The following is a 71,259-nucleotide window of genomic DNA, read 5'->3' as shown; positions in this document are numbered from 1 at the left end:
AGAACTACCTAAATACACTAATATATACTCTACAATAATAAATAAATGCATTAAAATGACCAAAAAAATTATAAAATAAAAAAAAACAAGATTCAAATTTCTAACTTTCAAAAACACCTTAACAGTATATAAATACTACCAAAACAACACTGACATTAGAGTAGCACCTCTTTAGTGAGATCATTGTAGACTGGTGGGCACATCCTGAGTTTGAGGGTCTCTGGAAAAACCCAATCAGGCACTCTGACCGCGGCAGTGCGCATGATGGTTTGAGGGGTAAACGCCACACTGACCACGTCTCCTTGTGCACGCAATTGTTTTTCCACAGCTCTGCCCTTCTTTTTTTCCTTTACTTCCTCTTTCATTTTCTAGACAGAAAATAGCAATGAACAACTGTAAAGTCAGATCTGCAGACGGTTTATCGCAGATGATCCAGTCTCTACGTACCAGTAGTCTTTTTTTGAGCTTTTGGAGTCTGCTAGAGTTAAAGAAGGTCAACGCATCTATAAGTGGGAACAGATCTGCCTCACAGTTACAGTCGTCTTCATTATCGCTCTCCTGTAATAATCTAAAAACACATCGATGTTTATTTTTGCACTATGAATGATATGTTGCATGGGTGAATTTTAAAATCCCAACCTCTTCAGATCCTCTCCAGGGCTGATGTGTTTCTCCAAGCTGGAAGGAGAATCTGTGGACAGTAGGAGCAATGGGGATGAAGGCCGACGAAGCTGCCTTATATCCAGCTCCTCCAGAAGACTCTCTCTCCGCAGGTTTGGCATGGAATGACATCCCTAAGAGAGAAGAAACAGAATTTGTCTACATGCTAAACGTTGAACATTTGCAATATGGAACTTGTGGTTAAATTTCTTGTCACCTTTAATCTGACCAATCGGTTTTGATTGGGACTCTGATCTCGCTCTTGTTTTAGTGTACTGCAGATGCTTGCTGTGGAACCTGGATGAATGATGCATCTTATGAGTGATGCATCTTATGAGTGATGCATGATGCATCTTAAAGAGTGTCCTATAGTAACGTCTTGCTTTATAACCCATCACCTGTAATTTGGTTGTATATAAGAATTCTCATGTATTGACCTTATTCATCACGTTCAAGCAGGCTCCCGTTGGAATCTTTTTGGCCAGTTTCATTAATTTTCATTGATTTGTAGACGTCCAAAAGAGCGCACTATGCTTCTTAATGTTGCAATCTAATATTATTGAATCAATCAACTTTTTGTGTATAGTTATGAACACACTTGTTTATAGAGGAAGTTTGACTGTTTGTTATTCCTAGCCATTTCACCCATAAGTGAAGTTCTAAAACAATTGCAAAAGTGAGAGCACTTCAGCCTTGCAGATTAAGGTCAATACATCCCTTTTTATTATAAATGCACAGCTTGAAATGAAACAATGTAACTTTAAACTGCAGTTCATTTAACTGTGACTGGTGTCACCAATCACAAGTGTTCCTGAATTCCACATGTAAGCCATTTAAAGGGATAGTCCACCAGAAACATATTAATAATGCCATCATTTAGTTACTGTCATGACTTTCTAAATTTGTATGCTTTTCTGTGGAATAAAATTTTGTAAGGAATATATTTGTCTGTATAAAGAAAGTAAAAAGATTCAAAACAACTTTGTTTTAACAAAAAAGCTTGTTTTAAATGTTCATTTTTTACATAAAAAACAGCTCTTTTGCTTCATAAGAACTCAACATATCATCAGGAGCCATGTGCATTCATTTAGTTTTGCCTGTATTTGTTTTTTGACTCTCAAAATGCTGGTAGGACCACGATTTCAGCTGAAAGGTTTGAAATGCTTTACTGAAGAAATAGACAGTCTACTTATTCTTGAATGGCCTGAGGGTCACAAGCTTTTAGAGTCTGCTAGAATTAAAGAAGGTCAAGGCTTCTTTAAGCATTAGTAGTAGTTTTTGGGTCTCTTTAAAACAACATGTAGTTGCATACATAAAGGCAAAACATGTATTTGTATGTCTTGCCGTACACTGATTGTCGGTCTTATATAAGATTTGCTCCATGTTGCAGGGCAGAAGGTCATACACACTTTGTAGATCCAGCTCCCCGATTTTATCCTGAATCTGTAAACACAAAAACATTCTAATAAGACCTTAACATGTCTCTCTTTACAACATGATTACACATAACACACCTCCCTGAGGTCATCCTCCACAGTTTTTTCCTGTGTGCACGTCTCTGTTTGTAAAGCTTTTTGCTGTATTACAGTACTCCTCATAGCCTTGATTCCTGTGACAATCCGGCATCGTATTGAACGAATATTCAAGCTGCAAACAGAAATAGTCACAATTTAATGTCAAAAACAATTAATAAAATAAATAAATGAATTAATTAAAAATAATTGCACACTTGATATAAAAAAGAGACACTTACAGACTGGTGCAGTCCACGGCCAACTGAGCTGCCAGCCTCTTGCGGTTGGCACAATCGCTGAAGACCCCTCGCCTCCGCAGAGTCTCTGTCAGGTGAAGGTAGCGCAGAAACAGCTGCTCACAGATGTGCAGAACCTCGCTGAAGGTCTGGCGATGCAGCTGCACTTTCTCATCCCGGCTCAGTGTGGAGTCCACGGGACGGATTTTCAGGTCCTGCCAAATCAGAGCCAGCTCAGAGGACAGCACTGCAGTCTAAAAGTCAAAAGCAAAAAAAAAAAAAAAGAGATTTAACGGAGTGTATACAATCCAGTAAATGAGTAGAACAAAATAATCTGAATGAATGAAAAAGTCTGCAGACAATGTAAACTCTCAAAAATACAAAAAGGACACAAGGGAGATAAAGTAACAATAGCTTGGCGTTGACGAGGGTCAGTGTGTGACTGAAATGCTCGCCTTTTTTTATTTATTTTTTGAGAGTGTGCAGTCACTTAAAGGGACATTTCACTCAAAAAATTAAGATTTATTCACCATTTACTCACTCGCAAGTGGGCTTTTCCTCTGTTGAACATGAAAGAAGATATTTAGAATATTGTTAGAAACCTGTAACCATTGACTTCCATGGTAAATAACAAAACAATTAGAATGGAAGTCAATGGTTACCGTTTTCAAAATGTTTTGAAACTATTGTATCTTGTGTTCAACAGAAGAAAGAAACACATAAAAGTTTGAAACAAGTAAAGGGTTAGTAAATGATGACTTTTATTAATTTCTCACAAACGCTTTTAGACAATGTCTGCAATATATTTTTAATCTGTCTGACCAGAGACTGTCGGTCTTCATCACAGATGGAGTAACGCTGTGATATCTGCATGATTCTGTCCTCAAGCTGTTTGCACAATTGTGTCAGAGAACTCGGGATGCATCTTTTCTTATTGTTAACTGAAGACTCCAACATCACTTCCTTAGACCTGTCTGCAGATGAATTTATGAATTAGCATTACTGTTATTTCAATGACAAACATTTGAGAGTTGAATAAGTACAAACCTGTCATCCTTCCAACACGGACGTCCATATGGCTGAAAAATGAAAGTGATCTCTGAAGAATATCTTGATAGTGACCATCATTTGTAGATCACATCACATTGTTAAGAAATCCTTAATAATTTCCCCAGTCATTCTCAAAAAGTCACTGCACAAGAGGAATGTCTGACAGTCTTATGGTAAAACTAACTAGTCAAATAGTCAGAAATTATGGTCAAACAAAATTATATTTAAAAAACATCTTCAGAGTTTTAGAAAAACAGCATCCAGTTTCCGCATTCATTCGGCAGTAGCAGTTTTAAGTGCTGTTTTAACGTTAAGCTGTTTTAGGTTTAAACCTGGTGCAATAAAGCTCTTTAGTGAACATCACGTGATTTATGTCAAAACAGTACTAGTAAAGTATATTTATAATTAAATTACAATACAAACGGTTTAAAAATTAACTAGACTATTATGTATTGTGGTTTGAAGATCAAAATCAAGACAAAAATATAGTTTATCGAAATGTGGCTAAAGTTCCGCCTGTGCATGTCGGTGTACTAACAAGCGACGTTACCCTGGAAACTCTGGTCACGCACGACGTCATTGCGCACCCTTGGAATTGACACTGCGTGGCTTTTAATTGTGCTGGTAAATTTTATCTTAAAACGAACTTTAAAAGAAAAATGTTTACTGTATTCAGTTAGTTAATTTAAAGTATTTAAAACTGCGCGCACAATAATTAAAAACAAACTTATTCAAAAGATTTTCAATGAGTAAATGAAAAGTCTGAAGTAAATGAACATTGTATTTAGAAATAAACATTAAGATGTAAATATTTAGAACAAAATAAATATTATTAGCGTAATATAAACTAATAATAGCCAAAATAATAATGGCTTACCATTTTATTAAAATAAATAAACAAAAATGTGATTAAAACAAACAACTCCAAACAGTCGTTACACAAACTAGTTTAAAATGATCAAACCTGATTAAAATAAATAAATTAATATGCTAGTTAAAATAAGAATATATAAAAACAATATAAACACAATATTATGTCAAATATTATTATATTATATATGCTCGTGAATCAAAAGAAGTCTCAGAACCCACCTAGCGAACAAATAAACGTACAGCAGCTTATAGTGTAAACTTATAAACACTAAATATTGTTTTATTAAATCTCAAATGGGATTAAATAAATGGGAAATATTTACAGTTTAGAAATTAATTTTCTGCACAGCTGGGTTAAATCTTATAAAACTTTAAAAGCAGTACTTTCAGTATGGTATAAATAAATACTTAAATAAAAAAATAAAAAAATAAAAAATAAATAAAATGCTAATAAAATGGACATTTCGTTGCTGAATCTCTTACAAACTTTGACACAGAGAGAGCGTCTAGAGAACACACCACTTCCGTTTACATTAGCCCCTGTCATCCGGAAGGGTGGTACCTGTTCAACTTCTGCAAACACGTCTTGTGTCGTCTCAAGCCTGTAAAAAACAATATGGATATGAGCAGGTCCTGCTGGAGAGGCGCGATCAGTCAGTGCGAGCTTGATCTGCACTAAGGACGTTCAGACGCGGATCGAACCTTCACCTGGATATATGCGTCCGTCAGGTAAACGCTGATTCACCGTTTGGACACTTTTGCGTGCAGGCAAGTGATTTTTACCTTCGTTAAAGCATTTGTTAAAGTTACAGAGCACTAAATTCTGACTGTTTTACTTTGAATTGCTCCGACGAGTGCTTGTCGTTCTCAGACAGGTGGTATTTAACCTGGCGTTTTGGAAACAATCGTGGCTCTTTCGGTATTTAGCAGCGTTAATGTGTTTTGTTTTTTGTGTGCGCGCATTTGTATCTTACTTAAAAAAAATCATGTTTGGTAATATATAACTGTGAGTTCCTCCCAATTATTTAAAAAATGTTTGGTTTTCGTGTGTAAAATAACCTTGGTTATAAATATAATATGTATATCATATTAAATATATAGTATATTAAAGTATTGTCTATTATCTATCTATCTATCTATCTATCTATCTATCTATCTATCTATCTATCTATCTATCTATCTATCTATCTATCTTTATGCTATTCACTATACTCAACAATTGGTTTTAAATAGAAATACTGTATTAAACGGTGTTATCGATTTAGGTACTTTTAATAATCAATAATGTTGTTGACTTAAAAAGGTTGATAATCTAATCTAATTGCTTTTAGCCATTTTTTACAACATAAACATTAATTATACGGCTCTAAATAAAGTTTCTTGTGTTAAAGGTAAAAAAATAAACAGCTTTTCTGGAGACCTTCAGACATATTAAATACAAATGCTCAAAAAAAGTGAAGAACTGCATTGTTTATACCTTGAGATAAGTGCAATAACTTAACTTAATTAGAGAAGACTCATCAGATTTTCTTTAATCAGGTTCTCCACCTACTTCTCCATCCTAAAACAAATCAAATTGACTCTTGTTAGCATTAGGCTAGCATTGTTCCTCTTGTCAATTCTTAATGAATGAATTTAGTAGTATTTCCAACTTCCTTAATGGGAGAGAAATATTAAGACAGCATTTAGCACTCGCTAAAAAAAGTCCTGTGAGTGTCAGAATGTTCAGTCAGCTTTGAAAGTTTCAGAGCCTCTTTCATTTCTGCATAAATCAGATACAAAACAAATCCGTCACGAAAACACCTTTTGGTCGAAGTGTCTTTTTTCCCCCTTTTGTAAAAGCTGCCGGCACTAATGGTAGCGTTCAAGCTTGGCTGTCATTGTGCTCGGTCATGTTGACGTTTATTTACAGAGGTAACATGACCTCGCTGCTACTGAGCTTTTAAAAACCAAATACCCGCATGTTTCTATTTTCCCACGAGCACCTGCTTTGATAGCAGCGATTCGAGGTTTAGCTGAGGCCTAAAGGCTCTCTTCTTGTCACATTTATCACCGTGCTGCTATTGTGGTGAAGGTATTCAACCTTTTGCCCTAAAATTGTTAAAGATATCTGTTTGGTTACACAAATGTCATTCATTTTTTCAAATCATGTTCGTCTGTGATGGTTTCTTACTTCCAGACTAAATCATCCGTCTGTTCCCTTACTGTTTTTGATAATAGTTGACCTAAAGAACAGTGTTCACCATCACTACCTCCTCCGACCTCTTTGCTGTCCAGCACCATGAGTGGTCAACCACGGAGGATCCGTCTGAAGCCATGGCTGCTGGCACAGGTGATCTAATAATTACATTGTAATTTTAAAAGAAAAAAAATAAATACTGTAAAGGATCATTGGAATTCATGCAAGAGGCTTTTTGAAAACAGGACGTACGATTATAGATTGTTACACCAAAAATGACTTCCCACATGTCCTTCCAAACCTGCTGTAAGAAACAAAAGAAATCCTATTGATTGTGTAATGGTTAAAATGTGGGTTGCATTGGTTTAATGGAAACTATTGGGGTCACCGTGTGTCTTAATAGAATTTTCTTTCTTTATGTGCCATTTTATCCTAATCTAGTATGGCCCAAAACACTCAACTAGATAGGGTTGCTAGATCTGGAACAAAATCAGACCACAGCCAAAATCACAAATGTCATTAAACAGGCCCTCTAAATATCACATTTAACATGTATGCCACGTCCATAACTGAAAAACACAAGATTATGCTTCATCCACAATTTTTAAATTGAAATTATAATCTTAAACACTATTGTTCGCATAAATGAGCTCAAAGACTATCAAAACTATAATTTTATCATTGATTGAATGGATAATATTCAAGATCTTTTGAAGAAAATCAACCTGCAGCAATTAAAATTAAAAAGAAGAATTGAGATTCTTTCAATTTACAATTATGGATTGTTTCTCAAAATTTCAGACCCAATCCTATATTTAATAAGGTCTTTTAAAGAAAATCGAAATGCAGCAATTGAACTGATTCCAATTTCAGTGGGGAAACTTGGCAACAATTGAGTATTTTTGTCAACGGTAAAACTTCAGTTATGGTTTCTGTTTAGTTTTTTTTAACAATACAATTACCATAAAAGCACTGATTCTTTCATGAGGTCACCAATCATATCACAACATTTTCACATACACACTTATGCATTTGAGCAATATAGTTGATTCTAAACCAATACAAATAAAAATTTAATTCAGAGCCACGCTCAAAGCTAGAAAACGTGGTAGATGCCACTTGTGCGACATTGTAAAAGTCTAACGTTGTTTGACCTCTTGTATTTGCAATCTGTGGGAATGCAAGTAGGAACTTGGATGCAAATGGATCAACATGGCTGTAATTCAGGCGATCGACAGAGAGCAGTTTGTTTTGAAAGTACATTGCCCCACTACTTGACAATAGAAAATTGATTTCGGCACATCCGTACTCTTTCTAAAACATTTGCTAATGTGACCTTCAGAGTTCAAACTGATTGGAATGGTATAGCCGTTCGACAGCCATCTTGCAGCAACCACCACATATCATCAACATCTAAAATGAAAGGAATACTAGAAGAGGAATATCATTGGAAATCTTGACATGTCAAGCTTGTTCTACATTAGTTAAGTAAACGTTTCTCGCCCTGCCAGATCAACAGCGGGAAATACCCAGGACTGCATTGGCTCAATCAAGAGCGTAGACTCTTTCGGATCCCTTGGAGACATGCCACCCGTCATATGCCTACCCTGGAGGAGGAGAACACTATTTTTAAGGTGAATTATATGACTTTGCAATCACTCATGCAAGTAGTATTTCATAAAGTTTTGTCCCCTGGGTAGTGTGACTACAATATTATCCCCCTTATATCTCCATTGTGTTCTAAAGTTAGCACTAGGGGGATTTGAGGGGTGTTTTGAAGTTTCAAGGTGCTAAAATACTCAGTAGTTTCACTCTGCATTGTTCAATAAAAGAAAGCATTTGTTATTGAAATGCCAGTTTGCTGTTGATGATTACTGCACATCACTGAGCCATTAATATTTCTGTATTCACAAGCCTCTGCAATGTGTTAAAGGACAGGCTTTTTAATACTTTTGCAATCGCGCTTTGGAGAACTAAAAATGGAGTTTCAATTCCACTTGACATCACCGCGGCAAGATTTTAAAGAGGAAGTCATGAGTTTAAAACCATGAGGTCGAAGACCCTGTTAGAGTTTTCTGCCTGTTACAATTGCTTTGAGCTGTTCAGTGCAAGTCTTACAATTAGTCAATATATTTATCAGAAAAACACACCAAACATATTGATAATTGAACAGATTGAACTCCACCGATTGGACTATATGTTAGAATAGTCTAACAATCTTGCACTGTTGCATTACTGAGCATGTGTTCACACTTGTTGTTTTGAACTTGTGGTTTGTACCAAAAATGAGTCGCTTAGGGTTCACATGATTTTTCTTTGTTTTAACAAAATGATGAGCTAAAAAGTAAGTTAAGACACAAAACGAAATCAATAAATCCAAAACATTCATTTTATTGTATATATTTTGCTAAATTACCAACGGGAAGATACCGAATATCAAAATCAACTAAATGCATGAAGTACATATGATGGAAATAGCTTTTGTTGAGAACTCCCAAAGAGCATATAAAATGTGTGAAGGAATTTAAAATGGAGGCAAAAAATCCCCTACATTCACATTGAGTAATCTAACTAGAGAATGTTTTGATTGATCCATTTTGAAGATAAAATTATTTTCTTCCGTTGGCTTATTTTGATTCGCAGGCTTGGGCTCTGGAAACCGGCAAGTACCAGGAAGGAATAGATGAGCCTGATCCAGCCAAATGGAAAGCTAACCTCCGCTGTGCCCTAAACAAAAGTCGGGAGTTCAGACTCAACTACGATGGCACTAAGGACACCCCCGTGCAGCCTTATAAGATCTATGAGGTGTGCGATCAGTCAGTCAATGGAGGTAAGGACATTGGACAGTTGCTCAAAATTGTTTGTAACTCCAGAATTAAAGCATAATATTTGGAAATGTGCTGTAAGTCAGCTGTTCCCAACCGTTTTTTGCCTGAGACCTCCTTTTCCCCTGGAAAATATTGATGTAAGGCCCCCTCCACATTTAATTATATTATAGCATCGTTTTCAAACAAACGGTATGTTTATTACTATATCTAGATATGTTTATGTACAAATAATAGCCTAATGAAAAATATCAGTAGGTCATTTGTATTAGGTGCACCTTGCGATATTGGGAATGAGTCGTCTGCAAGTGCCTTAATTTGGATAGCCTTATGCATTCATTAGTAAGAACTTTGGCACAGATAAATGCACTGTGGCTGGGGCAGGGACTCTGCTTTGAAAAAATGGAATAAAAGCATAGTTCAGGTGACTAACTTAGTATTTCTTGCATTTCGTGTTTTTTCGTATTACTAGAGCTGTGACCCGAAATGTTTGGAGCTTCCTCACCTGGGTCCTGTATGCTCATTGCTATTAGCTGCTGAAGGCGAATCAATGAGACTCGGGGTGGACGAATTACAAATCTGTCAATTTTTAGGTCAGCCAGGGGATAAAATGAACTAAGGCAACATCATCGTTTTACTAATTGTCCACTGCTATTTTTTTTTTTTTTTAAATATGACACAACACTACTGCGTTGTAGTTCACCATTGACGTTTTGGTGGTCAAGTACTTGCCCAGGTCTTTAGACTGAACGTTAAATTTATATTTATTTCATGACGTTAGACAGTCATGCTTTCGTAGTTTACACTAATATGGTAATTGGTATCGTTCTTGAAGACATTCACTGACTCTCAATCAATATTGTGTAATAACATAATAAAAAATTATTTGATTATTGTCATGTAAATGGATCCATAGTTGTTTTATTGGGAATAAAGATGTAAAAGCAATACATGATCTTTCCTTTTGTTGGTTTTAGATGCCGTAGAGGATGAGGAAGAAGAGGTAAGTGCTGAAGATAAAATTTTTATCTAATAACTGCAGGTCAAACTAAATAAATGGTTAAAATCTGTTTATTTTGGAATTTCAGCTACAAAACTTTGTCCACCTTTCCATTGGTAAGAATACAATTCAATTGTTTCTTTTTTTAATGAATGTTTGTTTATAACATGCATATTTTTTAATAAATATTCTGCTGCTTGTTTTCTGACAGACCCCAGAGTGGGCGAACCTTCCAACTACCCAGCGTACCCTCCTAGAGTTGACGTTCCCTTTACTTCTCCGATTGGTGACAGTTATAATCCTGCCCACCACAACCCTCCAATGAACCTCATAGGAGACATTCACAATAACCCTAATGGAGGTGCTTCTATGGTCGCTCATCTGGCCCAGCCTAGCACTGGACCTTCTGAATTTCCCAGTCAGAGAGCTATCAAAGTTGAACAAGGAGCATTTCCTATTCATGGCGGCGGACTGCAGAATGGTATGGGAATGGGGACTGGAGTCATACCACCTCCTGTTCTTCAAGATGTAGTTACTCATCCTGTTGGACCTCCAGCCATAGTGGACAGCCCAATGCAGGAGGTGCCATCTCAAGCAGAGAACCAGATTCATCCCTGCATCTCAGAATTGCTGAGCAGCCCACACATGCTGCCCTGTAAGCCTCTATTGCCTCATTCTTCTGGATATTAGACATGACTAAATCTCAGGGAAGAAAGTAGTCCCTCCTGTTCATTTTGAGTAATGCTGATGTTAAATGACTTTTTAAGGGGTGTGTGTTAAGCAGGGGTGTCAAACCTGTTCCTCTGTCCTGCAAAGTTTAGCTTCAGCCCTAATTAATTGTGCCTGAAGTAGCTATTCATGGTCTTCAGATTCATTAGAAATATCTAGGGATGTGTGTTGGGGATCAAATCTCCAGAACGTCGGCTCTCCAGTTGCAGGATTGGTATTAAGGGACTAAAATCAACCTATAGTGCACAACGTAGTTCTATTATTATGAAAACGTCAGTAGTTACATTGGAAGTGCAATATTTAAATCGCAGTTCATCCAAAAAGGAAAGGGGTGTCATCATTCTCACTTCTTTTGTGGTCCAAAATTGAAATGAGTATGTTAGGCTTAATATTCATGCTGCTTGTTTTTACACAATGGGAAGTGAATACTGAGCCAAATTGATGTTCATTGTTTTTTTACCCCTACTTCTCTAGTAACTGATCTGGATATCAAGTTCCAGTATAGGGGTCGGACGGCTGGTTCTCTGACGGTCAGTAACCCTCAGGGTTGTAGACTTTACTACGGTAACCTGGCGCCCACACTGGAGCAGGTGGCGCTGTTTGGTCCAGTCACTCTGCAGCAGGTGCTGTTTCCAGGAACGGCTGAGATCCAGAACGAGAAGCAGAGGTTCTACACCGACCATCTGCTGGACGTAATGGACCGAGGGCTGATTTTGGAGATCACGGGACAGGATATCTACGCCATCCGACTGTGCCAGTGTAAAGTGTTCTGGTCTGGGCCCGGTGTACTCGAGCAGGGTCCACCCAATCCAATGGAAAGAGAGATAAGGATCAGGGTCTTCAGTCTGAACAAGTTCCTTCAGGGTAAGATCAATCACTCTTGGATTTAATGCAACTAGAGACTCAACTAAGCGTGCTTTCACACCTTTGGATCGATTCTTTTGTTCTGAAAATTGATACAATGTTTGTTTTTGTTCTTGGAGCTAAAACAAGTCACGTGCGAGTAAACTCTTGCCACATTGGTCAAAGTTTCACGGTTTATTTTGCAGAGTCCCGCTCAGCTGTCATGCGTCCTTATTTTTATTTATGATGATGAGCAATAAGACATTCTTATTCACAGACATCATCATTAAATATAGATCAGAGGTCATACAGAGCCATTGGCAAATGTATTATAGGATTTACATTATAGAGAAATAACATAAACCAAGCTTACATATCCATAATACACTGTGATATAGCCTGGTGTGTGGGGTTGTTTTGCCTTTCACTACTATCAATCCGCTCCAGATTTCATTTCAATTCAGCCTAGACCACCTCATTCAGGTGATCTCAGACCGATTGTTTTGGCAGGGATCTGAGCGTTCTTTGCTGGATTCACATATACCAAACCAACCGTGCTAACTGGGGAAATGCAACAGGTTCCGAAACAAGTCTAGGTGTGAAAGCACCCTGAGACTCAATATTCGAAGTTTGGAAGAATCAAACTGGAAGCAAGATGACAGAATTGTGACCGAATTTATAAGACGACAAAACGTTCACATCCATGAAGTAAATAAAGCCTCACTTAACCAGACTTTGTTCTTCGTTTTGTTGCAGTAGTGCTGCAGGGGTTTCATGTCTTTGTTGGGAAGTGAAAAAGAGAAAATTGCCTAACTTGTCCTGTATATTTCAACTACACTTCCACACTTGTATGCTGGAACTGTATGTTGCATCATTGTGTTGACAAGTATTCGATTCAGATAAACAAAAAATGTCTCTGCTTTATCCTCCTCTTTTCCGCCAGCTCTCATTTTGTATCAGAAAGGAGAGGCGCCCACTCCACCACCCTTTGAGATCTACTTCTGCTTTGGGGAAGACTGGCCTGACCGAAAGCCTAAGGAGAAAAAGCTCATCATTGTCCAGGTGAGGAGATCACATCCCTGTTCATGTAGAGCAGGGGTCACCAATCCTGGTCCTGAAGGTCCCTGCTGGATATAGCTCCAACTTGCCTCAACACACCTGCCTGGATGTTTCAAGTATAACTAGTAATACCTTGATTGATTGGCTTGTTCAGGTGTGTTTGATTAGGGTTGGAGCTAAAATCTGCAGGACACCAGTCTTCCAGGAACAAGTTTGGTGACCCCTGATGTAGAGTGTGAAGACTGCTTAGTCATTGTTTTAAGTTGTTTAAGTCGTTGGGTGTTTCACATTACTTAATACCATGTTTTACCCAAATTAGCATTAAGAATTTGAGCTGAGGCTAAGGTTACGGTGCTGTATTCGTCATGTTTTTGGCCTGAAAAGACTGACATCTTTTCAAAATCAAACTTGTCAATATACACTGTATTGCAAATCTTTGTTTAATAATTTAGCATTTTCAAGCTAGCATTGATGTGAAGTAGCAAGATAAACATGATTAGCAAACCATGTTAAATAGTGTTATCAACAACAAACGGTGCTCTATTCACCAGATGAAGAGCTGTTTTAAAGCAAAATATAGATTAACGTTAGGTTTTTAGACTTAGCATTTTGCAATGTTAGCAATTTAGCTCCGGTATAACCAAGTGAACAGCTTTTCCAAGTCTAAGCTTTCATCATATAGTGCATTTCATCGCTTCATCATACAAAAGCATTGTTTTTCCAAACCTAGCTTGGATTGCTAAGGCAAAACAACCCTGCTTCTGCTAACTGTACCTACTTTTATTTTAGGTGGTTCCAGTTGTTGCCAGAATCCTTACCGAGATGTTTTCAGGTGAGCTCTCGTGGTCTACAGACAGCATTCGGTTGCAGATCTCCAACCCCGATTTAAAGGACCATACAGTGGAGCAGTTCAAAGAGATTCACAGACTTTTGCAGAGTCAAAGCGCACATCCCAACTGGCCGACTAACTGAAAGGAGAGACCATTATTATAGTTCTCATTCAAATTTGAGGTCCTTTCGGCACCTTTGAACAACAGAATAGGGAGGTGGCCTCAAATTTGCCTGAGTGAAAACATTTCCATAGGATAAACTGACCACTTGACATTTCTTTTCTAACATTTTTTTTGTTTGTTGTCTTTATGTAAACTTGTCTTTTAAAATGATATTTCAATAAATACCATTGCAGTATTTTAAATGGTGGCTGGAATGCTCAGGTTATGCACCTACTTGACCCTGATACACCCTAAAAAGCTGCATCACTCATACTTTAAAACTCCTTCTTGGCAAGGAGCTGCGGATATCTGCTGACCTCATCCTATAGGGTTCATGCCAGAAACATGAACCCGCACGACTTGAACGGATACGACTACATAATGTTCATTCAGCAAATTAGACATGGGAGGGGTGACCTGAGGGTTTACGCGTGCAATTTCGCGAAACGCATGATTGTAGGCCCTTCAAAAAACAGACAATGGAGGAAGGTTCGATTTACTCTGTGACTCAGAAAATGAAGCCTGAAGGACCCACGGTAACTTTCTTAAAATGAAAGCTGGTCAAACAGGTTCTGAGAGCTGCAGAGAGACGGTAAATCACTTCTCAAACACACAAGTGCACGTGAAATAAAACGGGAGACAGATTAGTTTGTTCCTCACAACGTTGGTTTTATTTTTGTTCGCACAATTGGTTGCACACGCTGCTCCTAAAACGCAATCTTTGCGATGTGCCGAAAATGTTGAAAGAACAAAGAAAAAAAAAAAGAAAAAAAAAAGCATCTGCCAGTCAGTCCACTCCATAATTTACAGCAAAACCTGTACGGATAAAATCCCAGCCAACTTTAAAAAGATCAAGGGTGACGCGGATTCACCCGAGATTCTCCCTTCGTAAACGTCCCACAGGCGGAGGCTGCTGCTGTGACAATCTTTAGTTTGGTAATCATTTTTATGGCACTGGCAGCAAAGCCATGTCTTCATCTCTAAACAAACGTCCATGAAAATAAATCTCCATTTTGTTTTTAAAAACGTACAAGTCTCTCTTTTTTTAATGATGCATTATGATTTGCAACCAGGCACATCCTTATTTGTCGATTGTTGGATCCCAAGAAATCGGTTCATATTTTGAAATGAGTGTGTGTGAGTGCGTGTGTGTGTGTGTTTTTAATGTCCATTCGATGCCCACCCTCCCTCAAGACGGCAATGTCCCTCTGTTCTCTGTCTGCAGCTGACATCAGTGTGCTCGTAGGGGTGGAAAAGGGAGGAATGGGGGCTGCGCTCTTTTTGACACCCACAAGGCAATTTGCTTTTCCTGAAACCCTGCCGCTCCGAAGCTCCAATCCAAATTGGTCGGCTTTCCCATGGTGCCAAGTCCCACAAATCCTTCATGCAAGAGTTCCCTTTAGTTTCTCAACAGTGGTCATCATGGCTCCCTTTGCCACTTCCTCCAAATGTTAGCAAAACAAAAAATCTGACCTGCGGAGAAAACAAGACACGATTGTATGATGCTGAATCAATCAAATACAGTTCAACAACTTTATATTTACATATAAATAAAGCGCCCAGAATAATGACAATAAACTTCCCTAATTCCACTTTCTTTGGAATCCTATATAATATGCAGATCTGGATTAATGGAGATTACTAGTCTAACAAAATGTAAGAATTGTGTGCAGAGGGTTTCTACAGATTTCAAGTCAAATTTAAGACATTTAAAGACCTTTTTAAGACCATTATGAATGAAATTTTAGACTTTCACAAGGATAAACGCTAAGGATTTTTTCTAATAGCCAGGTTAAAACATAAAAAAATAATAATTTTATTGTAAGGAAGATAATTAAACTTTATGTTTATAAATGGGAATATAAAAAGAGTAAATATATCAACTTTTACTGAGATTGAATTATCAAGATTGGATGGGTGTTGGCCTGATTGGGTAGCTTTACATGGACATTTACATTAATACCCGTTTAAAATGATTAAAGATCTACAAAGCAATATTTCAGTGAATTTAAGACTTTAAGGCCTAAAATGTAAATTTTGAAATTTAGGACATTAAGACCCCACAGATACTCTGGTGAAAATAGAAACATCCCAATGAATGTTTTAGGAGAAAACAAGTCAATGAATGGGGGGGAGGGTGAAAATATTGGATTCGTTCGAGTTGTCATAGGTTGTTATCATTTTTGCAACACTTTATTTATGCCAAAGATGTTAGGTGGGCACACATACATTACCAAATCAATGCTTTTAATTAAACTACTTTTATAGTGATAGCTGCTTTCAAAACACTGCTTCAAGAAGCTTTGAAACCTTTCAGAATCTTCCATTTCGAATCTGTGGTTTTGGAGCATGCATCAAATTTGCAAGTTAATATTTAATGGTTTTGTTCTATAATATTAATGGTAATATTCTAACATTTAATGATTCTCCAGCTGGGGGTGATCTGTGTAATGCCATAAAGGCCAGTGGTAAATTACTGAACCTTTTTTTTTTGCTTTTAAAAGTTTGAAGACATTTGTAAAATGATTTCCCAGTGCTGGGTTGCAGTTGGAAGGGTATCGGTTGCGTTTAACGTATGCCGGAAAAATTAGCAGTTCATTCCGCTGTGGAAAATGAATGAATGCATTTGTAAATTGAAAAGGAATAATAGTTACTAGTCTCTTCTCTTGTTGGCCTGTTCAGCAGAGCCCACCATGCAAAAAAAAAAATCTATATATACGCCTTTAAAATGTGTATTATGCAGACAAGTTTGTAATAACACGTTTTTATTTATTATTTTGACCACCGGGTCTCTCTAGGTGTTTTAAATGCTTCGAAATACATTTTGCAAAGCAACTGGTTCAACTTTTTTGAAACGAAATCTTAATTTCCTCCATCACTATTGTTTCGTCCACATTTACTGATAAAAATGTATAAAAGTCTAGCATTTTCAAATGGAAGGGATACTCATTTATGCTGCGCACTGTGTTTGTATTCACTTTATACATTAAAAATCATTTGAACTAGAGCTGCAGGATATTAGAAAAATCTGATATTGCAATATTTTATTTTTCTGCGATAAGTTTAACAAGATCTAGTTTAAAAAGCACTGTTTGACAGTTTTTCTGGCGAGTCTGAACAGTATTCAGGTACAGAAATGCAATAATCCCAATGCAAAACATGCTTTTCTTATTTTGCTTAGTCTCATTTCTAGTCCAAATATCTAAAAATTCTTAGATCAAGTCAAATAGTTTTGTTTTCAACTTTGGAAATTAGGCAAAATTAAGAGTTTTTCCTTAAAACAAGCTAAATTAAGTCAAATAATCTTGTTTTTGCTCTAAAATGTGAATATTTGGACTAGAAAAATATTGAAAAATAAAGAAAAACTTTTTGGGGGGGGATAAATCGTATACATTTCTATATAAATGCAGTAATTAAATCAATTCTGAAGCTCCTGGTGAACATTATTCAGACTCATCGAGTATCTCGCGATTGGTGATGCACATATTGCGATGTCAATGCCGAAACAGTATATTGTGCAGCCCTAATTTGAATAAACATAGAAAAGACACATTCAATGTTATGCACAATACACTGACAAATTGTTTCATTTTCCTCTCTCTCTCTCACCTGGTCTTGCAGCATCAGCAGGTAGAAGACAGCTATCGGTACAGCCTGGTAAACTCTCTTATGGCCCAACAAACCTGTTTACATTCCTCTGCACTATGGTGACAGATTTACAGAAAGGCAGAAAATTATCATCACATTTCAACAGAACTAAACAACAAGATGGCCTGCTATTTTAAAATCAACTCGCGAGCACGCCATAAGCATGCGCGAGCAATAAATCAGTCATTTTGGCGTGGGTTGGACTTTCCACGCAAGTCTATGACTCATCCTGCACTCACTATAAGAGTTTGTATTTGGCATCTCAGGTCAAGACTTGCAGAGGAACGACATACTTCACCCTCCTGGACGACTGGTTATTGGTGCTTGTTTAGGCTTGTTGTGTAGAGTAAACCACAGAGTAATCTGAACGTGCACTAACTTGCAATAGGCCAAGATACAAATGCTGCCTGTAATCTACACTGATGAGTCCCGTATTACTTTTAATTGTGGACAACAGCTCTTTTAATCATGGCCATTTTGTTTGGGAGTGTAATGTAATTGCGATGAATGCATCCTAATGCGTCTGGTGTGCTTTGAAGAGTCATTGTGACGGCAGGAACAGACGGACTCACCTCGTGACCTGCTTGTGGAAGTCAGTGAGCTGTTTGTGTGTGACGGTGACAGCGCCCCCTGCTGTTTCTTTAGGAAGACCCTTAAGTGTGGTTTCCAGCCAGCGACAAAACGTCTACAAGCACAGGAAAGAACGTGTATGAGCATTTTATAATATCACAGACTCATTTATGACAAAATAATACATATTAAAAAAAATCTACAAATGTATGAAGTGGTTTAAATAGGAATAGTGACAAAAAGGATCAATAAAAAATGGTAAATACAAATAAAATATCATTAAATTAGATTTTAAAAAAAGACAAGAAAAATTCAGGATAATTTTAATATTGCTATGAAAAAATATTTTAATTAAAAAAACTGATGAAATATGTATAATCATATAAACCATTATAAAACTCAATGAAAAACCTCATAAAAAACTAAATCCTTCACATAACTAAATATACAGTACATAAAATAAAGAAAAAATATATTTTTTCATCTTATTCATTTTATTTAAAATATTTATCAAAACTAAATTAATTGATTAAAACAAAAATCAAAAATCTTGAATGTAATAAGTCACTTTATATAAAAACTACCAGATGAAAGTCATAAACAGAAACCTTGTATATACATATTTTGTCATTTTTTTCGTCCATATTTTAATGTCATTCTTCACTCTTTATGTCTTCCTGTGGGTTTCACAAATATTTAAAATCAAAGAAAAATGTATTAAAAATGAACAAAAATGTATCCTACTGCTAAAAATGCTCCAAGTATAGTTCACCCACGGCAAAAAGGTTTAAATGTCCAAGATATTTTAGCCAAAATCGAGCAGCGACATAGCTTTAAGAACTTTTAAGTTTTAAGAAATAAGTTTACAACAAGTGTACAAGATATTTTAGCCAAAAACTGAGCAGTTTCAAGAGGTTTTAAGCCAGGGATGTCAAACTCAGTCCTGGAGGGCCAGTGTGCTGGAGAGTTTAACTACAACCCTAATCACACATCTGAACCAGCTAATCAAGCTCTTACTAGATAAAGGCTGCGTCCAAAACCACCTACTATGTAAATATATTACTCGGTCATTAGAAAAGTACAATCCATACAGTATCAATGGAATTGGACGTACTACATCCATCATTTTGTCATGATCACATGACCTACCCGATGAGTTGCGCCGCTTCACTCCCATTCATGAATTCTCTCGCTGGGGATCATGGGACAGTACATCGTGCATCATGCAAATTTCAGAATCTCACCGGAAATAGCAAGTCATCCGGGTACTTCTTGCATACTGATTTTCAAACTCTGACATACTACTCGGCTCCCATATTGTTATTACCATACCGAATAGTATGGAAGTATGCGATTTTGGACGCAGCCATACTAGATTAACTAGAAACTTTGTTGAAGTAAGTTGAAGCTAAACTCAGCAGGACACTGGCCCTCCAGAACAAAGTTTGGACACCACTGTTTTAAGCTATACGCTTACAACATCTATTAATACATATATAATGAACTTGACTTTTTGCCTCAGGTGCAGCTGTTGTAATAAATGAACAAAACATTCTTGCAACCCTTATTTCTGACAAATAAAAAAAATCGATTTTGAACAAAACCTCCACCTCAGAAGTGATGTTCAAAACATCAGGACATACCGGTCGATCAAAGACCATAATCTCCCAGAGCACCTCGGCTACATCAGGCAGAGTGTACGGTGGCAGACAGAAACAGCAGGTATTGATCAGCTGATTGACCAGCTGCTGGCCGTGCTGCTCCATCGCCTGGCCAATCAGACGCTTCCGCACCTCAAAGTCGTCCTCATGCTGAAAGAGGAGAGCATCGGTTATGTGGTGCAGCGAATGAACAGGCATGAACAGGTTTTTAGGTCACTTACGTCGTTGGTGACGCCGGTGTGAATGAGGTCTCGGATGAACTTCATGACGCTGCAGTTGGCATCTCGGTGATCCAGGGTGGTGGCAGCGATGGCACACTGGATGATGTGGACGATAATACTGCTGCTCAGCAATGTGACTGGACTACGCTGGACAAACCTGAAATGAGAAAATAAGGGATGTGTATTAATGTTGGTGTGGAAGGCTACTAGTTTTACCATGTTTTTCACACATTACTCCTAAAAGACAAACCATAGCAGAAATGTGGTACCTTGTGGCGAGCCTAAAAAGATCGTCCACTGTGTCTGGGTGATTGCGCAGTCCATTAGGCTGCTCTAACAGCTGGAACGTTGGCATACAGAGTGCCTGAAGAAACAAGAGACAAAGCTGCACATCAATAACCATCAATTATAAGCCTAACATGAAAACATTTTATACGCAGTTTTAAAACATGCTCTAAATTGGTTTGATGTAATATTGAAAATAGTTTATACCATTTTTAATGAGTTTAATAAAAAAGCAAGTCAAACATGATTTTTAAATATACTATATATGATCATATTTTTACATATGATATATACATATACTGAATAATAAATCCAAGTGTTTCAGTTTCTGAAAAAGAAAAAACTCAAATAATATTCTATCATCATCCAGCAAAACTGAGTATTATTATATTATATTAGAAATCTGACTTTCCGTTATTAAAACATATGAATGACTAAATAATAATACAGAATTTAATTGTATTTCAAATAACTGAAAAAGTGCTAAAAAATGGGTAAAACCTAATGGTTTGATGAACAGAGCAAAGAATAAAAAATTAAAATGACATAAATAATAAATATTTTGGGGCTGCACTGTGATCTTTAAATAGTGAATGATATTACTGTTCTGAATATTACAGAGAAGACTTTGTTACATAAACTTATATTACACTGAATGGCATATTAATGGGTGTCTGTAAAAAAAAACAAGCCTAAAGACTAACAAAAAAATTTTAATTAAAAAAAATATTAAATGGGGTGGCTAATATGTAATCAACTTTGTTACATCACTGGCTACAATCCACCTCTTTTTATGCACATTTTGGATATGTGAATAAAAAAACAACAACTGATGCAAACGCCAAGATGCGCATAAATTTTGAAAATGTGCTAAAAACATATGCACATAACAGAGTACGATAAACTCTTTATTCGATAAGAAAAGATGCACATAAACTAAGATAGAAAAACTTTTACGAATAAATTCCAGTATGTGCATTAAAAAAAAAACAAGTAAGGTGATTTTGTTACAAGAGATCATGTGATGATAAAAATATGTGCAAAAGGACAAACCAGCAGGCTGAGCACACTGTAAAACATCTGAAATTTTGTTTTGGTCATTTTAAAACACCTTAACCATTGCAGTATTAGTGTTATTATATTATTAATAGCCTCCAGAATCAAGAGCATCTGTGCTCTGCGTCTCACGCCCTCAAATGCCACCACACGTTCACTGCGTGTTAGGATTGCCTTCTGATGCACAAGTCATTTAATAAAAGAAAAGATTCATGCAGCTTCTCCTAGCGCAGCAAATGCTGTTCCGATATTTAGTAATGATTTTGTTCGCTTTGACTGGTTGGATGGAAACGCTCCTTTATTTGCGATAATCCAGTTTTGTGCATATTGTCCATAAAATAGATTTCCTCCATGTTGGTTTTGCACCAATTTAGTAATTTAGTGCACAAATATTGGATTTAATGTTGATCGGACCAAGAAAAAAATCTAGCTACAGTCTGGCTACATGACTACAGGTTGTTAGGCTGAATTCTGTTGCTATATGTGATATGTTACCTGTAGCATATCCAACAGGCCTTGTCTGCATCCTTCCTCCATGCCATACTCATCCACCAGAATGCTGCCCAGGTACAGGAAACAGGAGTGAGGGTACAGCTGGTACACACTCACCATCTGAAACAAAATACAAATACATTTTTAAAACATAAATCACTTATATAATACAGAAAAACAGACTTAAAAAAGTCTGTTCAAGACACACCTGAGTAACCAGTGGTTGCAGTAAAGAAGCAGAGCCTTTGCCAACACAACGCACTGCAAATCTCAGGCAGCGACAGCAGCGCTCCACTATCCGGTTATCACTCTGGTGAGCGTTTAGCGTCTCTGACAACACAGGCCAGATCTACAGCAAAACACAGATTATTTAAAATAAATAAAGCAAAAAATAAGATAAGCTGGGTCAGTCACTGCATTGGTAAACATACCTCTTGGATGACTTTCTGGCAGGGATGTGTCTGCCCATTTTCTACTATAGGATTTGTGTGTCTAATGGAGAGGGGGGAAAAGTCAACCATTAGAGAAAAAAATAAAATGACATTTCATAAAAGAAACAAAAATGCATGAACAGAAAGCTTCATTTTTGTGTGTTTACTGGGAAATAGGATTAAAATGTCCTATCCATCCACGATTTGATTGGATTACTAAATATTAGAATTGTCCTGCCATGTGAGCTTAAACACACCTGCAGAAAACTGAAAGTACAAACTATATATATATATATATATATATACATATATATATATATATATATATATACATATATATATATATATATATATATATATATATATATATATATATATATATATATATATATATATAAAACTATATATCTATGTGTGTTATTTTAAACTGATATATACATATATATCAGTTTAAAAAGACACATTATGTACATAATTAGATTACAATATTCTAAAAATCCATTTAAAACACTTACAAAATATCATCTTGGACTGTAATGTTTTGTCTGGCAGAACAGTTAAAACACATATGCAGAAAAAATGTCTGCATATGTATACATTAATGCTATCCTTTATTATGTTTTACTTATAATTCATTTACTTTCTATACTTTGAATTATGATGTTCTTAACCTTTAAATCTTTATTCTTTTTAAAAAAACAAACGTTATTATTAATTATGAAGCAGTAATTTGCAAAACTGAGCCATAATTAGCTAAAACTAACATTTTCTAAAAAAACAAAGAACGTTAGTCTGCTTTAAATATGTTAGCTTCTATGGCTATTTTTGTGTCAAAAGAAATTTAAATAAATGAAAGTTAATAAATAAATAATTAAAATCCAAAACGAACCATGATGTTATGGTAATTGTAAAAAAAATATACATCATAAAAGTACTGATCACCTTTTCGAAATGACTTTAAAATTCTTAAATATGTCAAGCAGGGGGACAAAAAATACAGTTTTTTCACAGGATTAGAAATATTCACCATCCAATGAAACATATTAAGACAATGTATTCGCAGTGTAAAGTGGACTGGTAGTAACACTGGGATCCTAACCTGAAGATAACAGCCAGTCTGTCCAGCCATACAGTAGGGTCTGACGACTTCCCACTACTGGAGTCCTGAGCCAGCAGCTGCACACCAAAACAACACATTATTTTCCAGCATTAAACACCCAGAGAGTCATACAGTCCACAGACAGCATATATCTAACCTTCTTAAGTGCCATGACTTGAACTGCGCACAGATCGTTCAGACACTCCGCAATCTTCTCCAGCGGGAGACGGGCCAAAACCAGCGCTGTACCTAAGTAAACCAATCACACCTCTTAAACCAAACCAGCCATACAACAAGGGCATGACTAAGAACAACAGAAAAGGGTCAAGCGCTAGAGGAGAAGTGTGTACCTTCTGCAAACCGCAGAATAGTGAAGGGGAAAAGTAACTTTTTAAAGACCCTTTCCTGATACCTTTGAGCAAGCCAACGGCGGCGTCTGTTGACAGGGCAAATGAGTCGAGAGAGCGGGCGATGTCCAGCAGGCCCTGGAAGTGCTGCGCCATGTGGTCTCGACACACCGAGCAGATGTTATGGATGGCTTTAGCTGCCGCAGAGGCCAACGGCTTTTCCCGTAAACCCTTCATCAGGAAGTTCAAAACAGTATCTGCAAACCCAAAACAGACATTATGAGTATATATAGTAATCAACATTTGAAGTAAATCATCACATTTGATGAAAGTTGTTCTTAAACTATTAAACAACACCCATTCTTGACCTAGGACAATTTTGAAAAACATTTTTGACTCACTTTGGATGTTGACTACTGTAGATGAGGCTAATCATCACAATACGATTATCTCTCAAAATGATTTTGAGATTATCATCTCAAAATGATGTTTGATAAATGCTCAATTTAATGTTTATACGTCAACAAACTGGAGATTTAGGTTTGTTTACATGCAGAGAGAGGAAGATAGAGAGATAGCTATCAGCTTCTCTGGCTATTTCATGACAAATCCAGATCAAATTTACAACTTTGTATGAAAATCCTTTTTCTTTGATAATACAAATAAATAAAATAAATAAATAAAAATAGGGTATTCCACAAGTATTTGTTTTTGTTTACATGCGGATAGGTCTTGAATCGATCATGCGACCAGCAACAGAGAGCAGCTTGCATTTAATTAATACAACAGAAATGTCTGTGTGATATAGTTTAAGGCCTGATGAAACAGTGCTGATTTTTTTAAATAACATTGTAAAACATTACAAAACTGCTGCATGGTAATGTAGCAGGATTTGGAAATATACATATTAACTTTTTTTTTAATTGTTAATTGTTTGTGCATTCGGATTTCTACTTAATATATTCAGACTAGATTATGAAAAACATATTTTAGCATGGTAATAATGAGGTGCTATTCGTGTGATTTTACCTATAACTATAATCATCTAAATGTATGATTTTTATGGCTTACATTGTTTTTAATGCTCAAAAAATTTAAGCTGGAACATTAAACATAATTGTTAAAGATGTTTTTGCTTTACTGAACAGAAAAAGCATTGTATCCTCAATGTTAAGAAACTAAATCTTAACCTATTATTTTATTATCTTAACCGTAACCTATTATTTATGTCTTGAATACCTTTAAAAAAAAGATTATTTGAAATATTATCTGCCTCAAAACTTGAAAGAAACAGAGTTTTGAAATGTATGCAATAATTATCAATATAGACCGATATAAAACTTTTATTGTTATTTTCTTTTATTGTAATGTCACCAAGTATAGAGAGAAAGAGAAACCAAGCAAAATAAATCCAGGTGATAAAAGAGCTTGTGACAGTCACCTAACATGGAAGGGTTGCGGTCGATCACTTCGCTCATCTCTCCGACCAGCTCAATACTGGTGTAGCGAACGGCAAGGTGAACCGTCTCAGGAAGCAACACTATTTGCTCCAGCACCTCCATTAAGGTGGGATTATTCTCACTAGAAACCAGCAGAGGGACACATTTTAGCATGACAAACAGATTGAAAACCTGTTCTACATTTCACAAAATACCTTCAAAGAAAAAATCTTATTTACTGAAACCTCCATTAAGTTCATGTTTTTTTTTTTTTTTTTTTGCAAAAGTCCTACAAAAAACAAGGTCAAGAAGCATTTTTTCTAATATGTTTTCGTGAAGGGCTGCATGCTAAAGCATTTAACATGAGCAGTGTGCTCTGATTGACAAAAATGGTTTTCAAGGTCGTGATTCATTTAAAATAGAAACAAAAAGCAAACTGTTGAGACGTTATTTTTAATAAAATATAGAAAAAATTAAGCCAATCATAAAGGTTTACTTTATATAGAAAATACTATCTATCTTCCAATCCATTCTAACTTCTATGGCTCAGAGTTTACAGAACATATTGACTGATAAAAAACTAAAAATATATAAGATTTAATGAAGAACTGTTTAATTCAGAGTCTAGACAAGTTTTAAATCTGAATATTCAAAACTCAAAAATAATAAAGTATATTTTATCGTTTTCAATGCCATATCAGCACATTTAATAAATAAAAATACAAAGAAAAATTAAGTATAACATAAAAAAATTCCTCATTAGAAGATTACTTTAAAAAAAATAGAACAATATGATTCTAAAATGTATAACCTGCAATTGCATGACTAAAATGTTATTGTTTGAGGATTGTAGATTCCACTCGCATACATTAATGTTACAAATATTAAAATCAAAAACTGTTGAGTCAGAATTTTGCATGATACTCACGGATCAACATTCTTAGCGATGGAAGCCATGATGAACAGAACAGCCTCAGTTACTTCCCATGGGGGGTTTCCCTCCCTCAAAGTTGAATACAGCTGACCAGAAAATAACAACGATTAAAAAAAAAAGAAAAACAGCTGAATAATACCTTTAATTTCTCAATAAATGATCCTAAATTATTAAATCACATTTCAAGGATTTTACCTCAATTCACTTTCACTTCATGTTTCAATTCCAGAAATTCTCTATAAATCCTACCTGTGCAAAGCACTCCATAGAGCCAACTAAGAAAATCACATCTTTAACAAGATCAGATACTCTCATCCTAAACTCTCCAAAATCATCGGTGTCCTCTGGAACTCCTTCCTGTACGGCCAAAAAAAATTTTAAAAACCTATAAATATCATTCCTCATACATGTGTCTCCCACAAAAGCAATAAGCACTCAATTTAGTTGTCAAGAAAAAGATGAAAGAATCCTCACGTGATCTGGGTCGAGTTGGCAGTGGCGGGCAAGACTGTGCAGTAATCTCTGAATGTATGGCCTAAAAACATTATGGAGTGCCGGATCGTTGATTTTATAAAGATGCTCTCCCAGACGGTACCAGAAGTTAAACGAGATCTCAACCACCTGATGAAGGACAGACATGCATTACTCCCTTTACATTGCAAACCTCTGAACATGTTTAAATGCGTTTGATCCTTCACACTCACCTCATACTGGGGATGTCCTGCACAAATAAGCAGCAACTCTAGTGTGCGCAGATCTCCCATGCCCTGTCCTGGTGTCCTTACCGTCATCTCCAAAAACGTCTCGCACAATTCAGTAAAGATTCGGCAATAATTTAGCACCCTGTTACGAAAAAAGCAAGACAGAATAGGGAAATAAATAAAAAGAAAATTAGGATTTCCACTATAAAAACCAAATATAAAATACCCTGAATATTACCGAGTAAAAACCGAATTTCCATGAAAATCTAATAAACAAATAAAAACATATTTTGAACTGGTTTTAGCTTTTATATCATTTTGCAGGACTTTAGTAGCCAACACGTGAAAAATGGATAATTTACCTCAGAATATGAGAAACATCTAAGGTACTTACTGTTTGCCTCTCTCTTATTTGATAGTTTAACAGTATTTTTACAAACTTTACATTTAGTCTTCTACATTTTAGCACACAAAGATCTTAAAATGCATATTATCCTAACCTTTACCCTAATTAACATGTACAGCCTGGTCAATGCCTTTGTTTAAGTCAGGGGTGTCCAAACTCGGTCCTGGAGGGCCAGCGTCCTACAGATTTTTGCTCCAACTTGCCTCAACATACCTGCAAGGATGTTTCTAGAAAGCTTAGTAAGAGCTTGATTAGCTAGCCCAGGTGATGGATTTGGATTTGGAACTAAACTTTGCAGGACACTGGCCATCCAGGACAAAGTTTGGACACCCCTGACCCTAAGTGATTGCTAGTAGATGATAAAATGGAGCTGAAAATAGCATTTTGATAGATATTTTGATGAATGGAAACTAACATTTACTCAAAAATAAAACAACAAACAAAAACTCCCGATATTCCATGACTAAAATAAATTATAAATAAAATACCTAAAAATTCCCTGACTTCCAACGTCTGGAATATACCTTTTCCAGAATATTACAGAAATTCGATGAACCCTTTATATTATTCACAAGCAGAGCCATACATACTTGTCGAGGTCTTCTCGGGCCACGGCCATGTGGTAGGCTGTTTCTAAAGTAAGGACTCCCTGGAAGAGCTGCATGGCCAGCGGCAGGTGAATGGCCACATTCTCGATTGCATACAATGCTGAGCATACGCAGTCTGATGCTGCCTCATGCAGGTTTGTAGACGTCTCATCCCTCTGCTTCAATGACGAGTGGGGAAAAAACATTTTTAAAATAAAAGTAAGAAAAAGTGGGAAAATAAAGTGACTATCTGACTCCATCTTACCAGCACTTGGAAGAGAATCATCAGCAGTTGATTGTTTGCCATGAAATTGTTGTCCAGCACTCCTAAATTAAACCAGCTCCCCAAACATCGGAACACCTTGATGAGCATCTTCTCGTCGTGGCCAGACTTCTCCGCACACGTCACCTGATCACAGAGATAAGTGAAATACCCACAGTCAGATCACAGTCAACTCATTTAAATGAATGTTCATACACCATATAACCGCAGATATGATTTGCATGAAGAGAATGAGAGAATAGAACAGAGGAGAAGTGCAAGCAAAATAACAGCAACAACTGATGAGGACACACACAGAGATATGAACCATCATAAAAACTATGCCTCGGTTAACAAAGATGTCCAAATTTAAAAACTGTCCAGTGATAGTTTTCAAGGTGTAAGTTATAACTTGACTTGGCAGAACACTAAAATGCAGATTAATATACCGCAAATATAATTAAAACGCTTGTCCCAAAGTACATAAACGAAAACAAAAAGACTACATACATATTTTCACACAAAATACTGCTATAAAAAATACATTTACCAATTAAAAAAAAAAGTTACATATTAATAGTCCTTGCAAATTACTGATAGCAAAACTGGAGTATGATGATGATGACGGTATGAGAAAGATTCACATCTTTTGTATTAAATGTCATGGCTTTTACGTGTAAGAACTAATTATTGTGTAAAATCCAACAGTGTTAACAGTTTTGTGTAAAGGAGAACCCGCACCAGAAGAGTGACCACTGTGGTAGAGTAATAGGCCAGATCCTCAATAATCTCTGTCCGTCTGTTGGCTCCAATCCTCAGAGAGCGACTATGTACCTCCTCCGGCAGCACTGTGAGTATCTCAATCAGGAAAGTCATGGAGGATACATCGTTACTGTATCTGAAAGAATAAATGTTTTATTTTTTTTATTGGTTGTGCAAAGTGTTAAAAGGAAAACATCTATACACAGAAATAGCAGTCTTCATATATAAAATCACCTTTTTCAAAATTAATATTTACAGAGTGTAGTCCATATGGCAATACTTTTGACTTACTAAAAGCGCTGTGCAATTAATCGATTTTCACAAAAATAATCAAAATAGATTATTATTGTGTCATATCCCACCTCCTTTCCAGCAGTACGCATGTTGCTCATTTTCACATTGAAATCTGTGAAATAATGTAACGTGACTGTTGCAGCATGAGTCATGCTTCATTTATTGTTGGGTTTTCGATTCATTTATGTTTTGAAAAAAAAAAGAGAGCTTGTGCTGTTGTGTGTGTGTGTGCGCTCAGCCTCATAGACGAGCAGAACACACACACACCCCATCTTAAAGTGATTATGATATTTCCCATAATCAGTATCCCCACTTACTAATAAGAAAAATATGCCAAATTCCATACCATTGTTCAGTATGTAGTAAATGCCATTGGTATGATTAGATCTGTCCATAACTCAGAAATCATGTGCATTAATTATTTATGGTAGTCCAGTTAACCTTAATTCCAAATCACATTAATAGTGTGACACCATAACACCATTGTAGGTCATAACCAGGGAGAAAATAAGGAGGATTCTTACTTTTCTATGAGGGTGTGAACGCAGCCTTTCCACGAGGCCATCTGAAGAGCCAGATCTGCGATTGCCAATGCGAGCTGGGTGAGAGAGAGAGAGAGAGAACCACATTAGAATACCAGCGCCACATTCTTAACAGTTCTCAATATGTAGCAGTGCAGTGTGTGGTGGAGATGGACTGTCCCCGTCAACCCCCCACACTGCATGTCCGATAATTTCCGATCATGACTGGCACAGATTTTCAAAAGTAGGTAGGACGTACCTGTGTGACGATGATGGGAGAAAGGTCTTTGAGGTTCTGGATGTGAGATAAGAGTGAATCTCTCAGTGCAGTGTGAGAATCTGGGGGAAGCTCGTAGAACGACGTCTGGATCTTCATCTTCATCGTCTGGGCTGCGAAGTAACAAGACTCGATGTCCTGTTTCAGCTGCAGGAGCTGATCGGAGATTTCCCACGCGTACATCTGGATAGATTTTTTAAAAAAAAAGGAAACATTTGTCACCACTTTGTAAAGCAGAATTTTTTAAATATTTCAAAATGGCTCAATGACATTTAAAGTGTTTGTTTATTTACCCTAAAGGGCTTATTTAATTTAATCAAAAGAAATGGGCATTATTTCACTAGCTATCACTCTATCAGACACTGAATATCAACTTGGCCCAGAGCTAATTTGCATAATCAAAGGTAAAAATAAACACTACACCATGAGATGCGTCACACCAGGATAAATATTATACATGCAAATAGATAGAAGGAACATGTTGTGTGTAACATATCATTGAAGTCTAAAGGGATAGAATGCTCATCATATATATGAGAAATGAGATGAGCTAGAGAATGTGAAGTAATACTTTGAAACCATTCAGCCAATATATATTTTCTAAAACAGAAAGTATGACTTGACGAGTATCTCAATTTGAAGATAATGCAAATATTAAACAGTCCTGAAAAATAGAATGACTTTTCTTTTAAATACACTCAAACTTCTAGAACTGGTTTGACTTTTTATCTACTTCAGCAATAATTGGCTTGTCTTTAAATAGTCACTATGTTTAAGTTTGTGGTACAAGGTGTTCAACAGTTTAACTTGAGCATTCAGTTTTCTATGCTCGAATATATAAATCAAACTATCAAAATAGGTGGATCATAAGTCGATTATGTCTGAGCGTATATATTTAGTACAATAAAAAGTACAAATATTTTAGTGAAACAAGGAACTACCTATTTTAATAGCCACGTAAATTAGGGCTGCACAATATATCGTTTCAGCATTGATATCACAATGTATACATCCGCAATAGTCACATCGCAAAAATATGTAATGTAATCTTTATACTTGCATCCAAAACCATAAAGCACGCACTGTTTATTCAACGTTTATCTTTGCTTTATTGCATATGCTTGCAGTTTGTTTATTACATTTTACGCATGATTGACTGCCCTGCAGAATCATCCCAATCACTTAAAATTAACACTTTGGGGACCAATTTGTCATTATTAATTATTAGCAAGCATGTTATTAAAATATTGGCTGCTTATTAGGACTTATAAATTGCATGATCGGCATAATCTCATTCTACATCCCTAACGCAATAGCTAAATTACCTTAATATCTATTTAGGAGCAAATTAGGAGATTATTGAAACCAAAGTCATAGGTAATGGGTTGCCAGTAGCGAGAATTGAACCTTAAAATAAATTGAGACTATAAATCTTTTGCAAATAGTGCTATTTAACCATTTGGTGAAGTCATTTAGGTATAGTAGATCGCAATACATATTGTAGATAAATAAAATATTTGAAAAATCCCGTTTTTTCAATATCGTGCACCCCTAATGTAAATAGTGCCAGAGAACTAATTTTTTTAAAATCTGATAAGACACTGATATGACTATTTTTAGATGCAAGCATTTGTTCTTATCTTACAACTCTTCTTGGTAGATCAGCATGTGTGAAGAGCAGTGTCATTGAACTTAAGTGCCAAAATAACAGAGCAATTAATACGATTCACAATATATACTGTACTTCTGCAAAGTAAAAAAAAAAAAGCAGCAAGCCTTGCTAAATCTCACCCACTGGTTTGTAAACTTCTCACTTTCCTTATTAAGCTAGCAGTTTCCTGCAGCAAAACTTTGTGACTAACCAGTAAAGCAAAGAGCAAAATAGCAAACTTATAGTGTTAAACGATGCAAAGAGGCAGCGTAAAATCAGATTCAATAAAACTGCACTATTTATTTTACAATGGAGTCATTCAGTGTCAAATCAAGGAAATTTCAGGAAAATTAATTAATTCTCAACACAGGGAAACATTAAGAGCACAGAGTAATGGATATATATTGGGAAAACTCTCATCATGACCCTAATTCTCTAAATACTTGACTGCTTCGTAAAATACATCTATAATGTGCAAATGTCTTTTTTTTTTGTCTTTCCTCATAAAATATTTTAAAATAACAACTGAGGAGATGTGGTTAATGTATTATTTATATGTATATTGTAACTCCCAACATAAATATTTAAACTTTGTCTTAAACTATGTCCAAAAATATTCTTGGATATAAAGTTCAGACAGTTTTAATTCAATCTACCCCGGTGGTTAACTCAGCCTTTTTTGAAACATGATAGCTTGTTTCCATCTGGCCTTGGAGATAAAACCATATTGCACTAAAAAAATCCCAACTACTAGTTAGTCAAAGCAGTTAACAAGGTAGTCAAGCTGGTTTCTGAAACATGGTCAACTAGCTAATGCTTAGCTAACGTTACAAACTAGCTGCCATGTTTCAAAACACACCAGCTTGCTAACAGGGAAGTCTGTATTATAGTCATGTTTACACGGAGTATTTCCGCTCAAATTGCTGCTTAAATCCAGCAAATAACGCAATAATAAAGCCATCAAATCTTATACAAGCTGGAAGGATTTAGCAATGGATACAAATAAACCTCCACAACAGTCCAAACACATGTGACCACTTCCACTTCTCAACCCAGCTGCTGTTGATGGTTTAAATAGCGTCACAGCGGCCTTATCTGACTTTTCCTTTAATACATTGATATTTTTAAACGTTTCTAAATGAGTGATAGTGTTATGGCGCAGTAGGCCCGCTCATAAACGCACCGATCTCTGCAGCTCTCCTAGCCAGACCGAGGCGCGCTCCTTGCCGGCAGGGTCCGGGTCGTGATACAGCGCCTGCACGGCCTGGTAAACCAGCGGCAGGGTGGGTTTCCCGCCTTCCATGGTGCTCTTCTGCTTCTAGAGGGTGTAGATATGGGGTAAATGACACTGCTTGCGCTTCTCGGGAGGTTACTGACGCGCAGGTTGACTATTTATTCGGCCCTCGCGTTCTCCGATCTGGCCGCCATCTCAAGCAAGACACAGGGCGTTCCTGTCAAACAAGTCCGTGTGGAAACTACGGCACGGGAACTATAATGAGTCCGGACCACAGCGGTTTTATGTTAATAGCGCGACATTCGGACAACTCGCAGAAATATGTCAACATTTAAAAAATAACTTTCTAAGAGTTAAATGTGTTTTGCGGTTTGTGAGTTCAGTGTAATGCGAGGTATATATTTTTGGGAATAATTTCGTTGGAGACACACCCACTGAGGGTCATTCCCATGAAACGGTGACGGAGCCATTTGTGTTTCGTTTGGGAATCGTAAAGGAATCGATTCTTGTCCGACACATCTTTACGATTCAGAAGCATTCGTTTCAAGGAAGAAATACTTTCTGAACTTACTGTATTAACTAGCAATCTGTTGTTAAATTAAGTATTCAATTCTAATAAATCAAAAGAGAAATTTATTGTACAAATACTGTTACCCAACATGAATAAAATGTAGATAATTAGAGATAATTAGCCACTATATATACTTTTATAAACACACACAAAACACAAGAGGTGTTTTACTTATATCAATTTATTTATTCGATAAAATACCACTGATTTTTTACAACATACATATAATATTGACACTTTAAATTAACATTAATGTGTTGCTTATATACTTACTTACTGATTATTGCTGGTTAATTTATAACATATGACAGCGACAGTTCTAAATCCAGTCTTTCTCAGAAATTACAAAAAAAAAAAAAATCAGTTCAAGAATTGAGTCAATAACCCCCCAGACTGAAGCATTTTGATTCACTCAAAGAACTGGTTCAGAAGAGTCATTCTTATGAGAATCGAACTACACTACTTGCTTCACCAAAAAAGAACCGCCACTTATAAGTAATTCATGTATGTCGGTAAGCGAGGTTCCTTTTATTGTTGTTTGTATTATATAGTAATTAGAATATTATCGATTAAATTTATTATACGACACGGTCTATATAACTTACACCTACAAGAATCAGTGACTGGATTTTTCTGAATTCACTTTTGATGGACAGTTGTGTGTGTGTTTATTAATACACACACACACACACACACACACACACACACACATATGCAAATATTGCCAAATGTTTTATATTATTTCTTTCTATTAGAAAACTAGTTTTGGATTTTCGAAATATACATTTTTTCACAAATTACAGAGTTGACAAGTTTATGAATATGCACAACAAATTCATATATCAAAGCAAAAATATGAACAAAAATCTCTTGCAAAATGTCTGCAAGAGAAATGTTTGTGGTGTAGCTGTCAAATACAATGTTTTACATCTATTATTTGCTATTAAAAACTCTGACATTATTTATTCATCATTCATTCTGCTTTTCCAGGGCCGGTTCGCAGGGGCAGTAGGGTTGTTGCTATAGATCAGATATGGTTGTGGCCAGAAGTTAATGAAAATTACTCATATTATTTCTTAAATTTCTCATTTATTGTATTTTATTAACATCTACCCCCAACCCTAAACCCAACCACCACAGTGCTGTAAAAATATTCATTATTCTTATACAGTGTCATAAAAAATGCTGCAATATTGATGTGCATATCTCACTTCCGGCTGGCTGCATATCCGATCTAGACCTTACTGGGCAGGCAGTCTCAGGAGAGAACCCAGACACCTCCTCCAGGGGGATCCCAAGGCGTTTCTAGTCCAGCTGAGAGACATAGTCCCTCCAGCATGTCCTGGGTCTTCCCCGAGCCCTCCTCCCGGTGGGACATGCCTGGAACACCTCCCAAGGTGTCCAGGAGGCATCCGAAACAGATGCCCAAGACACCTCAATGTGGAGGAGAAGCGGCTCTACTCCGAGCTCTGACATTATACATGTGAAAAACAATCACCTGTTCATGTTGGTTTCCAGCATGGTATTTCCTCAGCCTCTTTACTTCTGTTTCATTTCATTATGAGAAATGATCCCACTGGCATGACAGATTTAAATAAGAAAAGATCATCCAAGCAGAAGAATCCCAAATGGTTTCAGTTTTCAACACCAGAAATCTTCCATCTCACTTTTATTTGCACACAATCAAACATTTACATTGCATTCAATCATCATTTATTAATATAAAGCAGATAAAGATGCATTACACTACTGTTATTTCCAGGATGTCCATCACCATTCTGTAACCCAGGTCGTATCATACCCATGCATCATGGACACTTACAGCTTGGTTACAATACAACCCCGGGTCACTGGATGGCCCTTGACGTTCATGAAACAGCTCATTCAACATTAAAAACAAACATAAGTGCATTCATATTTCAAACTGTACATGATATAAGAAGTTGCATGTATGAAGAAGCATGAATAATACATACAAACTGAATATAGAGTGATATTAAATAAAGCCAGACATTAAAATATGAACAGAATGTATAAGAGAGTCCAATTTAGAGACCTGCAAATAAATTCAGTAAACAAAAAAAGCAATATTGGTTAAATCTATACAAAAAAAAACACTGAACAAAACTGAAAGAAGCATAATAAGGTTATGATAAATTGCTATACATTTCTGTATGTTCTAATAAGTCATGCACAAAATTCAGAATTTAAAGCTCTCCCAGTCTAAAAGGCAATACTCACCTGCCAAAACCAGAGAACAGAAATGGCGAGTGGAGAGAGAGAGAAGGGAAGAGTCTCTAAGGAGAAATGAGGAAACTCAAGTGAGGTGTATAAATGAGGCCGGATGTATAGGATTTACAGTTTAGCACTCTTTATCTCTCCCCAGATTATCAAAATTGACCCACAATCTAAGTCTCGGCTAACAAGATAAACTGCCAGTTTGGACGTAATCCTTTTGTGACATCAATGCGGTTTGTAGGGATTTTTAGGGATTGATTTAGGTAAATCTTGTTTCCAGATTACGGCTCATCCTTATGCTTGAAGAACTTAAGAGTTTGGTTTGCCTTTCGCCTGCTTATGCTGTTGTGGACTTAACAAGCTTGTTTGGCCCAAAAAAACTAGGGCAATATTGCTACCTGACATACTATAGTAGCCACATAATCTATCACGATGCAGTGTCTTTTTAGTCATCTTTACTTGCAGGGTTTGGTTCTGCACTTACCAAAACACTCAAGCTAAGTGTCCCAGGAGCATTACCCAGTTGTACAGAAGGCTACTGATCATTTTATCATCGATATAGCTAATCAGAGCACAAAACAGCCATGAAATAAACTAAGCTAGCAATAATGATTCGTTTATAAGCATTGATTGACTACACCTAAAATGGCCGTCCATTAGATTTGACCAGTGGTGTCCAAACTCATTCCAGGAGGGCCGGTTCCCTGCATAGTATAGCTGGTTCAAGTGTGTTTAATTGGGGTTGGAACTAAAATATGCAGGACACCGGCCCTTCAAGACCAAGTTTGGGCACCCCTGGGTTATACTAATATACAGTATGTGTATGAAATAACATTCAAAATCTCCCCCTGATATTAAATGTATATTAATGATAAATGTGACTCAGTCAAGTGTTTAAATGAGCATACTAGTACATTTAGCAGTATTTTGGTTACATCAATTAAGATTCCCCTATCGGTGTGCGGATCAAATGGAGGGAAAACCTCAACTGAAAGTCAATATCTCCTTAAAGACCCAAGGACTAAATTAACCTAGAGAGGAGACCGTGTTTTCTCTGTAAACTCGGTCTTGGAGGGTACTATCACTTAACTAGTTTACTATCATTATCAAACCAAACTAATAGATTAGATTAATAGATTGGTGTTGATTGATATTAATCAATGTTGATTTTAAAGATGTAAAAAATGTCATATTTTGAGAACATGGATGAGATTGTGTATATGAGGTCATGTAGATGTTGAATGTACTGGGTAATGAGTATAAAATCAACTCAAACCAAAGGTAATGAAATATGATTGATTTAATTCTTGCATAACTGTTATTAAACTATAGTATCAGGTAAACTAGTACTCTCCAAGACCCAGTTTGGGCACCCCTGGGTTAGACTAATATACAGTATGTTTATGACAGTATTCAGCATTTGCCTCTGATATTAAATGTACATTAATGATAACTGTGACTCAGTCAAGTTTTCAAATGAGCATACTAGTACATTTACCAGTATTTTGGCTACATCTCTTTAGTTTTCACTAGGTAAATCGATTAAAATGCCACTATCGGCTGCAGATCATTTGGTGGGAAAACATAAACTGAGAGTCAAAATCTCCTTGAAGTCCCAAGGACTAATTTAACCCAGAGAGGAGACCATGCTTTCTCCTTAGTAAGACTTTGGAATAGCTTATGTTTTCATTTTTGAAATATAAACTATAAATGTTTTATGTACAGTTAAAAACCTGCTTTGGCATTTTTTTAAATGATGTACACTGTAAAACCCAAACAGTTATGGTAACTTCAACTATTTAAGGAAACTGTTGCAACAAACCATTTTGAGTTTAAAAACTAACCCTAATGAGTACTGGGAACTTAATCCATTTGTGTAAATAAAGCAATTTGAGCACAGTAAAACCCGATAAATGAGGAGAACTCAAACCAACTGAGTACTGTAAAACCCAATAAGGTAAGGCAACTCAAACCGTTTGAGGAAATCGATTGCTACAAACAATTTGAGTTAAAAACTAATATATAGTAGTACTGTGAACTTACTCCATTTAAGTAATGAGATATTTAATTACTCATTATCTTCAACACTGGGTTCAAAACTCTTTTAAAATGAGTAGAATTAACTTTCAGTAAATTTTGAGTTAACTCATTTCATTTGATAAAGTGGACTGTTGGGTTGTACAGTGTATTTAATGATGCGCTCACATCAGCCAACATATGTGTTTTTGTATTAGCGCTATAGAAATAGTTTTGATTGACAGATTAATAGTTTATCATTCATTACAATTGTGAAAATGCATGTCAAATGTGAACCAGTATGTGGATTAGTTGAGTTAAGAACAGTCTGCTTTATACAGTATAGGTATACTGCTTCAGAGCAGCTTCACTATCATACTTTGTTGTTGTTTAAACCTTAAACACTAACCCGGGTTTTTGAGATCCTGGATAACATTTACCACCCTTCCCCTCATTGATAACATAGCAAACATTTTAGTATGTCTCAATTAATTCAATGTAACAACAATACATTTTACTGTAAAAAGTGTATAGTGTCCCAATGACCTGAGCTACTGTATACGCAAGAATGTTTTTCCCATGTTATTCGGTCTATCATAAGCATAATACTATATATTAACATCGGCAAAGCTTGAAATGGCTTGAAAGTGGCTTACTGCAAAGAAATTAGTCTGCATTGTCAGTCACTTGAGGTGGATTAAGTGAATAAACTGTCAGCCAAATCCAATGTTGATTTTAAAGATGTCAAAAATGCCACATTTTGAGAATATGGATGAGATTGTAAATATGAGCTACTGTAAATGTGAAATGTACTGGTTGATGGGTGTACGGTGATGGTAAAAATCATCAACACAAAGTCCAGGTAACAAAATAAATATGATTAAATTTGTGCACGGTTGTTATTAAACTAGTATCAAGTAATTAAATTAGTGAATATGCAATGATTACTGGCAAAACCATCATGCATTAGAAGCTTAATAGTTGTTCAAGTTGGGGATGGTTCACCCAAAAATGAAAATGACCTCATCATTTACACTCCCTCATGTGGTTTTAAACCTTTATGAGTTTCTCTCTTCGGTCACACTTTAATTTGATGGTCTGTTTGTTGAATTTAAGTTACGTTGCATCAATATGCCAACTAATTCTCATTAGATTACAAGTGAACTGTTAGGGTGGGTGTTTGTGTAAGTTGACATGTACTTGTTAAGTCTCTTATAGTCAGTTAAATGTCTGTTGAATGAGCATATCCACTGATATTGTGCAGAAAGTCCTCTAATATTCAAATGGACCATCAAAATAAACTGTCACCCTTTCTTCTGAAGTTGCTGTCACCCACTGGACCCCATAGTAGGAAAAGAAAATTACAATGGACGTCAATGAGTCAACGATCAACCAGCATTCTTTGAGAGATCTTCTCCTGTGTTCAACAGGAACTCAAGAAACTCGTGAGGGGTACAAAAACGATGACAATATCCCAATAATATACTTACTATCTTGATATTATATTGACATATTTACTGAAAGTTGAAATTTTATGCTCCAATGCAAGCTAAAACATAACATTTACCATGCGACACGTGTGGCCTAATCAAGCGCTTATAGAATCCAGAGGAGTGTTGAGGATAATTCACATGGACAGGGCGGATTATCCTGGCAACATGTCCGGAAGATAACCCGGAGGATGATCTTCCTTTTCATCCCCGCCTTTTCACACCAGGCAAGACTTTGGGGATTTTATAAAAGGCCACCTCTCCGCATCGGTTCAGTCAGGCTCCTTGTTGACTCCACCAGGACACACAGAAGAAGGCCTCCAACGGCACAACCATGGACGCGTGGGCCGTTCAATTCGGAAATGCTTCCAAAGTCAGCCCCTTCGAGGGCGAACAATACCACATTGCCCCCAAATGGGCGTTCTACCTGCAGGCAGCTTTCATGGGCTTTGTATTTATCGTGGGCACACCTATGAACGGAATCGTCCTCTTCGTCACGATGAAGTACAAGAAACTCAGGCAGCCTCTCAACTACATCTTGGTAAACATCTCCCTAGCAGGCTTCATTTTCGACACGTTCTCTGTAAGTCAAGTATTCGTCTGCGCTGCTAGAGGTTATTACTTCCTTGGGTATACGTTGTGTGCGATGGAAGCGGCAATGGGATCGATTGCAGGTAAGAGTCACATTCAGTCTTGCAATGTCAGGTTGAGTTTAGCTTTAGACTTGATTAGCTAGTGCAGTTTAATTAGGGTTGGAACAGGTCTAGGAATAATTGAACTTCACATTCAGATAAGTGTGCTGATAGACTTATTCTTCTTCCAGGTCTTGTGACGGGATGGTCCTTGGCTGTTCTGGCTTTCGAGAGATATGTGGTCATCTGCAAACCCTTCGGAAGCTTCAAATTCGGACAAGGCCAGGCTGTTGGAGCTGTGGTGTTCACCTGGATCATTGGTACCGCCTGTGCTACTCCTCCCTTCTTTGGATGGAGCAGGTGAAGGAAGTTTTCCTGGAGATTTTTTTTGGGGGGGGGATTGCTCACTAATAGTGATAAAGATTGATTTGAATTAATATTTACTTTACAGATACATTCCCGAGGGTCTTGGCACTGCCTGCGGACCTGACTGGTACACAAAAAGCGAGGAGTACAACTCAGAGAGCTACACTTACTTCCTTCTCGTCACCTGCTTCATGATGCCAATGACCATCATCATTTTCTCCTACTCACAGCTCTTGGGAGCCCTGCGCGCCGTGAGTGCCTTTGCTTTTAGATCCTTGTGGAGAAATAGTGCAGATATTTGTTACATTCAGGCCATAATCGTGGTATTTTAAACTTTAAAAACAGCAACAGCACCCAAAATGCTACTATTTTAGTTTGTTTGTTTTTTGCAAATGCTTAGTTATAATAGTTAAATCCACCTCTATACTCTGCTGTTTTAAAATATCATGATATAGTTTCTTTCTTTCGTCAAACCTTGCTTAAGGTCTGTCCCCCTTTTTTTTTTGGCAAATTTATTTCCAGTTTACTTTTCCAATTGGACACATATTATACTTTTTTTATATAGATAATCACCTTCAAAAAAACAATTATGAAATTAAAAACAAAGCGTAACTAGATAATTCTTTTTTTTAAACATTTAATTTCTATGATATTGCATTGGTTTCATTTTGAAGAAATGTTCCATAATTAAGTCAATTTAATTTAATGCACTCAAAGTAGTCGTTTTAGATCTGTGCGTCCATACATATCATGTCATATTAAAGATCTTCCACCCTTTTTCCTAATTTTTTTTCCTCCTTTAAAATAAAAACAATTCTTCTTTTTACCCTTAGGTTGCAGCCCAGCAGGCCGAGTCAGAGTCCACCCAGAAGGCAGAGAGAGAAGTGTCCAGGATGGTTGTTGTAATGGTTGGCTCTTTCGTGCTTTGCTATGCCCCTTATGCCGTCACCGCCATGTATTTTGCCAATTCCGATGAGCCAAACAAGGATTACCGCCTGGTCGCCATCCCTGCTTTCTTCTCAAAGAGCTCCTGCGTGTATAATCCCCTAATCTACGCCTTCATGAACAAACAGGTGAGATGAACAGCACAAAACATACTCAATAAAAAATGTGCATGCATATACCCAAACACTAACACACCTCTCTTTATGATTCCAGTTCAACGCCTGCATCATGGAGACTGTATTTGGCAAGAAGATTGATGAGTCCTCAGAGGTTTCCAGCAAGACCGAAACCTCATCTGTGTCTGCATAAATACTCCCGCAGCACATTTACAATCCGTCTGGACCAGCTTTGCGGTTATCCTCCCCCTGATTGTTCAAATCCCGTAACTTTACACAATGTCGAGGGCCAAGGGAGCCCCTTTGGATGGCCAAACTGGGGGATGATATCCGACCATCCTTTCTGTGCAGAACTGGTACACCTATGTCTATTTTATATTTTGTAAAGAAAAACATTGCCATTTTATGCTAAAACGATGCATTACGCATTGAGGACAAAGTAGAATATTTAATTTTTAACTTGCAAGTAAAAAATTACCAAAAAAAAAAAAGGGATAATAATATGAGACACCCTCTCATGTGAATGGACTTGGGCAATCTGAAAAAGGAAATTCCTGACTTTATTATAAATATTCTATGGACTGTCATATAAGGCGTTGTGCAATAGGCATCAAACCTAAAAGAACGTACTTTAGGCCAGCTTTCTGGTTGGCTTATCCAATATACATAATTAGGATCGTCAGGAATTATCCAAGTCCATCCGCTTTTGCAGCTCAGGAATCGTTCACTGTCTGCTCCTGTCCAATCACTGGCTTTGGATCTCTGTTATCTGTATCAATATTACCTCTGTACATGTTCTGTTGTAATTAGACATGCAGTGTGCATGCATTTGTACATGTGCCCTGTTTTTAGAGTTAATAAAGATTTATATTGTTTGATGCAGTTTTTCCCTCTACTTGTTGGTTTCTGTTAATTAACAGAGATGGCTTCATAAACTAGAAGACAATTGACATTGGTTTGTATTTAATTGCACATAATGATTTTCCCAAGTACGATGCGATCAAGAATTAACATCTATGTTGATCCTGGAACATCATTTGGTTCGAAAATGAAATCCATACCTATTCCCTACCCCTAAACCCAACCATAACTGTAAAGTTTTCCCAAAATCAAAGGGGAATGATAGTTGGATAAAAATCATGTAGAAGTGCATAAACCCAACCGTAAGCCTAAACTTAACACATCTCTTAATTCTGATTGGCTGATTGTAATGTTGTTCCAGGATCAACATAGATGTTAATCCAGGAACATGTCCTACTTGATGAAATCAGGTTGGCGCATTATATTATGATATAAGGATTATGTTAGTAACTTAACAGTTGGGTGATAAAGGCTACAAATAAGTATCTGCAGCAAGGGAAATTATCTAAAGAGATTCATTTATTCATTTTCTAGTCCCTCTATTAATCTGGCGTCGCCACAGTGGAATGAACCGCCAACTTATCCAGCATAAGTTTTATGCAGCGGATTCCCTTCCAGCTTGAACCCATCACTGGGAAACATCCCTACATTCTCATGCACACACATACACTACGGTCAATTTAGCTTACTCAATTCACCTGTCTTTGGAGAAACCCGAAGCACCCGAGGGAACCCACACAAACACGGGGAAAACATGCAAACTACACACAGAAATGCCTACTCGCCCAGCTGGGGCTCAAACCAGCAACTTTCTTGCTGTGAGGCGACAGTGCTAACCGATGAGCCACCTTGTTACATACACAGTTTTTTTAAAATTCCAAAATAATTAAATATGTTATGTTTAAAGTAATTGATCGTTTTAAAAATGTATAATTATATATTAAAATATAACATTAAAATGTTTTCATAAAAAAAAATATGAATCAATTACAAACTTACAAATAAGTAAAACGTATATATATATATATATATATATATATATATATATATATGCACACATACATATACAGTAAAGCCTGAAATCATTCATAACCCAGGCAAATTCTGACTTAATGTTAGATTTTTTAACTAGAAATAGCACAGGCTTCTCCCAAAAGGTAATAAGGCAATTTTCTAGAGGCATGATTTTGGGATTTATTTACATTTTAACAAAAAAGTCTATGTAGTTTTCTAGAATTTTTTCCCCCTTAATAATAAAAACCTTCATGTAAAAACTGCTTGCGTTTACATGATGTGTTTACTTATGACTATCACGTGTTATCTTAGTCTAATATTTACATTTGTTTAATGATCTGTAACAAACATGCAAAAAATAAGTAAAGGGGCAAACATTTTTTCAAACCACTTTATATGTAGAATTAATTTCAGACAATATTACAATATTGCACAAAATGACAAGAAAAAAAAATCTTATTTAGCTCATATTTTGGTTTTATTGACAATTTGTGTTCGAGATACAATCTGCAGGTGGTGAAACAGCACCATTCGCAACAAGTGACCTGAAACCTTTAGGTGCCAAACATTATATACTGAAAAAAATAAAGATAAAAGAAAAATGAATAGACAATGGGGGAGATTGATGTGTTTGCAGCATATTAAACATGTTACAAACATCATGTAATTGGTAATGCATTTCAAATAATAAAGTTGAAGGCAACAAATTGTTCAGTAACGTGTTCTGATGGACCCAACAAACCCAAAAGATTTGAATTATACACATATAATACAAGCTAAGATCTAAATCTAACAGGAAAATCAATGAAAGGCACAATGATTAAAGTTCATGGACATGTATTGTTCTTCTAAATAAATAAAAAAAGACAACAGTATTGCCTGGAGAGAAAAATGAAGAGTCATCACTCAAAAACAGATGTTTCTGCTTTGAAATGTGAGATAACAAATACATATTCACATTTTTATGTGTGAATATATATTTAATATGTTATACATATTTGTATAAACCCTCAAAAATCAACATGAGAGCTTTCTGTACTTACAATATTCTTACGACAGAACTGTGAACAGCAGGGGGAGCCGATTATAGATCTGTAGCAATGTGTATAAAACTGCACTGAATCCATCAACCGCTTCTCAATAAAAAACAGACATATACAGTTACTGAAATGATGATAATAATGCTGTACATGGACTTCAAATCAAACAAAAGTTACACACTTTACAGTACAAAAAAAGCTATGAAATTTGTGCAAAAAGGAAAATCAAGTGAACAAAATTCTGAGGAATTAGTGTTGTATTATGATGAGGCAATATAAAATTATATTCTTTTACCAAAACAAGTTAAAAAGTAATTATCTATTATACTAAAAAAGAAATAATTAAAACTCATCATGTCGAACTAATGCCTCCCCGAAGTCAGTCGCTTGGCTTCCCACAAACAAATCATACTTGTTGAGTATTTCTTCTTTGGTCAGCTTTCCATCCTGAAACACAGTTTGAGTGACTTGGTTAAAATGAGGACAAACAACAAAAGCTCTAGGGATATTATGGATAGGATATTAGGGATATTGGAAAAAAACTGACATTGCAATATTTTGCATTTCTGCGATATATATTGCGATATGAATATAATTTCACAATATGACTCAAGTTACTGCTTGGATGTAATGTAATGTATTTTTTATTTAACGCCATGTCAGCAACCGAGGCTATTTTCATGGCAGGAACATTTCAATAATCAATATACAATTAAAAACAACATACAAGTGAATACATTAATTAAAAAAAGTTTTTTAGTGTTAATACGTGATAAAAGTTCTTTGTTAAAAATGTCAAAACTTTGTTAAAATGTCCTTAAGAGTGTTGATTTCATAAAATAACTTTATGGAACCATTAAAAGCAGGACAGTCCAGTAGAATGTGATTTACAGTAAGGAGAACTGTCCAGTACAAACATTAAGTGGGGTCTTCATCTTTAAGCAAAAAAACATGAGTTAGTTTTGTATGTCCAATATGACATTAGTAACTGTTTTGAAAGAATTCATAATTTTACATTGGATGGGATGGGATGATTGTGGAGGGCATCTAAAAATATAACAAATTGAAATAAAAACAAAACAAAATAAACAGCCCTTTATGGTCTTTGTTGGAATCTAAAAATGCCGAGGTACAGAAATTGAGAAATCAAATTAAAAATAGCACTTCATAGTCTTCATTTTTATAAATAAAACAATAAGTAAACACAATTAATCTGTGTTAAAGCGGCAATTTTTTTATTTTATCGTGCCTCAAATGGTTTAAATTTGCTTTATGTCTTACAGTCGCAAGCCTTAAAAACACATCCAAGTAAAAATCGTTCACACTATTAGATCATGTTTGAAATTCACAATGGCTCATCAAATTATGTGTACTGAACTATGGGTAATTATAATCCCAACTTGACATTGCAGGTCCTGTGATGTGACTATTGCAGATGCCTACATTATGATACTGATGCTGAAGCGATATATCAAAATGTCCTTTTCAATATCAAAACTTTTTTTATATTGTTTTGATAAGAAGTTTTAATATTGAGAAGGAAATTTTGATATATCGCTTCAGCATCAATATCACAATGTGGGCATCTGTCCTTAGTTAGATTATTTTTTAACCAATGTGGTCCTTACTTTAATTATTGTAGCCCCTCTCTGTTAAAAGCAAAAATAAACTTAAAAGATTAGTAAATGTAGAGAGTAAAATAATTGGTGAGAGACAAACGCCTCTTATTAATTTATTTGAGGCAGCAAAAAAAAAAAACTCCACTATTGTGGAAGACTCTTCCCATCCGTTACATGGTTCCCTAAACCCTTTAACTGCCTGCTCTACCAAATGGTTGAGCATATTTTGACTGTTTTAAATAATGAGTGTTACAGTCATTTTAAGAATGACTATTTTAATTAATGGTTTACACTTCACAGCATTGTTAAACAAACATAATCATGTTGCACTACTACACTTGTTTTTGGTTTTATTGTAAAACAACAACAAGGGAACATGTTAAATGAGAATCTGAAATATTTCATGGGATTCTTTAAAAAATAAAGATGATTTAGTGTTCAAAGGTTTCATTTTGATTATTTTTTACAAATTAATTTTTCTTTTACTTAATATTTTCTGATTTTCGTAGTATATGTGTTAATTCCGGTACTTTTAACATAAACCGACATATCAACCATTTTGTAGAGGTTGATATTTTAGAAATTAGGGGATGTTTTGTAAAAAAAATGCATTGAATGTGTTAACTAGCAACATTAGGAGTTAAGAAATGCAATCCAAAATCTATTTTTTTGGGGGGTCTGAGAGACGGTATAAAGTTCCTTTAGTAAAAAAGGCTAAGTACAAGACGGCATTTATTCCCACTGCCATTGTTCTTCTTGGAATAGGATTTTAAAATAAATGTGCAAGTATATTTATGTTTTGCTGTTTGCGTGAGCCTCTGTCTAAACACAACTTTCTAACCCCTGTGGAATAGACACTAAAGTTTATTGAATTAAATATATTGTGCAGCCCTACTTTAAATACTGCTCACCTTGTTTGTGTCAGACTCATACACCAGATGCTTCGCTTCGGCTTCAGCGTGATCGTAGTCGGCTGGTAGGATCCAGTCCATGGTTTCTTCCCTGTCCATTTTGCCATCCTTGTTCTTGTCTCTGAACTCCGAAAACTGCTCTCGCTCTGTCGCCACCCACTCCGGCTCGTCCATTTCATCCTCATGGTTGTACATGTCACCTGACAGTCAAGAAATTCACCTTGTGTTACACTACGTTCACAGGCCAATTTATTAGATCCCCCCTGTTCAACTTTGTTAATGTAACTAATCAGTCAGTCACATGCTGTCTACATTACACCTAATGGGACTGCAGAAATCATCTTCATAATGGGACTGCAGAAATCATCTTCATGGGTTAGCTAAAGTATTCAAAACTAGGTATATGGCACTGTTATGTAGGCTAAAGTAAAAAGCAAAACGAGACCACTGAAGCAACCGCTGATGAGAGACAAGAGCTACATGGCCTTGATCACATGGTGAAGAAGCAGTGATGTTTTATCATACTAAAAACATTTCAGGCTTCTGTTATAATGTTACTCTGTGCAGTTTATTAAAACACGCAAAATACTAAAGTATCTATACGAGCCAAATTGGAAATTGACAGTTTATGATATCATTAGCATGGCGACTCAAGACATAGTCCTTGTCACTAGATAAAATTGCCTATTTCTTTGGATTTGAATATTCTTCGAAACATTTGGGTGCATGCATTAGCAAAATATATAACACTATTCTAGTGGTTTTTGGATACTTTAATGTAAAATCCTATATATTGTGCCTTTAAGTTCACAAAGAATGCACTTCAGGAAGAACCAACCTTGCATCATTAAAACCTTGTGATCAAATACTTCCAGTAGGATGATGTACAAATAGGTCACAAATCAATTTTATGACAAACACTGTTTAAATACAATTCCTAAAGTGGTGTTTAACTCACCAATATACTCCTCCAAATCAATAAACCCATCACCATTCTTGTCAATGTCCTCCATTGTTTCCTGAGGATCAAATTGATAAGGGAGATTAGCAAAACATTGGGCTACATGAGAGCCAGAAAGTAAGGCAAGTTTATTTATATAGTACATTTCATACACAGTGGAACATAAAATACAAGAAAATAAAAACAGATGTGATAAAACAGGTTTTAAAGTAATTAAAAAGAAAACAACGGCATTAATAGTGCAATCTGTTAGATGAAATACAGTGCTCATTCAATCGAATTCAGTAAAACTGGCTGCAAATAGCAAGCTAAGTATGACGGACCCACCAGCACAACAATGTCCTTCATATGTTCATACTCCTCAGGATGGAGGAAAGCCGTGAACTCCTCTTTATCAGCGATGTGGTCTCCATTCCCATCAGCCATTTTAAAGCGGCGTTCATCTCTGGCCATCATCTGTTTGTAGTTATAGCCATCATCAGGTTCAGGATCATCTGAGAAGAACACAGACAGTACAAATGCTTCAATTAATATTACAAATCGCTATTAATAGTTTGCCATTTCAATTATTTAGATGGAGAATTTACCCCAGAATAAAAGTAATTATTTATGCACCATTATGGCATTACAAACCTATTCAATTTCCTTTATTCTGTAAAACACACAGGTATCAAATCCAATTCCTGGAGGGTCTAGCTCTGCACTGTTTAGTTCCAACCCTGCCTAAACACACTTACCCGTAGGTTTCAAACAAGCCTGAAAGACTCAATTTGTTTGATTAGGTGTGTTTAATTAGGGTAACGCTAAACTGTGCAGAGCTGCGGCCCTCCAGGAACTGGATTTGACACCTGTATAACATATAAGATGATATTTTGAAGTGTTGATTTTGTGCATATGATGAAAATCAATGGGATCCAAAGCAAATACTTTTACCGTATAGACAAAATACGCAGCATATTTATACTAATTTTAAATTCCTCAAGTGAATCAAAGTCACATAAGTTTGAATAAGGCATTTTTGGGGGGTGAAATATCCTTTTTTAATTTAATTATATGAATTTATTACCAAGGTAGGTGCCATAGGTGACGTTCTTGTATTCTTCCCAGGAGATCATTCTATCGTTGTTCAGATCAAAATCCTTCCATTGTCTCTCCACATTGTCATAAATGTATTTCTTTTGAGCCTTTTTGATCCATGCTTTCAGCTCGGCCTCTGTCACAAAACCATCCTCATCTGCATCAATCTTTTCCACAATTTTACTGAGAAAAAAGTCAAAACAAAGACAAAAATGTACTAAAAGGATGTGTCAAATAACGAATTGTACATTTGTTTTGCAAGAATTAACACTCTAAAATGCTAAATGGCCATTAACATTCAGCACAAACCTTACCCAAGCCTATTTTTGCTTTCTTCCGGAGTCAGATCATCAAATGTTTTGGCTTCTTCTTCTCCAAGGAAGGCATCGTGGTCGTATTCAAAGTTTGTGCCATCGTCATGCTCTTTGCTGCTCAGGGGTGCATCATGGTGGACCCTGTCTTTCTTCTCTGTTGGTTTGCTGGTGGCGTAAACCACGCACAGAGCAAAGCACATCAACAAAGGCCTAATTTCCATCTTCATCTTCCAAGCTCTATGGAAAGCTACAGCAAAAAAAATTGAAAATACACATTCAAACTTCCATTTAAATATAGACCACAGGAATGTCTAGTGTGTTAAATAAACCACTGGGCAAACATGAGTTAACAAGGTCTGTTTGACCCTGAGAATGTAAACACCTTGTATGTTTGAGTTAGAAGTGGAACACATATTACCGTTGAAAATTTTGGCTGGGTAAGATAAGAAACGAATCTCTTCCTCTCACCAAGGTTGCAGACATAGGATTTTTAAAAATATAGAAATAAATTGGGTGATGTGTGAATTATTATGGCATTTAAAATAGGCTGTTGAATATAGTTTTAATGTTGGAGTCTTCTGTATCACATAATCCTTCAGAAATGACTGTAATATGCATATTTGCATTCAAGAAACACTCGTATCATTATTCATGATGAAAACAAATTGCTCATTAAAATATTACTGGAAAACATAAAAAAAAAAAAACTTTTTTTTTTTCTCCCTGAAGATTTTTATTAATAGGAAGAAAATTGTACATTTACACTGCTGCATAGTTGATAAATATAACTTTTTATTTCTTAAACCAAAATCTTACTGACCCCAAGCGTTGTGTGCAATTGTGTAAAAATGTGTAAAAGAGGAAAAAGGAACAATCCTGACAGGCAAAATATCACATGAAACAGGAAACACATGGACAAAAAAAAAATCCATAGATGGAAAAAAAAGGGATACAAGACCAAGACACACACACACACACACACACACACACACACACACACACACACACACACACACACACACAAAATAAAAAAAATAAATAAAATAAAAATTCAGGGAAATAGAGAGAGTTAAGAGGTAATGGGATTCTGATAGGATAATAAAAAACATTGATAATTGCAAATGACAATAGATTAATTATAACACAATAATAATATGATTATGAACATAACCTGTAAACCAATAAATAAAGTCACACAATTAAAAAAATCTTTACAAACTTTTTCTAAAGGATTTAGGTGTGAAGGTCAAAGATGAGATGTCCCATTTCAGTTTCTACACCAGATTAAAGGTACTCAAAGGGTTTTACTGTGGAAAGCAAATTACATGCAAGTAAACTATTTATTTAATGTTTTGAACAACTTCTGTAAAAAATAAAATGTCAAAATATAGGTGATAGGTAATAATCATCCATCATCAGTCTATGTGTAATAGATATATTTCTACAAAATGAAAAACACATTTTTTAGGACTACACTTGTTATAGTAAATATGATTATAATCATTTTATTACATTTTAAGGTAATATAAATTTTCTTGCTAAAAAAAAAAAAGTTTATAGGGTAGAAGAAAAATTATTATTTTAAATGGCAGGTAATTGATAGTGATAAATATCAATAGCATTAAATAAACCAACAAGATATATTTTAAATAAATTATATACATTAATTAATTATTATAATGATCGAGAAAATACCTCTTTTTAGCTCTGACCCAACAACTCTGCTTAATATATTAGGAAACAGATGTGGTTATTTTCACATCTGTAGTCTTTCAAAGACTATAAAAGATTTCTGCTATGGGTTAAGCAAAAAAATAAACAAAAATTAAGGCAGATATAATCTTAGCAACACCTTTCTTACATGAAAAAAGATGCATTGAACGATGAGGACTGCTAGTCTTCAATCATTTTATATTCCATGGATAAAATAAAGAGCATATCCATTTATAATAGCATCCCGGTGGACACATATTGACAGAATATACATTTTGGGGTAAACATTCCTTTAACGACAACTGTCCCTTTAAGTGAGTCGGCTTTACAACGTAACGTTACATGGTCAGGTAATGCAACGGTCACCCATATTCATAGACCAAACATGTAAAATGCCTGCCAAAATCATATAAAACACGTACATACCTTAATTATTTAGGAGGCCGAGAATCCCAGACACAATACAGGGTCTTTGGTTTAATCCTCACACCCCTGTGCCACACCGTTTTTCGGACGAGAAGAGCGCCGCAGCCCAATCAAATCACGACCAGTGGAGTCCGTTCGCAACCATTGGGCCACTTCATCACGACAAACCCCGGATGTAACAGATACCGTTGTTTAATTATGCGGTGACTCAACACACTCTCTTTTGATTGGCTGAGGGAAACGGGGAAACCAATCAGCACTAGATACCACAACATCGGTTGATACGTCGTACCTAGTGGATTTCATCATTGGGTACGTCTTGCCACGTCCCCAAATTTGAGACCCGCAAATCCAAAGGTGCTGGCATCTGCAGCTACACAAACCAAACACAGATTGTCAAATATTATTTTTATTATTTCACAATATAAGTGTGAAACAGGCATCAGTCTCGATTCTGAATGGCTGATGAACTAAATCTGATGCCAGGTTTAGCCAATGATAAGCTGCATGTATAACTAAAATAAACCATAAAGACACGCTTGACTTGTATAGAGAAATTATTAATAATATAATGTATAGTTATCTTTTTTTTTTACATTATTGAGAAATGATAAAAATATTGTACAGTACATTATAGAGAAATGATTAATTATATAATAGTTATCTTTTTTCTTAAGAGTTCTTAAGAGAATTACAATATTCATAATATAACAATTTTTCCTAATATTTTATCTATTAAATAACAACAATAATAATAATAATAATAACAACAACAACAACAACAACAACAACAACAACAACAACAATAATAATAATAATGAAATAAATCTAATTATATTATCCAATAAATATGTTTGCAATATTAAATAACCATCTAAAGTGTTTTCTTGTAAAATACTTTGCTTTAATATATTTCTCCTAATCTGTTGACAAACCAAAGCAAGAAAAATTTCGACCTCACATAAAGTTACAAAAAGATGGATTAATTTCTAATACATATTACAGTATCTTATGATGCTACTATAAACACGCACGGTAAAGGGTCAGGGTCATAACAAAGCTGCTTACAGTCTTGCGCATGCGCGTAACGTGGGACGCCTCACCAAGGTAACAGCAAAGACTGTAACTGAATCTAATCTCACACACCTCCAAGCGTGTAACAAAAACACTTCTTTTGTTCGCCGACCTCTCTGTGCCCTAGTCACTACCGGCGTAGACTGAAAATGCCTGTCCGTTTCAAGGTAAGCTTTGTAAATTACAAATACACTGGAAATAGTTTTTACAGAACAGGACCAGATTGAAGGTGCACGCGCTTGTGCGACGTCATTTGTTTGAGGAGGAACAGTGAGCGCGCGCTGCAGGCTAAAGAAATGCTTTCGGTTTTGAAATTTTTTCCAGTGTTTACATTTAGGGTATGCAATATGTATTAAAACGAGTTACTGTAAGACAAGGCTTTCACTTTGCCGAAAACAAATCGAAACGACTTGATTGTTGAGAAGCACGAAACACGCGAACGGTAATGTTAAATTATTGCAAGGTTTTGTCGGTTTTAACGTTACTTCCTGTTATGTCTTGAAGTTGGTGCGCTGATTAACAGGCATTCACGTTATCCAGTTGTCTGCAAATAGCTAGTTATGTAGCATGCATTATGCATGCCTTTTCTTTTAAATCACAGATATAGAATTTCCTGGACATCTCATGTGAACATGCAGATTGTGTAACGTATCACATGCACATTGTGCTTTACATGTAAACTATAAAGCTGATTTCTATGTTCTACTTCTATATATTCCTAATAGGGAATCAGCGAGTATCGAAGTAAATACAAGGGTCGAACATCAAGATCCAGAAGCGATTCTCCACATCGCAGGATGCGACTGGCAGGACTGCGCTCTGACCAGTCAGGTATGTACTACATAGATAGATAGATAGACAGACAGACAGACAGACAGACAGATAGATAGATAGATAGATAGATAGATAGATAGATAGATAGATAGATAGATAGATAGATAGATAGATAAGTTAACAGATAGACAGACAGATGGATGGATGGATAGATAGATAGATAGATAGATAGATAGATAGATAGATAGATAGATAGATAGATGATAGATAGATAGATAGATAGATAGATAGATAGACAGACAGACAGACAGACAGACAGACAGATAGATAGATAGATAGATAGATAGATAGATGATAGATAGATAGATAGATAGATAGATAGATAGATAGATAGATAAGTTAACAGATAGACAGACAGATGGATGGATGGATAGATAGATAGATAGATAGATAGATAGATAGATAGATAGATAGATAGATAGATGATAGATAGATAGATAGATAGATAGATAGACAGACAGACAGACAGACAGACAGACAGACAGACAGACAGATAGATAGATGATAGATAGATAGATAGATAGATAGATAGATAGATAGATAGATAGATAGATAGATAGATAGATAGATAGATAGATAGATAGATAGATAGATAAGTTAACAGATAGACAGACAGATGGATGGATGGATAGATAGATAGATAGATAGATAGATAGATAGACAGACAGACAGACAGACAGACAGACAGACAGACAGACAGACAGACAGACAGACAGACAGACAGACAGACAGATAGATAGATAGATAGATAGATAGATAGATAGATAGATAGATAGATAGATAGATAGATAGATAAGTTAACAGATAGACAGACAGATGGATGGATGGATGGATAGATAGATAGATAGATAGATAGATAGATAGATAGATAGATAGATAGATAGATAGATAGATAGATAGATAGATAGATAGATAGATAGATAGATAGATAGATACATACAGTGGTGTCAGATGATAGATAGGCTGATAGACAGACGAACGGACGGACGGACGGACGGACAGACAGACAGACAGACAGACAGACATACAGACATATAGATAGATAGATAGATAGATAGATAGATAGATAGATAGATAGATAGATAGATAGATAGATAGATAGATAGATAGATAGATAGATAGATAGATAAAATATTGTTAATATTGAACTAATTGACCTTATTCTGTTATTTACAGGAATTACTCAGGAACCCCAGTTCATATCCAAAAGGAGAGTGCCATTTTATCCATCTCAGGTATCCAGTTCTTTCCGATGGGAAGGACGTGATCATTCTCAACAGCAGCTGGAGAAGAGCAGGTCTCCAGCTGTCTCACCTGTGCTCAGGGCCACTAGTGCAGAAAGACAGGTGACCCCTCTTGCCCCTAGAGACCCACCAGAGGGCACCACTGCCCCATCTCAACCACCACAAGCAGAAGCAGCTCAGACATCCACCTTCGCAGTACAAAAGCAGAAACAAGCACTAAATGGAGTGAGTCAGAGTTGTTTAAGATGTTAAAAAAATAAAAAATTGCAACACATATTAAAGAGGCCCACTTGTAGTTCTTTGCATTTGTAGTTCTGTTAATAAATAGAATCTTGGACCAGAGTATGTGGAAGAGCAAGTTTTTGCATGCGGAGGATTTCACCAACTTTTTTTGACATGTTTTTGATCTTGTACTTTTAAATAATTGTTTATTAATTAGTTTATAACATTACATGTAGTGTATAAATATAATAATTGTTTTATTAATTATCAATACCACTAATAATACCTCCAGTAACATTTATTCACGTGTTTTGACTTTTAGATTAACCATGCACTGCGGATGAAAGCAGGCCTGAGGTCAGAGCATCAGAGAAATGGCTTGAACTCCGAATACCAGAGACAGTTCATGTGGAAAACACCTGTAGCCGAATCGCCCCTGCTTGCTGCACATCAGGTACCTTTTTGCAGTTTATCAGTCAAAATCATCTTTATTTTACATGATTAGTTTTACATTTAATGATTTTGTAGCCAGATTGTCCTAAATATTATTTGCCAGTCGCTTTGCACACCTGATGCGTTTCTGATACTTTGTAAAATATTTAAGTGCAACTGAGTGCTTTTTGTGTAACTTTCTTTTATCTAATTTAAATAGGCAATGTTCTTCCAGTAGATGGCAGTACATTTCTCCATGTCACTTCTATGCATCTTATAAAAATTACAATTTGTTAATCTATTCATTCTAGATTCTTACATCTAGAGGCATACACTAACCGGCCACTTTATTAGATACACTCTACTAGTACCGGGTTGGACCCCCTTTTGCCTTCAAAACTGCCTAATCCTTTGTGGCATAGTTTCAAGGAGGTACTGGAAATATTCCTCAGAGTATTTAGTCTATATTGGCAAGATAGCAGTTGCTGCAGATTTGTCAGCCGCACATCCATGATGCAACTCCCCAAAGATGATTTATTGGATTAAGATGTAGTGACTGTGAGGGCCATTTGAGTACAGTGAACTCATTGTCATGTTCAAGATACCAGCCTGTCTGGCATTAACAACCATGCCACGTTCAAAGTCACTTAAATCACCTTTCTTCCCGATTCTGATGCTTGGTTTGAATTGCAGCAGATCGTCTTGACCATGTCTATATGCCTAAATGCATTGAGTTGCTGCCATGTGATTGGCTGATTAGACATTTGCGCTAAAAAGCAGTTGGACAGGTGTATCTAATAAAGTGGCCGGTGAGTGTATATTCTAACATTAATGGTTATTTTATAATGTTGTTTGTTTGCAAGATTTAATTCTTTAAAATGGTATAGCTTATCTTATTAAACTGATTATTAATATGTTATTACAATTAGATCTTTTTCAAGTAATTATCTGAATACCATAGCCATCAGGTTCATTGCAGCTCCTTGAGTTTTGAATTATTTTACATCTGCTAGATGTTATACAGTAACAACAGAGCCATCCCACCCTTCAAAACAAACCCAGTGATTATGGAGAGCGAGTACAAGAGAAGTTTCAAAGGATCGCCTCTTCCCAGGCCACCACGCTTGAGGCGAGATGTTGAACAGTATGAGGTCCCAGAGTTTCTAACAGAGAGCAAAACCCCAGAGAAGGTACACAGAAATATACCCTCTCAGTTCATTCACATACATCAATCATGAATGCAAACTTTCCAGGTATTACAGCGTCAGTATGGGATCTGGAAAATCTAGTTTCAATAACATATGTTATTTCCTTATAGTTTTTTTTCACGTGCTCTGCAACGTATAGAGAGGAAGTATACATTTACTAAAATGTTTGCACCTTTGACATAGTATTTCTGGCTCTTTTGCCTAAATGCCCATCAAACCAGAGTAAGAGAAAGAAGAAGAAGAAGGAGCGACCACACAGCAGGAAGTCAAGCCCAGAACAAGAAGTTGCCTATCTACAGCAACAGGAAGTGAAATCACCCCACAACCTGAAAGACCCTTCACCAAAGGTTATGAGGTGACTGTTGTGTTTTTACAGGATGTGCAAAAATAACAGAAAATAAACTTTGTAATATATGTATGTAATATAGAGTTGAAGTCAGAATTATTAGCCCTCCTAGTTTATTAGCTCCTCTGTATAATTTTTCCCACATTATTTTTCATCAGAAAGATTTTTTCAACACATTTCTAATCATAATAGTTTTAATAACTGATTACTTTTATCTCTGCCATGATGACAGTACATAATATTTTACTAGCTCATTTTCAAGATACTAGTATTTAGCTTAAAGTTTAAGGGCTTAACTAGGTTAATTAGGCAAGTTAGTGGAATTAGGCAAGTCATTGTATAACGATGTTTTGTTCTGTAGACCATGGGTGTTGCTAGGCCTATTTTAGGGTGGCTGTAGATTAAAAGTGGCAGTTTATTTATTTAATACAAGGGAAAAAAATACACTTGAATGTAGAAAGTGGTTTTTACTACAGTAAACAGGTGGGTTGAGCCTATTTGGTTTACTCAGAACTTAAATGGCTGTGCCTGTCTATGTAATAAAGTGGAATACTAGTATACAACCCTACCATTTTAAACAAACATTTTTAAGTGTATTACTATAAAATTATTACTTATAAATGTAAGATTAGGTTTTATATATATATATATATATATATATATATATATATATATATATATATATATATATATATATATATATATATATATATATATTTATAACATTTATAATAAAAAATTTTACCTTATAGGGAGCTGAGCCCCCCTAAAATGAAAATCCTAAAATCGTCCATGCTGTAGACAATCGAAAAAATATTGCTTGAGGGGGTTAATAATATTAAGACCTTAAAATGGTTTAAAAAATTAAAAACTGATTTTACTCTTGCTGAAATTAAACAAATAAGACTTTCTCCAGAAGAAAAAACATTATTGTAAATAAATACTGTGAAAAAAATCTTTGCTCTGTTAAAGATAATTTAGGAAATATTTAAAAAAGAAAAAAAAATCACGAGGGCTGATAATTTCGATTTCCACTGTATATAGGTTACATGTTTAGATCTTTCAAATTGTATGACTATTTACTAGTTTTCTATTTTTTTCCTGCATGACAGAAAAGGGAAAACTGAGTACAGATCCAACTTTCATTCACCCCTCCAGTACAGCTACAAAGATGGAGCATGGCTGAAGATTAAATCTGCAAAAGAGGAGGTGCGCTTCTGGAAAAAGAAATCTGAGAATAATATATGCATGCCTAACGTATACACAAATACTCTTTTTTCATCTTTAACTAATTTAATCAAAAAATTAAAAATAGGACTAAATAAAAAAAAACATAATTAATTTGAGTAATTAGAATAAATTAATAAAATATAGAATTTAATAGGGGCGGCACAGTGGCTCAGTGGCTAGCACTACTGCCTTACAGCAAGAAGATCGCTGGTTCGAGTTCTGGCTGGGTCAGTAGGCCTTTCTGTGTGGAGTTTGCATGTTCTCCCTTTGTTGGCTTGGGTTTCCTCTGGGTGCTCCAATTTCCCCCACAGCCCAAAGACATGCGCTATACAGTTGCAATCAGAATTATTAGCCCCCCTGTTTATTTTATTCCCCAATTTCTGTTTAACAGAACAGAAAATCTGACAAGATTTTTTAAACATATTTCTAAACATAATAGTTTTAATAACTCATATCTAATGACTGATTTATTTTATCTTTGCCACGATTACAGTAAATAATATTTGACTAGATATTTTTCAAGAAACTTCTATACAGCTAAAAGTGACATTTAAGGGCTTACTTAGGTTAATTAGGTTAACTAGGCAGGTTAGGGTAATTAGGCAAGTTATTGTTTAACGATGGTTTGATCTGTAGACTATCGAAAAAAATATATAGATTAAAAGGGCTAATAATTTTAACCTTAAAATTGTTATTAAAAAGTTAAAAACTGCTTTTATTCTAGCCAAAATAAATCAAATAAGACTTAGTCCAGAAGAAAAAATATTATCAGACATACTGTGAAAATTTCCTTGCTCTGATAAACATCATTTTGGAAATGTTAAAGGGGTTAAATAATTCTGATTGCAGCTGCATGTAATTGAATAAAATAAATGATCCATAGTGTATGAGTGTGTTTCCCAGTACTGGGTTGCAGCTGAATGTACAGTGTAAAACATATGCTGGAGTAGTTTGTGGTTGATTTCGCTGTGGCAACCTCTGAAATAGAGACTAAGCCAAAGGAAAATGAATAAATAGATTTCTATGTATGTTTATGCTAATTGAAATAAGATGACTTAAATATGCTAAAAGATTAATCGGTTATTTGTAGACTTTCAGTTAAATACCTTTAAAATAACATTCACAAATGGTGACTTCCTTTGTGTGGTTTTAAGCCTTTCTGAGTTTATTTCTTCTGTTAGACACAAATTAAGATATTCTGAAGAATGCTGCTTGTTGAGACCGATTGACTTCTGCAGTAGGAAAAAAACCCAGCAACCAGCATTCTTCAAAATACCTTCTTTTGTTTTCCAACAGAAGAAAGAAACTCAAACAGGTTTGGAACAAGTGAAGGGGGAGAAAGTGATGACAGATTTAAAATAATTTGGGTGAACTATCTCTTTAAGTCCCCAAAATTCTGCAAGTGAAATCAAGGCAAGAACCCATATGAATGTCAAATTAGTAGTTTGTTTGAAGTTGCTGAAACAAACTCACTTTAGGTTACTTTAGATGGTATATCAGGGCATGCAAGCTGTAGAATGGAGTGAAAGTGTCAGAGTTGCTAGAGTATGGCAAGATACTCTCTCTAATCACTGGTCTGTATGGTTAATCTTGCAGGGGTGTGATGGTTTTCACGAGTGGTATCATGAGGTAACATTTCACCTGTTACTTGCATCCTCTCACTGCTTCAGATCTCTCAACAGACGCTTTAATTTGCTTATGTGTCTGTTCTGTGCTGCTTCAGAAAATGTATGACATCATTGAAAGTTCGATTGTATGGACCTAGATTTGATCATGAGTGTGTGTGTGTGTGTATGTGTGTGCACGCATGTGGTGTATCAAGATGTTATCTGTCAGCATGTACAGAAACTTTGAAGTTGTCTGTGGTTTTGTTGGTAAATTTTTTTCTGTTTCTTGCACTTTCAGGTGTCTGGTAATCTTGTATTGACTTAAGATTTACTCAGTGATTATATACAAGTATATACAAATTTATAGGTGCAGTTTAGATGCATTTATTCATTTAGGTAATTCATGAATTTATGATTTTTTTAATTAGATTAGAAAAGCCTACAATATTGTTACATTTTAAATAATGAATAATGAAACACAATTAGCTTAAAAGCAAAATTGGCAGGGGATAATTGATTTTTTTTTGTAATAAGACATTAATATGTATTACATTTTAGATTCATAATCTAATCATAATGTCCTAGATAAATTATTGGATAGCTCTAATAGTTTTTCTCATATGGTTCAATATAGCTTTTGTGTGTAGATGTATATGATTTCCATGATGTGATACTGTCTAAATTAAGAGTTTGGTTTAAATGAAAGAAATTGTGACAGACATATACAGTGCTCAGCATATATAAGTACACCCCTCACAAATATATGTTTCAAATGAATATTTTACAATATGCAATATTATATGTGTGCATATACATTAGAGTAGTCAGTACTAAAGCCAAATCTGGAGCTTATCTTACAAAATAACTTACAATAAGGGTTCAAAAACTAGCTCGCCCAAATTTATGTTATAGAAAAATATCAAATACAAATTTAAAAAGAGGAAAAATCAAGAGAAGCAAAAAAAAAAAAAAAAAAAAAAAAGTATTTTGTTGAAATTTTGTGGGTTTTAGGTAATTTTTGCAATATTTACCTTGAATTAAATTTTATTATCTTTCAATTTTTTAATATGTTTGGTGATTAAAATGTTATTTTAATAAATATATCTGTTTAATAAATCTGTTTTGTTCAAATGCACCAAAATACTTCAAATATTCATGTTCAAAATGGGGTGTACTCAATTATGCTGAGCACTGTAAGTCTATATTTGGAGATAATAATTATAATTTTTATTTCAGCAGGAAACTAAATTTGTAGTCGTAAAAAGGTATAAATGGAACTATAATAGTAAAAGTTAATTAACTGATCAGCTTTCTGATCACTAAAATTGAATATAAAACATTACAACTCAAGCAAAAGTTACACTAGAAAAAGTGAAATCAAGAAATTCAACTGGAGAATAAAAAAGGTGAGTGATGGGGAAAAATAAACAAGCAAACAAACAAAAAATAGATTAAAATCCAGAGAAAATGGAATATGGTACGAGGCGCTGCAAGTCTCAGTTTGCTGAATGTTCAATTATTTGATTAGATTTTTCCATGCTTGACAATATATACAGTACTTAATTCTTTATTTTAAAATACATCCTTAAAATTATTCGTCTGTAAAGCCTTCAGTCTAGAGCCTTCAAAGCGTTTTTGTAACATGCTGACAGTGTTAAAACAAAGACATTTTCGTCAGGAAGAAGATCTTGGTTTTAGGTTATGGTGTCAAGTGTGCTTTGTTGCATCTCCAGCAACACTTTTGTGCAAAACTCGCCATACGGGACAGAAGTGTGCTTCTGAGTCAGCTCTTTAGGAGCGGGGCAGGACTGCCTTCAAACTGACATTCTCCACAAGTTTCGGAGCGGATGTGGCAATGTTGCATGATGTGAATTTCTACTGGCTTGATAACCAATTTAGCATGATTAATAAAAATATCATGACTCAACAAAAGATATCCCCACCACATGCAAATGCATTATTTATTTAATTTACTTTACTTTTTACAGAATTAAAAAATGTGTTTTAATCCATTCCAACAGCTGTCCTAAAATTCCAATAGTGGGGCATCTTTATTGTTGAGTCTTGAATATCTAACAGTGGTCTGTGCTTGCTATACATTATCAGACTTTTAACATCAATCAACTTACAGTGCAACCCTAATAACTCCATTAGAATAACTCCAATCTTGCTGTACTTCCACAGGTAAAGGAGCTACGCGAGAGGGCGGAGGCCTACAAGAAAAGGGCTTGGGGAACTCATTTTTCTCGGCAACACTTAAATCAGATTTTATCAGATCAAAACTGGATGTGGGAGCCTTCCAGCGGCACCTCCTCATCCTCCATTGAATCTGAGGCCTGCAGAAGCACAAGCCATATTATTGAGGCTCTGGACCTGGCCAGGTGAGTACAACTAATTCTTTAAAAATCTGTTCGAATATTTGGTTTAATGAGTGACTTGGCTTCTTTAGGGCTGGCAGTGTCAGGGAAAGCTCTAGCCCTGGACATTCTGCTTCTGTGGTGGTCAGCAGGAGGAGCTCTTCTGGGGAAGTGGGTCTTCCCGAAGAACCCACCCTGCCAGTGCAGAGAAAGCTGGCATGGGATGAAGAAGAGCAGCTTGGAGAGAGAGAAGAGATTGTACAGGACAGGCTAACAGATAAGGAAGGGAAAACAAGAAATGAGAACGGGATGGAGAGAAATGAGAGGTATGTGCATGTTCCTCTCAGAATTGAGCAGGTGCTTTTGAGCACTACTACAACCAACATGGAGAGGTTTCAAAATCAGAATAAAGAAAGTGAATTATTTGGATTTCTTCAATTCTAATAAGGCAATGGTGTTTTCTGATTATATACTGTAAAATTGCTGTAAAACTGACAGTATTACTGGCAATTTTGGTAGCCAGTAATACTGTGAAATTTACAAGTGCACTGTAAATTAGCAATTACAATTGTGCTGTAAAACTAGAGCACAGATGTAATTGTTAATTTGCAGTGCACTTGTAAATATTAAATTACTGGCAACTAATATTGCCAGTAACTCCATCAATCATACAGCATATATTAAAGTGTATATATTCAAATTACATAGTGGGATATGTGTACAATTAACACAGTGAAACTTAAATTCAAACAAAATGAATGGGACGTTAATATATTACAATTCAAAATTATATTATATATTAAAAATATTCATATTTATAAATAAAGATTGAAGTTTATAAATGGAAAAATACACATTTTTAAAATGACTAAACATATTATACTGTGTTATTCGTGTGGGGCCTTGATATTTTGATTTGAATGTTTTAAGTCATCAAAAATCCTGTTAATGGTAACTTGCATTGGTCTGACTTATGTTCGAGTTATACAATGCTATTTTTACTAATATAAATAGGAACATTTCAGTCTACTAAACATAATGAACTGAAAATACCAGTTGGTCAATTGCAATTACCCACATTTTTCTGGATTCATCTTTAACCTGTAGTTTAATTCGATTTGCCATTATCGTTTTGATTAAGGCTGTGCGATTTGGAGAAAATAACTGTTTTTTTTTTTTTTTTTGACAGACATTGCGATTTTGATTTGATTTGCGATTAAACTTTTCAGTTAAGCTTTAGCTCAATCACACTCCTTACTTTTTTAGGTGCTAGTTGTTGTATTTCCTCGTGCTGTGGAAACAATTCTGTGACATCTATAACAATTAGCTGTTTTTGTTTTGTGTCTTTTCCCAGAGATGGGTTGCGTCTGGAAGGGCATCTGCTGCATAAAAACTTGCTAGATAAGTTGGGGGTTTGTTCCGCTGTGGCGACCCCGGATTAATAAAGGGACTAAGCCGAAAAGAAAATGAATAAATGAATGAAAGTTTTTTTTGTCTGTGACTTTGAAGCCAAAATATTCCCATATTACTGCAAAGCTCTGTTACATTATTCTGATTGGGCCAAAGTAAAGTGTGCTTACTGGATTACCTAGCAAGATCCCACACAGATGACAGTCACTTATTTGCTCTGGGTTGACGAAATTAAATAATATATAGTCATATCGCACTTGCAATTAGTTAATCGCAATGTTTCAATTGCGATTTGATTTTGATTAATGGATTTCTTTTATGTTAGTGCCTACATATGCATGCATCATTTTCACAAAATCACCTTTTTGTTGATGATAAAGGGATCGGTTTGAAAACTCGCCCTTTGAAACCGAGTTTCATAAGTTTGAGGCCACTGTTGTGTAAATGACTTGCTGAAAACTGTCATATGAACATATCCTAACATGCAATACATGCCTCTTCCATGACAATTTTCCATTCGCATACTTTTTCTAGGTTAAATTCATTGGAAAGTGAGTCATTATCATCGGCAGAGGAGGGGTCTGAAGCTTCCGTTAATGGGGGCAGATTGCCAACCCCTAAACTCAAGACCATGCAGACTGTACAAAGAACACATCACGATCGAACCACTCCATCCATTGGTAACGAGCAATCTAGACACCAACTTTAAACGTTCAGACCACATTGCCCTGAATACTGAGTGATGTTTCAGCTTAACTTGGTTTTACAGACAGCTGCGGTTTTTTAGGCAGATGGTGCTTTCGTCTGTCACCTTAAACCCATACTTTTGGCTTCTCAAAACAGTTTCAGTATGATTTCTCTCGACAGTTTCAGTATGATTTTTTTTCTGGATTGATTGCAAAAATTTCTTTGCAATAAATCAAGATAATACACATAAATGCAGCATTTTTGTTACATTTTAACCAAACATTTCAGACTTTTTTCTAGCATATTGGAAAAAAATAGATATAATTGTGAGATATAAACCCACAGATCTGAGCTAATTGTTTTTTATAATTAATTTATTTTAATATTATTTTATTAGGAGGAGCATTGCTGATCTCTCCTCCAAAGATCAAAAATTTCTCCGGGAAAGTTAGAAGGAGCGAACCACCTTTAGGAAAGCCTCACTCTCCTTACAAACATATCATAGATGGCTCTCCACAGCGAACACACAGAAAGGTACATGACTGACTCTGAGTAAAATTTGCAATATTATGTCATACGTTATATCCTCAGATTTCAATCTCCATTATATTGCGAAGGCTGCGAATGGAAGCTTGCCTCGTTCCTCTCCAGTCGCTGGCCTGACTACTGTAGATGTGCTGCCCATGCGAGAAGATGTCTGGTCTGATGAAGAGGTGACAGATTACAGAAGTTTAAAACCTCCCAAGCCATCACGAAAACAACAGAGCAGTCAGCGTCACAAAGCCAATGCTGCTCCACCTGCCAACAGAATCCAGGGCACAATGAGAAACGCGGAATTTCAGCATAATGGTACGATTCCTTTCAATATCCACTCATGCAGATCTGATTGCGGCCATTGGGAATTTTATTATGCAAGGTTCCCACGGGTGATGGAATTTCTGGAATATCACGGAAATTTCAAAGGTCTATTATAAACATCCAAAGTCGGGGAATTTTATGTTTTGTCCTTGTCGTGGAATAACAGAGATTCTTTTTCCTCAAAAGTGTTCATATTGAACTTGTTAGATATGAAACAAATAGCGTTTAACATTTTCTGTTTTCTTAGACAAAAAAAAAAAAAAACGTTGCACACATGTACACATATACATTTGGGTTCAATAAAAATATTTGAATTTTATAAAAAATAAATACTAATTATATGAAGTAAATTATATATATATATATATATATATATATATATATATATATATTGTTTTGTTTTCAACTTCAAAAGAAATTGATATTTGGACTAGAAACAAGAGAAAATTTCAAAGTAAGAAATTCTGTATTCTGTATAAATCCAGTTATTTAATACTATTCTTTAGCTCCTGGTCAACTATAATCCCGACTATCTTGCAATGTGACAAGTGCAGATGCACACATTGCAATATCGATGCTGAAACAATTTATTGTGCAACCCTAATTTATATACAGTATAAGGAAAGAATACATATGGAAAAGTCTTGCTCTTCTAAAATAATTGAAGGGTCCATCTTCTTTATGTGATCTAAAACAGGTTGCCAAGTGAGAAAAAACATATCAGTATAACCTCTTACAGTATATCATATTTTTTCTAAGGTCAAGTGGCGTAAAAGTTTCAAAAGGTTGGAGGAAATTTTTTCTTCCATTGATTTGAGCAATATTAACCTTCTACTATCAGGGATGTTTAAACAACAAAAGTAAGACCAAGGCACTCAAAAAATGTGGGAAAGTATTTTTATTATTATTATTTTTTCAAATATTTTTTCCACATTTTTCAAATGCCTTGGACTTCCTTTTGCTGTTTATTCTGATAAATCCCTTACCCAAAGAGCACCGACACATTGATTAAGCCCTGAGCATTTTTTGTTTGATTTCGGATTTTTATCAGAGATTTATGTTCGTTGTTTTAAAATACTTTCCATTTATTTAGTTTTTTGTTTAAATGACCATGTTTCTTGTGATTTGCTTATTGTATATAAATAAAAAAAAAATACACACAATTATACTATTTACTTTTTGACCTTAAGAACCATTGGACTATATCATTTATATAAATGGAACACTGAGAGAAACAAAGAGAGACAGTAAGCATATAAAGCCTACTATGTCGTATTTGATACATGAATGACTCTTATGCCCCATTCACACGGGGCTTCAGCGTCAACGGTTGACTGAAGGCGTGTCTGAAGTTGGGGCTGAAGCAATCGTCATAGCAGCGTCAGCCAATGAAATTCAGTCAGCAATAGGCCTCTGTCTAGCTGGTGTATTTGCATACAGCGATCTGATTGGCTGACGCTTCCATCGGCGCTTGAAAAGTTGAGCTAGTCCCAACTTCTGCAGCGAGTAACGCCTCTGAAGCGGCGCCGACGGATCCACAATGCAGTTTGGCAATGCCTGACGTCACCCATTCAAAGTGCGAATAGGGCGTTAGTGATCAAAAATAAACAAAAAGTCAAATCTCTTCATTAAAAACAAATTTGTTCAAATTTAAAATTTTCGCGATTGATATATTGAATGTAGCCTTGTTAAAATAGGCCTTGAATGTGCTTTGCAATAATGTTGCATGATGGGTCTAAAGAGAGTCACGCACTTGAGAAGGGCAGCATCATGCTGTGTGTCTATGATGAAAATGAAAACTCTAAAACAAATGTGCACATCAGATGATCAATTCTATGAGCGAATATAATGTTATTGTTATTGTGAAGGAACAGTGTCAATGGCTGGCCAAACTCTGCAGCAATTAAAAAACTGCAAGCTCCTCTAAATTCTGTTCCATTTACTTGATTTTGTGTTAAATTTTGGACGGACTGCTCAAAATAAATCATGGAAGTTCAGTAGTCAGTGAAAGTCAGGGAATTTGACATTTGGCATAGAGCGGGAACCCTGATTTTTGCTAGGCTTACCAGTGAATCCTGTAAAGACAATTATGTATATTGGAAGGGCGTGCTTTATATCACTTTATAGGAGTACATGATCACCGATCAATTCAAGGGAAGAGCTACCACCACACTACAAGCACGCAATTGAAACGTGACTGAGTCATTTACCAGCAGAAGGAGTAGAGGAGGTTAGGTTACCGCCAGCAATTGGGGGAGAACAATCTAGGTCAGTCTCCGGTTGTCTTTTATTTTTTGTCTTTCTTTTTCCGCTAACGTCATTACATTATTTTAGTACCACTCATGCTATCTGGTCAGATTTTCCCATGTCCTCATGGAGTCATTTATTAAGAACGATTATCAAACTTCCATTACGTTTAATACACCTATCGACGGATGTATATGTGACTACATTAAGGCATCTAAAAGAGTTAGAAATTGATTAATTAATTCAAGATTTATTCAGTCCAACTTACAAAAAAAGATTCATAGTTAAACTGTCTGTCATTTAATCACTACAAATATGAAGATGCATTTAAAAGACGTTTCACAGCAGTTTTTGTTTCAAAATAATAATCCCTATTCATCAAAAGTCCTAAAGAATCATTTAATATTCATTAATATTATTTATCTTGAGCACTAGATCAAAATATTGAGACGATTTCTGAAGAGTCACCTGACACTGAAAACTGGAAAATAATGATGATTCAAAAAATCCAGCTTTGCTATCATAATAATAAGTTTCATCATATATTAAATATATATACACATATGTAATAATATTACACATTTGTTCTGTAGCTGACTGAATTTTGATCAAATGAATGCCTCCCTTGTGAGCAAATGAAACTTTTCCAAAAAGATTTACAAAAACATTTGCATCACAAAGATGCAGTATAGAAAGTGGGAATTACGCGATTATGTTTCACTGGGTTTTGTGTTACGCTCATTTATGTAATTCACCTGTGCATGATCATAATATCCTCTATGTATCAATTACATGCAGGTAACCTGGGAATTTTTCGGCCGGAGCTGTTTGTGCTTCCTCAATCTGATTCTGCTTTGTCAGATAATGGTAAAATCACTTTTTAAAAAATATATCTATATATATATTAACAGGTATTAACAATCATAAGCAGTTTCTGACAGCTACTTCAACCTTTATGTGTGTCTAGCAGTTTTGGTAGGAACAGGAATTGGATCAAGGTGTCCTTTGATGTGGTGCACATATCAAAGACAGACAATGCATTTCTAATCACTGGTTTCACTGATTGTGTGTGTGTCTGCAAAGTTTGCGCATATATGTCACACTTTATTACTCATTCAAGAAAACAGTACTATCCTAAAATGAGTAAGAATATTTTATAACATTTTAGAATTGTATTAATTATTATTTTCTAAAACAGAATAACCTGTATGTAGTATGTTTTGCAATTAGATTTATTTAAATGATCTCATATATAAATATTCTTTTTCTTTTTTTTTATATTAAATCCAGATGACAAGATGTCTCAGATCTCCTCCAGATCAGCAGCTTCATGCTCCATGGCGTCTGAGGTTTTGGGTCGCGCTCAGAGACGAAAACAGGAATTTTGGGGAAAAAGCTAATCTGTCAAAGCACACTTCAACTATGCAAAAACTGAAAAATGACGTTCTCAGGATGCAAAATTTTTTAAAGACGTATTTGTTTTTGTGTGGTTTTTGTTTATTTTAATAGAAGAAAATAGATTTGTAATTTATTTTATTTACATAGGTTTTAATATGACCAGTATTGTGCATAGACAACAAATGGTTTTGCAAATTTAAAACACCTTATTCAGTCTTTTTTTGTACTAGCACACTGATGATGTACACTTTTTTTTATATTAATTAGATCTGATTTTAAACAAATGTAAGATTTTCAATTATTTTTTTTAAATACAATACATACACTATTGCTTTACGTTCAGTCTCATCTGTTCACTCTCAGTAGTTGCATAAATTGTTGTGTTTGTTTAAGCCTGATCTCACGAGGAAACGTATTTTACGTTTAGTCAGTTTAGTGGCTAATTTCAGTTCAGAGTTCAGTTGTATGAAAATGTACGATTTTAAAAAGGAGGCATGGCACCTAACCCCAACCATCTTTGGGTGATGAGCAAATTGTACAAAATTTTACAAATTAGATTGTAAAAATTCCTACGAATTAGCCACTAAATCAAAAAGTTACGAATTGCCGTGAGATTGGGTTGGTTCGTTTAGCTTATGCGTGGACAAGGGCGTAAATTTGCTTGTGACATTGCTGGGCACATACACCATCACACGCATTGAACAGCACAGATTATGTTTAGCGCTTTTAAAAACATAAATAAAATACTAAATAATATAAAATAAACACTTAATAAATACAAATAACAATCCTATCCCATGCTACAAAAGTCAAATTACATGATTTTACTGCAGTCTGGCTTTACAGGAGGTATGAATGTAGAGAAATTTAGAGAGGTATGTGACACAATATCCGGATTATTGTTTTTCATAATCATGGAGGCCAAAATCAAACTGAATTTTAATTAATTGTACTTCCTTGGTTAATAGTATTACGGTGATCTCGTAGTGAACTTGACTTGGTGCATGTGTTGGTTAAGAGTTCACAAAGCATTGCTTTATTTTGAATGTAAATTACTTAAATTGCTTAAATTATTGGTTTGGACATTTCAGTAATTGGTTGATATTGGTGGGGACACATTCCCTTCATCAACGCCAATTCTGATTCATGTGCGTGGGCCTGTTTCTGAATGTAAAGCAAATTTTTCATAAAGACCACTTCCCAGCAGACACAGGATGCCAACATGATGCCAGGGTTGACATTGTACCCCAACGTTGTGGGACATTGCATTTTGTTTGAAAATAAAAATTAGGTTGATGTCAGAAACCAACATCAGGGTTATGTCAGTGTCCAACGTCAGGCAGACGTTGCGATTTGGTTACTTTCCAACACAACCTAAAGACAATAAATATCAATGTATAATGATGTTGCAGCTTGGTGTTGTGTGGACGTTACCAATATGAAAGATGTTGAATTTTGGTTGACATACTTGACGAATTAATGCCAGTATTTGATGTTAATATGACATTGGTTAAAGATGTTGGCTCGACGTTGGATTTTGGTTGCCATACCTGATGAAGAAATGCCAGTATTTGACATCAACATGACTTTGGTTTAAGATGTTGGCTCGACATTGAATTTTGGTTGCCATACTTGATGAACAAATGCCAGCATTTGACGTCAATATGACAATGGTTTAAGATGTTGGCTCGACATTGGATTTTGATCACTTTCCAACACAACTTAAAATCAACCAAATATCAACGTCATTTCACATCGTTATTGGACGTCAAAATAACATCGGCCTTCCTTGTTATGAATCTAACTTAATATTAATGTCTTTTGGCATTGTGTGTCTGCAGGGTTTTTTCAGGATTATCAAATCAGTGACACTCATGAACCGGTTCTTGAAATGTATGGTTTCAAAACTCAGGGTTTTACCTGCTTGCATCAGTAGTTATAGAATGAACCATATGGACTCAACAAATCAACATATGACTTTAAGTTTGTTTTAGCCAATTTGCTTTAATTGTGACTATTTAAAAATGAATGAATGTTTTCCCTTTTTTAATGTAATTAAAACTATTTTTGGTTTTGAACAGAGTAATAAATCATAAAACGTATCCATACAACTGCTATGAAGGAAAATCCATAAAAAGTTGCGGATGTTTGAATATGACGTCTGTAAATTACACAACTTTCACAGTTGCATAATTATACACATTATCGGTTACTATTGTCTAGCTTGACGTAATGAACACAATCAGATGCGTTTGTTCTTTATTGCAGTTTTCCTTATTACACTCGTCACTTCCACAAACACTCCGTTTTTTAGCGCCTGTTTGTTTTATGATGCAACGCTCTGATGTCATAAAGCATCTTCTTAATCAGGGAAAAAGTAATTGACAAGTTTCCTGGCAACAACAAAGGAAAAGAACTGCACATAAAGTTATTTCTGGAGCGCACTAATTAATATTATTCGGGGGAATTCACAGGAAGTTTTCCATTCTGTCCACTTGACACTTCACCAACCCTGCGTCCTTATTGCAGCTCATTACTGGACGTTTTATTTCTTGTCACACAATATGCGGTGCGAATTTCCGACGCTATCATAACAGTCAGCGAATATGAAGCATGCATCGAGATCCGCTGACCCATTAAACTCAGGTGCAGAGGATGGGGGATTACGCCAAAGGTGAAAAGACTACCACAGTGACGTACAGGCACGATATAAAAGCTCCAGAGCCACAAGATGCTCTACAAGTTTCGACATCGAGGAACAACGGTGTACATAAGAGGACAGATACCCGAATCCACTCATCTACCTGCGATATGAAGTGCTTTACTCTTATTGCTTTGCTGTGCTCGTGCTTTTTGAGCGGATGCGCGCGCCCCACTCCATTGGATAGCTCAGCCACCTGGAACGACCTCGCTGCGATGACTGATACAGTACGTTTCATTGCTTCATCTCATGTGGC

The 71,259-nt window shown here is 35.6% G+C and overlaps 7 protein-coding genes and 1 non-coding gene across 38 annotated transcripts in view; 4 read left to right on the top strand and 4 right to left on the bottom strand.

Moving 5' to 3' along the window:
• ccdc87 (coiled-coil domain containing 87) overlaps positions 1-4,048 on the bottom strand; it is an 8,576-nt gene extending 4,528 nt beyond the window's left edge. The window contains exons 1-9 of one of the 2 annotated variants that reach the window (XM_068220754.2): positions 3,458-4,048; positions 3,233-3,384; positions 2,414-2,664; positions 2,175-2,307; positions 2,010-2,103; positions 878-957; positions 640-794; positions 448-568; positions 168-368 (exon numbers count right to left, since the gene is read on the bottom strand). In XM_068220754.2, the coding sequence (XP_068076855.1) occupies positions 168-368; positions 448-568; positions 640-794; positions 878-957; positions 2,010-2,103; positions 2,175-2,307; positions 2,414-2,664; positions 3,233-3,384; positions 3,458-3,485 (1,215 nt within the window). In that variant the 5' untranslated portion in view covers positions 3,486-4,048. The remainder of the gene's footprint in view (positions 1-167; positions 369-447; positions 569-639; positions 795-877; positions 958-2,009; positions 2,104-2,174; positions 2,308-2,413; positions 2,665-3,232; positions 3,385-3,457) is intronic. The other variant, XM_073947099.1, reaches the window with a different exon arrangement.
• A 778-nt stretch (positions 4,049-4,826) lies between these two features.
• irf5 (interferon regulatory factor 5) lies at positions 4,827-14,163 on the top strand. Of its 3 annotated transcripts, none has more exons than NM_001327817.1 (10): positions 4,827-5,101; positions 6,554-6,665; positions 8,024-8,146; positions 9,156-9,342; positions 10,315-10,340; positions 10,426-10,453; positions 10,549-10,992; positions 11,541-11,930; positions 12,853-12,971; positions 13,758-14,163. In NM_001327817.1, the coding sequence occupies exons 2-10, from the start codon at positions 6,615-6,617 to the stop codon at positions 13,938-13,940; spliced, it is 1,551 nt and encodes a 516-aa protein (NP_001314746.1). In that variant the 5' UTR covers positions 4,827-5,101; positions 6,554-6,614; the 3' UTR covers positions 13,941-14,163. The 3 variants fall into 3 exon arrangements, with proteins under 3 accessions (NP_001314746.1, XP_068075673.1, XP_073801946.1); XM_068219572.2 differs by having other exon boundaries at positions 4,894-5,062; XM_073945845.1 differs by lacking the exons at positions 4,827-5,101; positions 6,554-6,665 and adding an exon at positions 7,011-7,769 and having other exon boundaries at positions 7,855-8,146.
• Positions 14,164-14,604: 441 nt separating this feature from the next.
• On the bottom strand, positions 14,605-33,070 carry tnpo3 (transportin 3). Its single transcript, NM_201087.1, is given in 23 exon segments — positions 14,605-15,433; positions 17,570-17,662; positions 18,181-18,293; positions 19,822-19,989; positions 20,061-20,217; positions 20,330-20,424; positions 21,897-22,013; positions 22,102-22,242; positions 22,325-22,385; positions 23,424-23,500; positions 23,581-23,672; positions 23,836-24,027; positions 25,212-25,351; positions 26,138-26,229; positions 26,393-26,500; positions 26,618-26,764; positions 26,848-26,986; positions 27,841-28,016; positions 28,103-28,246; positions 28,841-28,997; positions 29,680-29,753; positions 29,936-30,136; positions 32,788-33,070. Coding segments are annotated over 22 exon segments (2,772 nt in total). The 5' UTR covers positions 32,908-33,070; the 3' UTR covers positions 14,605-15,433; positions 17,570-17,601.
• A 2,107-nt stretch (positions 33,071-35,177) lies between these two features.
• mir729 (microRNA 729) lies at positions 35,178-35,276 on the bottom strand. The gene has a single exon (NR_030510.1). It is a non-coding gene; the product is annotated as a microRNA 729 (primary transcript).
• Positions 35,277-39,427: 4,151 nt separating this feature from the next.
• Positions 39,428-42,094, top strand: opn1sw1 (opsin 1 (cone pigments), short-wave-sensitive 1). Its single transcript, NM_131319.2, has 5 exons — positions 39,428-39,827; positions 39,977-40,145; positions 40,237-40,402; positions 40,985-41,224; positions 41,310-42,094. The coding sequence occupies exons 1-5, from the start codon at positions 39,488-39,490 to the stop codon at positions 41,403-41,405; spliced, it is 1,011 nt and encodes a 336-aa protein (NP_571394.2). The 5' UTR covers positions 39,428-39,487; the 3' UTR covers positions 41,406-42,094.
• Positions 42,095-43,543: 1,449 nt separating this feature from the next.
• On the bottom strand, positions 43,544-51,290 carry calua (calumenin a). 4 transcript variants are annotated; one of them, XR_011010881.1, is made up of 8 exons: positions 51,149-51,233; positions 49,010-49,256; positions 48,685-48,878; positions 47,946-48,112; positions 47,616-47,676; positions 46,658-46,857; positions 44,131-44,574; positions 43,547-43,966 (listed from the first exon to the last, which is right to left on the bottom strand). XR_011010881.1 is itself a non-coding variant. In NM_001002151.2 (7 exons), the coding sequence occupies exons 2-7, from the start codon at positions 49,234-49,236 to the stop codon at positions 44,470-44,472; spliced, it is 954 nt and encodes a 317-aa protein (NP_001002151.2). In that variant the 5' UTR covers positions 49,237-49,256; positions 51,149-51,290; the 3' UTR covers positions 43,544-44,469. The 4 variants fall into 4 exon arrangements, 2 of the variants coding, with proteins under 2 accessions (NP_001002151.2, NP_001304321.1); XR_011010880.1 differs by having other exon boundaries at positions 49,010-49,246; NM_001002151.2 differs by having other exon boundaries at positions 43,544-44,574; positions 51,149-51,290.
• Positions 51,291-52,228: 938 nt separating this feature from the next.
• Positions 52,229-68,638, top strand: mdm1 (Mdm1 nuclear protein). Of its 25 annotated transcripts, XM_068219645.1 has the most exons (16): positions 52,229-52,389; positions 52,948-53,053; positions 54,233-54,432; positions 54,463-54,525; positions 54,845-54,976; positions 55,968-56,144; positions 56,384-56,517; positions 57,621-57,717; positions 59,335-59,367; positions 61,530-61,726; positions 61,795-62,028; positions 63,647-63,792; positions 64,197-64,333; positions 64,417-64,648; positions 67,703-67,771; positions 68,195-68,638. In XM_068219645.1, the coding sequence occupies exons 1-16, from the start codon at positions 52,372-52,374 to the stop codon at positions 68,302-68,304; spliced, it is 2,085 nt and encodes a 694-aa protein (XP_068075746.1). In that variant the 5' UTR covers positions 52,229-52,371; the 3' UTR covers positions 68,305-68,638. The 25 variants fall into 25 exon arrangements, with proteins under 25 accessions (XP_068075746.1, XP_073802252.1, XP_073802248.1 ...); XM_073946151.1 differs by lacking the exon at positions 54,463-54,525 and having other exon boundaries at positions 54,233-54,291; XM_073946147.1 differs by lacking the exon at positions 54,463-54,525 and having other exon boundaries at positions 54,233-54,402.
• A 2,319-nt stretch (positions 68,639-70,957) lies between these two features.
• Positions 70,958-71,259, top strand: part of il22 (interleukin 22) — a 4,212-nt gene continuing 3,910 nt past the window's right edge. The window contains exon 1 of the mRNA NM_001020792.1: positions 70,958-71,230. Within this exon, the coding sequence (NP_001018628.1) occupies positions 70,958-71,230 (273 nt within the window). The remainder of the gene's footprint in view (positions 71,231-71,259) is intronic.

The sequence above is a fragment of the Danio rerio genome, chromosome 4, assembly GCF_049306965.1.
Source record: "Danio rerio strain Tuebingen ecotype United States chromosome 4, GRCz12tu, whole genome shotgun sequence".
In the NCBI taxonomy this organism is placed as follows: Eukaryota; Metazoa; Chordata; class Actinopteri; order Cypriniformes; family Danionidae; genus Danio; species Danio rerio.
This window is presented reverse-complemented; position numbering and strand designations above follow the sequence as displayed.

Bases quoted from the DNA above. Each gene is read 5' to 3' on its own strand.
- irf5 (NM_001327817.1), top strand. From the start codon at position 6,615: ATGAGTGGTCAACCACGGAGGATCCGTCTGAAGCCATGGCTGCTGGCA. The intron at 6,666-8,023 runs GTGATCTAATAA...TCGCCCTGCCAG, and splicing joins AGCCATGGCTGCTGGCACAG to ATCAACAGCGGGAAATACCC. The intron at 11,931-12,852 runs GTAAGATCAATC...CTTTTCCGCCAG, and splicing joins TCTGAACAAGTTCCTTCAGG to CTCTCATTTTGTATCAGAAA.
- opn1sw1 (NM_131319.2), top strand. From the start codon at position 39,488: ATGGACGCGTGGGCCGTTCAATTCGGAAATGCTTCCAAAGTCAGCCCC. The intron at 40,146-40,236 runs GTGAAGGAAGTT...TTTACTTTACAG, and splicing joins CCCTTCTTTGGATGGAGCAG to ATACATTCCCGAGGGTCTTG. The intron at 40,403-40,984 runs GTGAGTGCCTTT...TTTTACCCTTAG, and splicing joins TCTTGGGAGCCCTGCGCGCC to GTTGCAGCCCAGCAGGCCGA.
- calua (NM_001002151.2), bottom strand. From the start codon at position 49,236: ATGAAGATGGAAATTAGGCCTTTGTTGATGTGCTTTGCTCTGTGCGTG. The intron at 48,113-48,684 runs GTAATAAATTCA...TGTTCTTCTCAG, and splicing joins CACCTATGGCACCTACCTTG to ATGATCCTGAACCTGATGAT. The intron at 46,858-47,615 runs GTGAGTTAAACA...CTTGACTGTCAG, and splicing joins TGATTTGGAGGAGTATATTG to GTGACATGTACAACCATGAG.
- mdm1 (XM_005164639.5), top strand. The intron at 59,368-61,529 runs GTAACATTTCAC...GTACTTCCACAG, and splicing joins TTCACGAGTGGTATCATGAG to GTAAAGGAGCTACGCGAGAG. The intron at 64,649-67,702 runs GTACGATTCCTT...AATTACATGCAG, and splicing joins CGCGGAATTTCAGCATAATG to GTAACCTGGGAATTTTTCGG.